We start from the raw sequence: 65,183 nt of genomic DNA, 5'->3' as shown, positions 1-65,183 counted from the left end.
AGGTAACAAAATGAAACTGAGATGAAGCAGTAGCATTAACATCTTCAGTTGCACGTACTTTACCCGGAAACTTATGTGCATAGATTCTTGCACGTACTTTACCCGGACAACTTATGTGCATGAATTCTTGTGTACATGAATCTGCATGAGCTGCATGGAGGCCAACTTTTCTGGTTCAAGATGCATACTTCACCCGGTAATAATACAACAGTTTGATCTCTTTTCTTCACAGCTGCATGCATGGCTTCGGCTGCTTCTTGACATGTTGGAAATTCACATGCTGCAAGCAGGCCAATTTCCAACAACTATCTTGCCCCAAGAGATCTCCTTGCCAAACAACATATGGTCACACATAACTAAGGATGATGAGCTATATCTTGACCAACTTCTATTAAAGTGATTGCCTCACACATATAATTGTCACATCCATAGACCTTTTCTTTCATTAAACACTTAAGTTCAGTGTCACAGGCCGCAGATTAAATAGAACTCATTTGACCCATTTGAACTGATCCAACTCGTGGAACATATGGAGAAGCACATCTACTTGAAGTATTGATGGCTTGGTGAAACACTCTAGTAAAACTAGAGTTATCAAAGTAATTAATGTAAATCCTAAGCAAATGTATAGAGTTTAAATCTATTAGGATTCTCATCTTGTAGATAGGCATAAATTTCAACCATTGATGTAATTCAATTTGCACTGTTTAGAGGTGAGCATGGGCTGGGCCGGGTTCAGGCCAGGCTCAACTAAAAATTTAGGTCCGTTTGCTAGGCTTGGGATCAGCCCGGGCCAAAAAATGGGCTTAAAATTTTGCCCAAGCCTGACCCGAATAAAAACGCTAAAACCCGGGCCTGGCTTGGCCCGACCATATTATTTTTTATATTATTTTATATAATTTTAAAAAATATATAATACATCAAAAATACTAAAAACATCAAAATAAATATTTCCCAACAAATTGAAAATAAATTTTAAAAAATATGTATACTTAAATAAGACTAAGATAGATGCAACTTAACAAGCAAATGTCTCTAAAATAATAACAAAATTAACAAATGTCTTTAAAATAATAACAAAATTAACAATAAAATAAGTTTATACAATATTCAAACAATAACAACAAAATAGTAGCAACATAATAGTAAAATGGTAGCAAAATAGGGAGAAAATAACAAGAAAATAATATTAAAAAAATAGTTTTTTTTTGTCCTTTAGTAGATTCGGGCCGGGCTGGGCCAGGCTAAGCTTAGGCCAAAAATATCTTACCCGAGGCCCGGCTCATTTTTTAAACGGATCTTATTTTTTGTCCAAGCTCATTTTTTAGGCCTATATTTTTTTTCCAAACCCTCCCACATTTCGGGCGGGTCCAGCCCATGATCAGGTCTAGCACTGTTGGATCTAGGGGATCTCAACTATAAATAGAGGTATTCCCCTCATTTGTAATTACTCAATTGTAAACTTTTAAAGTAATAGAATACTTCTTGCTTTAGGGTTTTAGAGAATTTCTATTAGAATTTTCATTTTTCGAGAGTAAAATTGACTTAAGACAAATTTAAACTTAAGAAATTGCCTAACATCACGTGATTTACCAAACTAAAGTTCTAATCTTGTGACACTAGCATATACATATGCTAGACAAAAGCAAAATCACATCAAACCCACCTATGGACTATTTAATAAGATAATAAGTCTGTCAATCACATCCAATTAATGTACATATTAAAGGTTCACCACGACTCAACTAGCTGCTTCTACCCAACATGACACCCCATACCATGAGACCCACTCCAAAGATATATAAACCCTTATGGTTAACTAGAAGAAACGGACACTTTTTATACGAAGATTGTTTATAAAGGTCACCTCAAAACCTTCTATTCTTCTGCACAACCCTTGGAACCACTTTGTATTACTCTCAACATGTCTATAGGAACCATCACTAACCACAACACCGTCATCAACATTGGGTTAGATTTTTGCATTTATTGAATTATGCGAATTTGAATATACAAATTTACCTAAAAATTTGAAAATGTTTATTATCATCAAATTATTTGAGTATCATTATTCAAATCTAAATTAAATATATTATCGGTTGATTGTCTAAATTTACAAAAAAAAAAAATCAAATTTCTAAATTTTTTTGGATATCTAAATCCATAAAATCCACATCCAAATCCGCTAAAATTATTTTTTATATATAATCAAAATTATAAGTGGATTGTGATATCTAAATCTACATCCATTAGCTAAATAATTAAGCAACACAAATTTGGGTAATAGATATCTAGACTATCTATTAGCATTTGTTTTGAATATACAGTGTATAGTAATTTTAAAATCGGAATATGAATCTATGTGAATATATTTGTAATCTAAATTTTCATTCTTATTATGTATCAACAATAATGTATTTATATAGAAATTATTCAATTATAATATCAAGTAAATAATTTGAAAATGAAGTACTTATTATTTAGATTTATTTTATTTTAGTTAAGTTAAATCCAAGATGGGCCTGATCGAAAAGTGTTTCAACCATTAATTAATGAGTACACACCCATATATCATACATCATATATACCATTTATATTTTACCTTTATTCAATTGTATTTGATGAGATATGATTTTCGTTGAAAACAGCCCACTTGTAATCATAATGTAAAACCAAATTACTATTAGAATTTCATTCCAAATTAATTAAAATAAACAACGGAAGAAAGTCTAAATTAATTATTATTTGTAACTTATGTTATAGTTAAATAAATGAATATTTATTTTTAAAAACTAGAATTCTAATAATAAATAGTTTATTTATTTTTTTTAAAATTATTTATTTTTAACAATCTTGTCATATTTGTTCTCTCGAACTCAGGTCCTCCTATATTGGTAATAATGCGCATGCTAATTAAACTAAAACTCAATTAATTTTAAAAAATTGTAATTAAGTGTCATAATTTGAATGAAAATGTAGGGTATTTTAAAATTCTTAATATATTAAATTTAAAAATTTTGTATAATTCTTTATATGCATACATGTAGCATGTGCATATAAAATAAAGATATTATATGTATATAATTTTTGTTTGTTTGTTTTAAATTGTAATTAAGTGTGGATAAAATTAAATGTGTGAAAATTTGAAACTCACTTCAAAATCTTTTATGCAATTCTTTATAAGTATACGTGTAGCTTGTGCATATATAAAATAAAGATAGTATACATATACATACATACATTACACATTTTACACTTAAAATTGTGAGGGTCAAAATATCATTTTTCAACTTTTTTTTCCCATTATTCTCTTATCTCAATCTACAAACAAAGACTTTCATTTTTCATACCTTTTCCTCTTTTGTCTTTTGCCTTTCTTTTATTTAATTTTCTCAAAATGTCATTGTGTTGATTTTCTATTTATTATTTTATCTCTTTTAATATCAATATTCAAAATTCCATTTTAAAAAGTAAGCATTCAAACAATTATTTTCAACATCTTTCAAATTATATATATATATATATATATATATATATATAAAACTTCTAGCCAATATTTTGTAGCAAATTTTTAAATTTAATAAGTTCAAAATTATTAACATTTAAAGGTGGGATCCATTGAAAGATTACAAGTTCAACTCCCATCCTTCATCAGGTGAAGGTATAATTTAGTCAAGTTTTTAAAAATTAGAAACAAAAAATATTGAATTATTTCATATAATTATGAAAAAAACGTGGGTTTTTTTATTATCAATTGATTAAATGATTGGAAATATATAATATAATAGGTTTAAGTTTTATTATGTTGCAATAATTATGTAAGAAGTCCAAATCTGTACTCCAAAAAAATAAATAATTTATTTGGGAAATTTCACATAAGTTCCTTGATGATAACATTGGAGAAAATCTCAAGAGTCAAATTCAACATGTCAACAGTAATGCTCAACACTTTCCTATTCCTATAATATATAGAGAGAGTTATGTAGTTATTTTGCTGTTGTCATTTTGCTGAAGTACAGGCCACCCAACCAACCAAATTTGGTCAGATTCAATATTTCCAACTCTTGGACTTCATTAAATTACTCAACCCAATCTCAATTCTAACCCTGTCTTTTCCTCAAAATAACAAAACCAACCTTCACTAATCACTAGTACTTGAGTCCAAGCAATGAAAGGAAGGGCTAAACCAGTAAATTTGATATAATATATATATATAAACTGTGGCAGCCATTGACAAGTTCAGAATAAAATAAATTAAACATAGTGTTTTAGCTTTCCCGGCAGTAACGAGTTTGTAGCTATGACTTAGCACAAAATCCTTGGTCAACACGAATTGTATAGTCCTAAAAAAGCCCACCATTTTTTCCCACATATTTGATAATTTTAGCTGTTCTAGCATGACTTTGTAAACCTTTGTATTCTTTTATTCCTATATAAACCTGATATTCAGTTCCAAGTTCTCTTCATTCACAACACCAAGGACCCTAATTAAGCTTCTCTTACTGCATATTCAATACATAATCTTCAAAGATTTATTAGCCTTTTTTTTTTTTTGTTGTTTCTTCTGGTGTTTAAGAGTAGTGTCTGGGGAAGATGAATAGCAGGAAAGTAAGTACCCTTTTGATGATATGCGTCATATCAATGGCAGTGTTGAGCGATGTGAGCGTTGAAGCTGCCAGAGTTTTACGGGAAGATTTGGGAAACGTAAATCATATGGAAACTTACTCGTCGGTTTACCACAAGGCAAGATCCACCATGTCGTATTGGCTCCAGCGGCTAGCTTCGGGACCTAGTCCTCGAGGACCTGGTCACTAGGGCAAAGTTCACCACCCATGGAACTTAAACAAAGTATACTGTACACCCAACACTATATAAATTTTTTTTTAAAATTTTTTAGATTAAGATAGTCTGCAAATTTTAGTAGGTAGGAGGAAGAAGTTGTATGACACAAATGTAAATGATGAAAAACATGATTCTTTGATTGAATTTCCTTTTGTGGGAATGATTGTTCACTTTCACTTTAGTTTGGGATAAATTATTGAAGGTCTACAAAATTCAGAGTTATGATCCACGTTCTAATGTAATATTTTGCATTATCTGGCACCTATCCCTTCCAATGCTGAAAACAATCGCCTATATTTTGGCCACATTAAGTTATGTTGCTCCAGCTAAAATATTTCTACATGAGTATCCACTATTAAATGTATAAAAAAAATTTAAAAATTGAGAGTAAAAAAATTTATATGGTTTAGTAAATTGATCTCTCTAAAAAAAAATTAGAGCAATTTGATTCTGTTATTTTTGAAAGTGAGTAATTAAGGACAATTAACCATTCATACTAATATGTTTTGTCAATGTTACATGATTAGCTCTCATAATTTACAAATTCTATTAATTTGGTCATGATTTAATAAATTTAGCTTATAATATTTATTGAAATATGTAGATATTGAAGTTAAATTTATTGAATTATTTAGAATAAAGACCTTGGAGCTAAAATTGTTACCAATAAAAATTATATAAAATTGACGTTATACATTAACGCATGAGTTAATTGTTTATTTTTAAAATTGATAAAAACTATATTAGGGTAAATTTGTTGAATTTTGAAATTGGAGATTGATAAACATCTATATTTGTATCTAATACTGATTGAAGATTGTTAAGATGATTTGTTTTGGAAATTAAATAGAAATAGGAAGAGTTAATGTTTGAAATTAAAAAGCAGTGAATAAATTTATCGCAATTGATTATTACTGGACAATAATTTTCCTCTCAATATTTATTAATTGATTTCCAAAATTTTGGAATTAAAATCACAATAATTTTTCTTAAAACATTTATTTCTCACATTTTCAATGACCATATTATCTTTCTAAAACCTTTTTTTAAAGAAAAATCAAAATTGGAGTAAAACAATTAAAAGAAATAACTTTGTTATTGTTACTAACAGTTGAGACTACCCCCAGGAGTAACACCAAGTTGATTACAATACCCTGTGAAGTAATCAATCCGAGACTGAACTTTCCGAGGCTCTCTACCACCACACTCCATTGGATTAATGGCTTCAATGGTCGCCCCAAATCCTTGGCTTATGGCTGCTGCAACATTTCTGGTCCAAAACCATAGGGCAGCTTTGAAGGCGATAACAGGGTCATTGGCCACCGTTTCTGGTGCACCTAAACCTTCGAACCCAAGCTCCAAACCAGCTGGTCCATAATTGTAGTTCCATGATAGTTGCAATGGTCCACGCCCATAGTAACCTTTGCCCGGAGCGCATGGATACTCTGTCAATGTCTCATTGCAGTAATCCTTCTTGGCCCCATCTGTCTCTTCTATGTGGCAAAAACCTTGAAACAACAATAACGGCTTATCGCTCAGCATTGAACAATTCTACGTATAGGATGCTTTTGAAAGGACATTATAAGAGATGTTACGTTCAGTTTCATGGCTCGCATGGGCAAAGAAAGCAGCAATCTCACGCCTGGAATCTTCAACTAAGCCAGACCTTGCAAAGCGAGTGAAAGACGTGAGAGCATCAAGAAAAGCTTCTCTGGAGTAAAAGTTTCTGCCTACGCAACTTGAGCCCTGATTCAATATCCCATTCAAGAATTCGGCTGTAACGATGTCAGCTATTGAAACACCATTGTTAGTACAAGGACCCCCTCGGCAGTTTGCGCCGCAGAACTCGGGACCTTCTCCGCAGTACCCATATTGACTACAACATTCATTTGGTTGTTCACAACTGTTAACACACTGTGCTTTCACCATGATTCCAGGCGTGGCTCCAGCAAGAATGAGCGCTAGGATGACAGCAATAAGACTGTTTTTCACCGTGAATGTTGCCATTTTTGGTGGAAATCTGTGTTTGATGCGGAAAAATTGGTAGATATTGGGACTTATTTATAGCTTTGGAGAGAGCAAAAAAGGCGAAAGAAAAGAGTTTAGAGTGAGTGTGTCCCCACGGGAAGAAAAGCTTGGTTTCACAGTACGTGAAGATCACGGGTCTAGCGACCTAACTTTGACCGGTAATGATGAAAAGGAAGGGAAAGGCCATGGGAAATTTCATTGCTCATCAACATTGAAAGTTCAGCTTGATTATCTTTTTTCAGCTGTACTCTCCCTATGCTCAGTTGCAGGAGTAAGTAATCAATTTGCCTTAGGATCTGAGGGAGGGTCGATGGAACTTCCAATTTCTGCAGGAAATCTGTACTTATAAAGGAAACTATTATCACACATGTATATATGTGTATATTTCTGATTGATGTTTTAGCTAGTTTATTGTACAGGAATAGCTGAATAGTTGTGATGCTTGCTGTCATTGTCATCAAGTTATTGGCTAGTTTCATTAATTTCAATAATTTCTTCCTGTTGAAAATTCAAAGAAGAAAGGTCTCTAATTTGATTCTACTTTTAGTAACTTTTGACTTTTCAAATTGATTGTTAAACCTGAATTCATCCGTCCTGAGATTAGGGTAAGCTATCAATTTCTATTAAACCAATCTGCCAGTAAGATTTTATAGTTGATAATTGACTAATTCTCATTCACAGATCATTATATGAGATTCATGAAATCTTTTAATAAATTGTGATTGTGATTAAATAATTACAAAATTGTGGGATTGTAAAAGCTACTACAAGAGGAAGAAAACATGTTCTTATACTAGGAAAAGCTCAAAACTCAAAATAGCAATACATAATGATGGGGAAAAGCAAATATGACAACCTAAATTTCTGTTCACACATCATATTGAAACTTGGGTCCCATTTATTGGAATTGATTGATTTAAATGTTCCATCCTATATTCGTTTTTTTAATAACTAAAATTAAACACAAATGAATTAAAATTCTTTACTATCGGAAACAAAAAAGGGAGAAGAATACATTAGAGGTTACATAGATATTTATGGTACAGAGTTATCAATTATGCATCAAAATTCTTCACTATATATCAGCTTCCCTCTCTCTCACAAGTTATTATTAAAAATGTTAAATAAAACTTGAATCACACTAACCTATGTGGAAAGGACTTTTGACTGCCCAAGTTTTTTCATCTTGTAAACAACTGAAGCATTTCACCCACCAGCTTCAGATTCTTCCCCCAAGTAAAACATAATTAATGCCAAAAGATGAAAGCTCTTCAAGATAATTGCCTGATAGGTCCCATATTTTCATGGGAATGATTCATCTATTGGCCAACAGTATGCAGACATGAAGCTCTTCTGAATGACTGCCTTGGGGGTCTTTTAGTCCTCAACAGCAAATGCTTTCAACTGGGATCTGCTTCACTACAAGCTTTCATCTCTAGACGACCTTACTGGCTATGTCACCTAGGTTGTCATCATCCCTTTTTCTTAACCATAATAATCCTATATGAACTAGGTTCTTTTTTATGCCTGAAACAACTCGAGCACTAGAGGTTTCAACTATACATATGCAAAGCTCTATTACCATGGTTCATCAAAGCCTGGAAACCCCTAATACCCAGAGAAGCAGCAGTTCTACTGTGAGGGAATTTTGGCTTTCAGATGATGAATGATTTTAAATGTGTTACCCGATTAAGCTTCCCCTATACCTGCTTCAGCTTCAGCCAAGCTATCAGAAGACTCATGTAGCAAGTAGTCACAAAGCTCCAAAAGCTGATCGGCAAGAGGAGGAATACCAGGATTACGACCATCATTGTAGATATGAGCGTTGTAGGCAATCTGCCATACATCATGCCTAAATTCTTCTTGATTTTTGTATTCCATCCGCCTAACCTTGTCCCTTATCGTGGACAAATCCATTGGGTGCTTTACAATGTTCAAGTAGTCAGGGGCCTCCTTCTTGGACACTGGTTTTAAGAACAGATAGGACACCTCGGTATTATCTCTAAGTGTTTCTACAATCCGCTCTAAGATGTTGGCCAAACCAACCTGCAGGGCAATCAATTGAAGAATACATTAAGCAGCAAATTTGATTGATTAATGGTAATAGTTAAGGCATAAGAAAATTTACAAGCGGCTTTACATGCTCCAAACCTTTGTAAGAATCATTTAGTTCTCTCGTTACATAATTTTATTTCTTCATAACTCTCATTTTGTAAAAATTTACTAGAGGCTTCCAGATGATGAATGGTTTACTAGCGGGTTTACAACAGCTATACTTGTTCATTTTTGTTGCCAACATTACAGAAAATTCACAACAATTGCAGAACTTTTTGTGATTCACACATAAATTTCTTTCTTTTTTTTTTTTTCCTTTTTTTTTCTACAATAACAAAGATTTAGGGTGAGTTTGGATAAGCGGTGTGTTTACTTGCGGTTTATGTAAAAACAGCGGTGGCGGTGAGATTAGATACTGTAGCGATACTGTAGCGTGAGACAAAAAGTAAGCTAAATGCACCGCACCACACCACACCGCCGCCCCAAACCCACCCTTACAGTCCCTCAACAAATGTACCTTTAGTGTCCATTCAAACACATGAAACAGAATTTCCATCAAATACAGAATCATGCGGTTCCAACTATCTATCAAGTATTATGCTTATTATGTAGTTAAGCTCAGAAATCTATTACAATAACTCATAGATTCTGCTTTTCAGATAAAATATTTAAATCCCCCTGTTTTTCACAATAATTTAATTTAAAGTACACCCGTCCCATTTGAGTTCAGAACGTCTGCACTATAAAAAATAGCATTGTGATTATAGAGGTATTAATACCACCACAGTACCAATTCAATAATGTGTAGTTTACACACATACCACAGAACGAAGCCAAAAAGAAAAGAAAAGAAAAGACCATTATAGTGTTTATGCACATACCATGGAACAAAGCCACAAAATAAAGCATATAAAACTATCCGTAAACTTTCAATCTTAAAGAACAAAATTCAATTGCAATTCTACCAGATCATTATCTGAGCCTAGTTTCAATTTCCATGATACTAGAGTTGATACATGTACCATCAGGAGTTGTAAAAGAGAAATAAAAGAAAAGATAAAACCAAGGCAAACGGAAGCAATGAAGAAGAAATGTAATTACCTCTCCCCCTCTGCGCCGCTTTGTTGGAGGGACATACTCTGCACCATATCGTCCTAACTCAACAGGTTTCCTTTTTGCACCTCGATCTCTTTCCGGTGCTCTTCTGTCATTTCTTCTTGTCCTGTAGTCTTCTAAATAATCCTCTTTTATTTCAGCCTTTTTCTTCTTTTTCTTCTTTGCTTTTTGGCGTTCCTCTTCCTCCCTCTCTCTTCGAATGTCTTCAGTGTATCTTGTGATCTCAGCAAATCTTTCTCGCTCTTCCAGCAGTCTCATTTCTTCCTCATAAAGCTTCCTTGCCCTGTCTTCTCTTATTCTCTCCACATTTCTCCTCTTCTCTTCCTCTTCCCACCATCTTCTCTCCTCTTTAGCTTTCCGTCTTGCTTTTGGCTCCATTAATCGCAAGCTTTCCTGCTTCCCATGCTTCTCAAAGCTTGACAATTCAACTATTTTTTTTGTTTTCCTGTATTCAGGATAAGTGCCTCCCTCTTGACTAAGTTGATCCAAATCAATAACTTCCTTCGGTCGCTTGATTATAATTTTTTTTTGAGGTTGATCCTTATCTTTATCTGCTGGTGGGCGTATGACAACAGAGGGTTTATGAGGTTCAACTTGGTCCCTCTCCATGTTTGCTGGTGGCTTTATAACAATAGATTTCTTATGGGATTCAGCTTGGCCTCTATCGGTATCCACTTGATGCCGTATAACAACAGGCAGCTTATGAGACTCAACCTGCATTTCATCAGGCTTAGCCCTGTTGGAAATAATTATTTTACTAACCTTGGCAGCAGACTTGGCTCCATTTTCTGGATCAGAAGTGACTGGATGGTCAGAACTTTGTGTCCCTCCAGAAGTAAGTTTATCAGACGGCCTATCAGTAGAGCATTTGAATTTCAACGGAAGAGCTTTTGTGTTTGTACTAGATTTTTCACCCTCCGAAGCTTCTACAACTGCTATCTTTGTCGCACTTTTAGTTATGAGCTTCTTTTTCATCATCTTCAATTGGGACTGACCAGAGGGTTCTAGCGAAGTTGATTTCCCAGGAGTTTTTTCCAACTCAGTAGCTTCAACCTGCGTTTCTGGATCTTCTCCATACTTGGGGCAGTGCTTGTTGGTCCTCATGTGTCCAAGCTAGTCCACCAAAAGATAACGGTCGATTATATTGTCCTAGAAAATAAAAAATTAAGAGTCACACTACCTCGATAAGTTGCATACCTGACCACAAGCTCCACAGACAAAAGTTTCTCTCGATGATTTCTTCTCCTTGAACAACTGATTTAAAATAGGAAAGTGAAGTAGTTTAGAATAAGAAAAAGATATCTAATACTCTACATAACATAAGCATACAAAGAAGAAATGCTAAAGAACTTCCCAGGTTGAAATACAAATGACAAGAAATTCAAAAACAATGCTCATGCAATATCTACAGAATATACTCAATATGATATCAACAAGCTCACCTGTCTTTCTATTAAAAAGAAGAAAAAGAAAGACGAAGAGAAGAGCGCACTTGCCTTGACATTGTCTCCCAATATTTTGACTTTAGTTAATGGACCTGTGCTTGGCATACCATTTTTTTTCATTCCTTTCAACTTTCCAGACACGCTTCCTTTAAAAATTCTACTTTCAATCTGCCATCAAAGCACACCTCAGTCACTAAAACCCTTATGCATCTTTAACATGGGCAAAGCTTCCCAAAGAGCAAAGACTAGACAGAATATGTCAAAACAGGTAATATGATTAATCCACATAATTAAGGTTACTTGTCTTACATCCTTTGTATCCTTGACAAAATTCTCATTCATAGGATATGACCCATTAGATTGAGTAGAACGAACAATTTGCTTGGGAATTATGCTTGTTTTCTTAACACGTTGTAAACTCTCAACACCAATGCGTGGTTGTAAGCCGAAAGTCAACCCAGCATCTTCTGTAACAGCTTTGTTTTTCTTCTTTTTTTTCTTCTTTTGGTCATCCTCATCTAACAAGGAGAGGAGTTGGTCAATTACATAAATCATAAATATTTATTCTCCTAACAGAATATTCAGATGATACAAGTAAAACACACTACAATAATTTTCTTGACTCACAATAGAGATTGTGCAAATAGAACATTAACAGGTGAGCAAGAGTAAGTTTGAGGAATTCAAGGATTCGAACTAACTTTAAAGAAACAAGAGTCAATTTAAGAAGTTAATTTAACAGTCATTTCAGCAATAAATGTAACTTCTGTAAAACACAGCTAATTATTGCAATAACAATTTATTTTCAAAAACTCAAGTCAGGGTGACCACTGTATTTTCTGCAGCAATAGACATTGGGAATCCAGAGAGTATTTTCCAGGACACTAGTTTCACAAACCAAGGGAACAAATTGAGCTTCTTAAGGCTAAGTTTATTTTCTTTTCAGCAAAAGAAATAAGAATAAACACTGTGGGGATGAAATAATTGATACCATCCATGAGTAAACGACATAATTCAGCAGCTTCAGCAGCCTCATCTTCAATTTCTTCTTCTGCCTGAGCCTTATAGGGACGTCTTCTCATCTTGAGCCCCTTAACAGCATCTGCTTTGTCAACCTTGTTATTGTTGTTACCTTCTTCCCCTTCTTCGAATTCCTCTGCATCAAGCAAATTTTCTAGGTCGCCAGCAAAGGAATCAAGATCACTATTTGCCTCAGAATCACTTTCATTTTCTTCACCATCAACAGCTGAAAGAGACTGAATTTGGCGATCCCATATTTCCTGACATTTTTCTCTGGTCTGCTGTTGTAACTGAAGAAAGGACATTCGCTGTCCCCGTGCATACTTGCTTATAGTTGTTGGATCAACCTTGACTCCTGATGCAGCTTGCTCACTTGAGAGCTTGCGTATCATTGCAATACGATGCCACCTAGTTTGTTTTGCAATCACTTCATCAGGAACATTGAACTTCAAAAGTACCTGGTAAAAAGAAAAAGCAGTTTAAGAGACAACAGATACAAACAAAAAATTTACAGCACATCTGTAAAAACATAAAAGGGCAACAAGTCAACCATTTTTACCTAAATTTATTATCTTGGAAACAACAAATTGTTCAAAACAATATATCATTGCAGTAAGAATTGAAAACTGAACTTGGTTAAACTAGATAATTGATTATGCTATATAAAAAGTTCAGTTTGGAGTCATGACAAGGGCAAAAGATAAGAGATCGCTGATGGTCCTTGATATTGAACCTATTACTTTCAGACATTACACTGCTGTTCAGCTACATGTCATGTATAACTAACTGCACTATTAGACATGTACTTACTCAAGCAATTAGGATAGAAGCAATTCAGACTTAAGATTTGTCTAGAAACTCTATTATAAAACCCCACACCACCCTCCTTATTCCTCTTCAGAAAAGCAAAAACGATTGAAAGAATAAAGCAAAAGCTGTTGCCTTAGCAAACTAGATAATTGATTTCAATGTTCACATCATCAATTTAAATATTTTTGCAGTAAATTTGAAAGTTTCTTTTTTGCCTGAACTCAAACATGTCAGAACATTCATACTTGAATGCTTTTATTCCAATATTATTGACCTTCAGCATGCATACCACAGACAACAAGAAAACAAAAGCTCATTAACAACAAAATCAGAAGTTGTCTTTATTTATCTTGATTCTAGACCTGAATTATGAAAACTTCTCGAGTCTTAAGCTTCTTTAAATGAAAAGTTGCAGGCTTTCTCCATATTTTGACAGATGCAGCAGCTTAGAGACAACTAATTTATATCTTGTACATACGACATAGCATTATGAAGATGTAACATCATAGAATATCCACCACCACCTAAAAGCTATAGTAACTATAGGTAATATCAAAATGGCAAAAGAAATTTGACAAATTTCTGTCAGACTTCAATAATAAATGTGTTTCTGCAATAAAAACTGACCTCTCGTGCTGCCTCCATGCTTAATCTGCGGAGGTCAGCATCCGTACCAGTCACACTAGAACCTCCACGAGCAGCTGCTGTTTTCTTCTTCATCACAGCATTTGACACAGGAGCCTTTGGAGCAGTACGGACATAGCTAAATCCTAAACCTCGACCAGAAGGATCACCAACACCAGTTATCTCCAGGCGCTCAATATTATCTCTGTCCTGGAAAAAGGGAAAAGTAGAAAGTAATGATACAATAAAACAGCAAATTCTTACTTAACAAGCCACTTTCCCAATCAAAACATTTTAAAGAATATTATTGGAAAGGTCAACTTCATAAGATGCGATTTTGTTGCTTTTATCTATTTGAAAAGCAAAAAGTCAAGTGCTTTTTTATTAGCAGAAGTTGTATTTACCTGGCTTGTACATGCAACAAAATTGCTGCTCAGATTCCATGGAGTTATCTGCAGCTCCCGTTCAATGTGTGATGCAGCAGCCAGAGCTATAGCTTCATCAGGGAGTTGACTCATCGCAGATGAAACACTGGTAAGAGTTGTTAGTCGTGTAATTCCTAAATGTTTAAGCCGATACAAGCCAGCTTGCATGCTTTCATAGGCACACACCTGAACAAGATTGAGAAATTAAAAAATCAAGATAGGTGAAATATATGGAAGCGCATGCATTTCTAACCTCATAGCCTTTCTATGTTCTCACTTCATAATACACATTTTGAATCATGAAAGGGCCACAATCAATAACAAATCATCTTGTTTTTCATTATGTTTTTATTCTCCAATAGATGGAAATAAAAGCATATTGATTTCACATATGGATAAAAAATTAATAGAAGGGGTAGAAATGCAGAACCTTGCGGAGGAAAATTTTATTTTACTATTCAATTATCTTCCACAATAGTTTTTAAGGACAATAAAAACACCGAAAAGAAGGTATAAAGCTTGTTGGTTCATATGGTACACATAAGGAAAATACCAAAATAAGTGTAAAATCAACAACCAAGCAGATACTATCGTAAAGGCATGTTATTTGATATTATCCACCAAACACACAAACCAATGTTTTACCATATCTAACAGGAGAAATATATAATATATACATATACATAATTTCGTTTAAGGGTAGAGAAAGGGCTTCATGCATGAACTATTGAGACAAATGTTTGCTGCAACTGAGCCAGCATTGTTAAATTAATTCTAAATACCTTCTAAATACCTTTTCTATATTGTAAAAGCAATTTGCCTACATCTTAATTCTGCTTGCACTTATAACATAGGACTCAAATATACAAGGCAAAGAGAAAGAAACAAATAAGACAAAGATAGTGAAACTCACATGCTCCGGAGACACCAACTTCCTAAGAACACCTTCAGGTGGAATGTGGAAATCTGGCTTCATGGACCAAATCTGTCGTCCATTTTTATCCCTCTAAGATGCAAAGTAGGCAGGTGTAGCAAATAAGTCAACAGGAGATAATAGAAGAATGAATCAGAAAAGTAATAAGCATTAAAACTTGAGGATCATAGACATAAATAGGAATATAAAGCAGGTATCAAGCAACTTTTTAGTTAGCCAGAATTCAAAAAAAAAAAAAAACTACAAAAATTACCCGCAAATAAGCACATTCCTTCAGCTTTTTCCGGACAATTGCATCTGAAAGGTTCGGAAAATGAGTAAACAACTCATCTGTACCCATGAATGGAATCAAACCACGTTTGGCAGATGCGGAAAACTCCCGATACACATAAACCAGCATTCTGTTCATAAGATATGTCTGAATATTCTTTGATCCAGGAGCAAATACCTCCATGAGAGGCTCCTGCGTAAGGAAAATTGGATAAATCAGAAAGGGAAATATGCAGTATGCTGATTCCTTAACAAACTAACAGGGCACATTATATAAACTCAAATGAACTAATGTGCACATACCATCCTCTACTAGATGGATTTATCTTGAAAATTGCAGGACTGGCGGAACAAAAAGTAACAAACAACAACCAGCCTATTCACTAAGACCTTGCTAAGCATCCAACTGAAAACCAATTAGAAATGGGCTAAGAAACCCCAACCTCAATATGGGTATGAAATAAGCATCAAAACTTATGCATTTAACATCCCTAACTGAAAGATGTACCATCTTCCATTGGAGCAGACAAGATAATTCTCGAGCTGGAACTACTTAGCACGGAAAACTTCCCATAGTTTAACAAAAATGGTGCCGAAGTTAAATTAACAATCTGTTAGCATCAGAAACCTATGTTCATAAACATGCGTTTCACTCTATGCATAAACACAATGTGCATAAATTCACATACAAGTACCCCAAGCCCCAACCACAGATAGAAGCCTCAATCTAGTCTCTTTGTCCTTTGTCCACCGTCAACTTACAAATAATTACTGTTACTTGCAATTGTTCACACAAAGTTTAAGTTAGAGAAGAGAACTATGCAAAATTTAAATTTCTGACAACACAAAAGTGACCATAGGATATTTGCTTGTTCCAGAAAAACTCACACCCCGTAAACACATGATGAATGGATTCAACTCTATTGATTCTAGCAAGGAATTCAATGGTAGTCTACTTAATTAAAAATATATGTCAAGCACATCATAGACTACAGCATCCAGTCCTTATTTGAAGGTTAAACCAAGCTGATCACTGGACAGGCCATGCCCTAAAATTGAATGGATGCTAAACATTCTACATCTCTTCTCTAAAAATTTACTCATATCTGGCCACAAATACAAAGCATATAACTAATAATATAACAGGAAGAAAACAGGCTCCATGCAGGTTAAGATTTCTTTATAAATGCCAGTTCCATCCTGGCTAACAGATTTCAACAAGGGCAATGCTAATACAGGTGTAGACAGGCAGCCAACACATCAATCGACCATATGGGCAGAACAAGTCACATGCAGCACAAAATCAGTAACCTGAATGTAATCAGCACCAAATTGCAACAACTCCGTAGAATTAATGGAAGGCTACATGCAGAAAAACCTATAGCTGAAACAAACCTGTTGTCCTACAACAGCAATCCTATCAATACGTCGTATGGAAAGCTTTCCCTTTGGTGACCTAACCAATAGGAAGTCAGTTGATGGCACCTTGTGGGAAAATATGGGAGCCTTGTACATGTTTGTTTCTAGAGATGACTGGCTATAGCCAGCTTTGATATCTCCAATAAAAGGTGATTTATCAGCTGGCTCTAGAAGCAGAACATTTCCCAAGGTTTCGTTTCCATTGCGTAACAATCCACTAGTTTGATCACCCGAAGATGTTTTCTGATAGTAGGTGCACAGGTTTGCACCCATCCCCACATTGCTCAAAAGTAAAGGCCTCTCCTCACAGTACCTGAACCGTGAAAAAATAGTGAAGGTCTCTTGAGAATTCCATCTGAAATATACCTATTTTCACAAGAACCCTAAATTCATGATAATGAAAATTGTTCATATAATAATAATAATAATAGTAATAAATAGGAAGCATTTACAATAATTGAAAATGCTTAATTTATATCCTTCCAAGGGAGAAGAAAAAATTAACAGCTAATGCTAAGAAATGCTACTAAAAAGATAACAAGGTCTAGTCCTATTATTTCTTGTTCTAACCCACAACATAACAGAAATGGTGTAGAACTAATTTCCATTATGTGAAAATTAGCTCAACAAGGATCTTTGTTATGTTTAAATTCTCTCCATCAAAAGTAAGTAAACAAAATCTATCAAACCCAGAAATTCAAATAACAGAACATGTTTATTTCAGACTACAGAGACAATTTATGGTATTTTAGGGTATTTACTTCAAAATTATACATGTGCTTCCACATTGAAAGCTTCCAGAGTTTAGCAGTTTATAGTATAAAAGATGGACAGACACAAGCTTCAAATGTTTCATCAGATAATGGCTAGGTCAAACCAGAGCGTGGAGAACATGAGAACAGTTAAAAACATCAGAAACCATCACATAACCAGTACATTAATACCTAGCCTGGCATATCTGCTCAAACATCATGCCCAATCTTCCCAAGTGGTAGGAAAGAATAAACCTTCCTCTACTACATAGGATTAACTATATGGATCATATGCTACTACTATGCTCCATTGGGAAGATGCCATAACACAAGATTTTAAAATGTATTAACAGGACATAAAATGGCGTTGAAACTTACTCCATAAGAAAGACATGACCATCTTTCACAGAAAGATCAGATTTTTTCTTAAATGCCCCAGGAGGCCGTAAAGACTTGTTCTCTCGCGGAAGTTTTTGTGCCCTTGGCCACAAATGTATTCTTGTGCGAATAAGATGAAGCAGAGAATTTGGAGGAACATTTTGGGCGGCAAGAGACATATCGTCTTCAAGCTCCTTCCCAAGATAAAATATTTTCACTGTTTCTGATGGCTTGAAATCTACAATAATATAATCCCATAATGAACTTTTAAGATCCTTCAGATATCCAGACATCATAAAGTTCATAAAGCAATAACTTAAAAAGAGCAAACATCTTCTGGTTCATAGCTAATAAAACTGATATTTGAGTACCTAGCTTTTTAGAACCCTTTGCTTTTACAGAAGAGACCGTTTCCTCAGCATCAACATGTAGTTTGCTACCTTTGCCTCCCAAGCTCTTCAATATGACTTTCATGGGTCCTTGTGTTGGCAGCCTCCCTTGTTGCCTGACAGCAACCTCGATGTCATGCGGATACCATATTGCTCTTGGGCGGTGAAAATTTGCTAAATCTTTACTGCAAGGTCACAGATTAAACTCAAAAGCTGAAATCTCAGGCAATGAACATTATATTCACAGTATTGCAAAGCAAGTATTGTGAAAGAGCTAGAAGTAATATAAAACAAAATGTTTAACCAGGAATACACCAATATAGCATGACATTGTTCTAAAGAATTTTAAAAGCAATAACATAGAGAGAGATGATAACAAATATGCAAGATCAAGGCTTATTCTGCTAGACAACAGCAACAACCTACCCAAGAGCAATTTTAATAGTGAAAATCCTGTAGATTGTGCCAAGATTGGCAGCCAACAGTCGCTAATGAGCTATTAACTACTCTAATCAGAAACCAAATATAAGAAACCTTCAATCAAAAGGACTCTGCTTTTGTTCTAAAAAAATACCAGGGCAATAAAGAGAATTTTTTCTTGGATAAATAATATAGTGCCATACCAGAATCTTCCTCATTGCTAAAAATTAAATCAAATGCTAATCAAGGGTGCATTAGCATAATGCACCAGGGACTTGTTTGATTAAAGGGAAGAGGGGTAGATTGCTACAATTTCTCTAGTTTCAATATCCTTTCAATACAGAGGATGGTTTTAATATTTCCATCATAAAGAAATTATGGGCTACCATTTCCTACCTTTAGAAATTCTTAACCAACAAAGTCAGTAAATTAGTGCTCCCTTCTCAAGCAACCCAAACATCGGGAACTTTATATTATCTTTCTCCCTCTACTCCATCTCCCTTTGTACCCTCTCCTTCCCTTCCCCAGTAGTTGGCATGCATAGGATGTTATACAAAGTCAGACCAGGTAGAGACTTCAGTCTCTCCTTTACTGTACCCTTTCTACTCTCTTTTCACTAATTAGATGAAACTACTTTTATAAAACAAACTGAACTTCATTTTAGTAGATAGAATAAATCGACATATATTGCCAATAAATTTAAGCCTGAGAAAGAGCTGCAAAATTTTTATGAATTTTCAAACTGAACACAACTCAATTGCAAAGGCCAGTTTATGTACATATATCAGCAGCACAACAAAATAAACAAATAAGCATGTATTCAAAGCTACCAAAGGAAAATACAAGAATTGAAACAATAAAAAGATATAATAAGAACACCAACTTGCTCAACTTCAACTTCATTGTTTGAAGTTTAAGTGCAGGTGCTGAATGATGAACTCTGACACCATGAGCCATGCGTTTATTAGGATTTGATTGTAACTGCTGAGAAACTTTACGGTTCAAGTAGAACTTATCATTAGCAATATTGAATTGCCAACCAGATTGATGTTTATGATCCGAGACCTCGGAAGAACGACTGCTTGGCTTTGCAGATCGAGCAATGACCATGGCCCCGGCATGAAGCTGAAGATGTTTACTTTCATTGTTATCTAAAATTTCAAAAAGCATCTGTTCATCTTGAAGATCAAGAATTAGCTTCGGCTTTGCAATAACACTATGTGGTTCCCATATAATATTGTCTAACCATGACCCTTCAGTTATATCTTTGTTTTGCAATGTAAGTTTTCTAAAACACTTCATCACATCACTTTTATCTGGGTCCATGGTAACATCTGTTTTACCATCAGAATCATTTAAGGAATCTACTCTCAACTGCGATCCCAGCCTCAAGAGTTGGGGATGGAATCTGCTTTCCAAGAATGGCAGGTCCATAGGTCCTGAAGAAGTTTTTGAGTCAAACGATTCCAAGACAATAGAGGAATGACAAAGCCCACTATCATGGTCCTTCTCATAGGATTCTGTAGACTGCTCAGAAAGTAGATTTTGCCCCGTCTCTGGAATGGTCTCTCTTGAAACTGACGCCTCCAAATCAGAGACACAGATTTCAGGACTCTCCAAAGAATTGTCACTTCTTGCAGGTGAATTGTCCCAAACAATTTGTTCTTCCCAGTCCAACTGATCAAGAGGAAAAAACCTCGGACGTGAAGGTGACTGCAACCCAGAAGAAAGATTTACTACTACCCCCTCTTTCATTGCCTCTGGATTTGAATAACTATCCTTAACATGTTCTTCACTATGTTCAGAAATTTCCAAGCCTCCTTTCACCAAAGCGTCATCCGTAAATTCAGATCTATCTTGTTGGATGGCATTTTCCCAACCAATAAATGAGAAACCTTGACCAGCGTCCTTTAGAAACGCCTCTTCATCCTCTTCAACAAGATCAGAAGCATCCATAGATTTGTACTTCTCTGGATAAATGACATGGAAAACCAAAAATCACAACTGGTGAAAACGAAGGGATCTAGGGAACTGGCAACTAAAGTCACCAAGATATATTTTCCTCTGTTGCTTTTATTGCCATAAAACGTTCCATATCAATGGCCAAGAACACAGACCAAAGGTGCAAGTTTTTTTGTGCATATGAACTCCAAAATTGATGTCATGCACACACTACTAGATTTAACAACACATTAAGTATGAAAATTTTATCATAGACAACACACCTCTATGAGTGAAATAGCCACGGTCTCTTTTGGCCGCTTTCTTCAAGGGCTCATGAATACCAAATATTTCTGAAAACCGTAAGATTACCATACCATCTTCTACACATAAAACAGGCAGAGGTGTGGAACTTTTAGAATCCAAAGGCTCTTCTGGAGCATCAGGTTCCTCCTGTTGCAACATTTAGAATAAAATCCATTTTTCCTTATCAAATCAAAATCAAGAACTGATTTACAAAAAAAAAAAAAAAAAACATTTCCTGTTAGAGTTTGTCATAGTTGAGAACTTAAAGAAACAGAACTAACTAAGCAATCATGAAAAAATAAAAGCAATTTCCTACTCTAAGTTTCTGAACAGCAACCTTGTTGCGAAATATGTCCAGTAAAGTTATTAAAAGCAACATTTGAAATCAGATACCAACCTCTCAAAGAGCAGTCAGGAAGGGGGGTGAATACAATAACTTCTTGTACAAACATGTCATTATAACAAAAGCAATTAGAGGGATAATGCTTGAAGCCCTCTATTATTAGACCAAAATGGAAGTAACAGCATGAGAGTTTACAGCTAGACCCTACTTTAGCAAAAAACCAAATATAACCCTGATGCCTTAATACATAAGAAATAAACATTGTGCTAGTTAATAGAAACCAAAACATTGTCTTAAATCTATATATTGAAAAATTAACATTTAATTAGGGGGCCTTATTGTGTTGAACAACTTTAAAAGGCTTAGACCTCACTTCATTACACAACTTAAATTTTCTTTGAAATGACAATCCAAAAGGAATATCTGCCCACAGAAAATCATGGTTGTCCAAATATTTCTCACACTTCTAAAAGACAAATTACACTTAAATTCTAAAGACAATAATATTAAGAGCCAAATACTACACTGAATAGGCACCTGAAGATCTTCAGTACCATCTACTTGATCTTCACTGTCTGAAGAGCCACAATGTACATCATGCCCAGGAGATTTCTCCACTTCAACTGTTGCTGCAAGATGCTCTTCCTGCTCAACTGAAAAAAGGTGCCAAAATTCAGTCAAGCAAAGAAAAAAGATAGGTTTGTCATAAACACTGCAATCAAAGGTGAAAGATGCCATAAAAGCACCCGACCAAGGATTGCTTGGGTTTCCAAGAAAAGCACATGGAAAAGAATTAAGGACATTCTAAAATAAGTGAAAAGATATCACATAAAAGAAATAAACTTTCTCTATAAAAAACAAGATTAATATGTAAGCTATTCACTTTCTCATTTCTCACAAAGAAAATACGTAAGCTAATCAGTTTGTAAATTAACTAGAACCAGAACAAAGTAACCACTGCTAGTTGATCCTAAACAAACAAGCATGTAAGAGAGCTTAACTTAAATTACCTTAGTGGGAATAGATTATATACATCAGATAAAAAAGGAAAAGGAGATATATAAAGAGAATGTAACTCAATATATGTAATTAAATACATAATCAAGTAGATTCAATCCATAAAAAAGGAAAAGCATATGTTCATCACCTAGACACATAAAACTAGCAATTCTTTCTTATTCCGTTAATTTAGTGACTATGTAGAAGACACAAAGATATCACTTCCACTAATCAGAAGATAGCATATCGTAATAATAATAAAAAAAGATCATGTTGGTACATAACTAGGGGTGAATCCGTCTATATTCACAACCCAGTATAGAAAGTAATTAAACCATTACTTAGCAGTTAATCAGTAGAAAGAGATAACCAAACAAGAAACCAGCTTTTTATAACATCTTTGTGCATGTCAAGAGGCTTAAAATTCCATGTCTACAGTTCACACAGACAAATTTGTAGCACACATTTTGCAGCAAAATAAAAAAAGAATTTCATCAAATCTATTACAAGAAATTTTTACACAAGAGACAATTTGACCACCTATAACCAAATCTGAACTTTCTTATTTAATTTATAAAATATAATAAGAAAGATTGAAAAATGAGGAAAAACCACAGTCCAAGTTGTGTAGAATACATAACTTTTTATAACAATCATTACAAACGAAACAGGCAACCTTCTATTAGATATATTTAATAGTATAAAAGACCTACTGTCTAGAATAATGAACACGATTAATTTGCCAACATCAAACTCTTTTCTCTTCAGACAAAAAAAGACCTATCGATCAAAAGATTATATGAAAGGTACTCAGGGATGAGATAGTTGTTATCAAACATTCAAGACCCTAAATATGAGCAAAGGCACCCAACTAAGAGTATTGGATTGTCACTACAATGATTATCAGTTAAGATATTTTTTCTCAAAAAAAAAAAACTGAATATACTGCCAGATAGAATTAATCATTACTGAACTAGAAAAATACTGCAGTTCAATGGTGAACCATATAAACAATTTGAACCTTGTCTATGCTTACCTACCACCTCTTGTTCTTTTTCACTTTCCTCATCCTCGTCATAATTTTCATCATCGAACACGGAGGCTTTAGGTTCCAAAGCAGAAGAAACATCAGCACTAAAATATTCCTTTTTGGGAAGTAAATGGTCCTCCTCAGTAGCAGCTTGAATCTCTGGACCTTCATACTCCTCATCAATATCTTCATAGTCAATAGCATTTTCATACTTCTCATCATAATCTATCATAGAGAAACCACATTGAACACATAATCAGAATATTAGACGAGTGATAGACACCAGATTGTTGTGAGGCATAAAACCCTTTGAGCAACACAACTTGTCCAAGCAATGACATATAGCCTCCATAGCCTTTTAATAAAAAGATTAAAAATGAGTAATCTACATTCCAGAAAATAACAAATATAGAAGAAACACATCACACATAGAGGCACGTATCCTGATGAAAGGAAAAAAACTAAGAAAATCACTCAGAATTATGAGGATTACCAATAGGAGACAAGACCAAAATAGTAGGCTCCGCTGGGGCATTAAATTTAAAACCCTTTTTGATTTTCAATCTCAAGAACTGGCTTATGCAAGCATGATAGCAAATATTCTATGCTTCATTATATCATTCTTATGGTTTTTGGCTGAGGGTAATTGCTCATGAATGCAAAGCAGCCTTTACAAGGCCGCCTAGCCACCAGTTCAGTAGTAGTTAGGGAAAGCAAATCATGGAATCTATACCCAATCAAAAGTTATTCTGTAAGCACTAAGTTTCCTAGAAACATTATGGTTTGCAGTTGAAACTAGCTCTCACTCTATGCCCGGACAATGCCATATGCATTCAAGCACATTAATAAAGGAAACTTTTAACTTTCCAATATCATTTTTATAATCACGACACTAATTCGATCAGAAATCAGTACCCCCGACAGTAAAATGAAAAAGTTTCCAGTCGAATCCTTCATTAAGTAAAAATGAATCAACTATCATTCAGAAAGTAGACTCAAGACCAGGAAAACAGCTCCATCAAGTATCAAGTGGGCTTTTTATCACCAAACACTAACTTCAGTCAACAGGCAGAGAAGTTCCCATAAAGCATCTTAAAGATTATTCATACGGAGCCAGCATAAATAAAGCATGGTCAACAAGTTGAAGAAACAAACAAATTAACAGAACATCAAAAATGCATGAGATAGATTTCCCAGCCATACAACATCACCTTGGTCAGCGGCATCAGCTGGAGTGTGCGGTGATTTTTCTGACAACTGACAATCAAACAGTGTCATTAGCAAAACAAGCCCTCACTTAAAAATAATAATGAAACACTATAGAAGATAGCCTGCATTAGATTTATTTATTTATTTATTATAGCCTGCATTAGATTTATTTATTTATTTATTATGAATCATAGATTCTTAGGGGGAAGAGATAACCCATAATAGAACAACATACATCTATATCTGTAAGAGATGGACCCAGCTTGTCTGCTACCGCAGCGAGATGTTCCTTTGCATCCTGGAAGAAATAAAGTTTGTTATCTGTAATGAAGCTGCTAAGAAGAAAAAGATACTTAACAGGGGAAAAAACAGTACGAAAATGAAAATCCTCAGCCAAACATCAAACTAACAGCTTAAATAGACAGTGCAAGCCGAATTAGCATGTTATCTCTTGCAAGGTTTATCAGGTTCAGGAAGAGCTAAGAAGTATGAAGCGAAATCGTGGGTCCTTTAACAGAGACAAAGTCCTTCAGATCCAAAGGAAGCTAACCTCAAATAATTATTACATCATTTATAATTCCCATATATAATCCAGTGCCACAAGTTTTTTTTTTTTTGTTAGTTTAAATGTTAAATGATGTGTCAGTATCATTAGTGCTTTCGACTAATTTGCTTGGGTTCACTAGTCTGAATTTTATCCTAATTTAGTTACAGAACATTCTTTTCTATGGCCTTTATTTTACATGGCTTGAGTCTTGTAATTGAACTAGATGAGATTGGCGAGTTTATTTCTCCAAACTTGTAAGAGTTTCATTAACTTGATTCATATTTAATGGAGTTGATTTTGACAGGAATTTGCAGAACAAGCGAGTTTATAAAAAACATGGTTATTCTCTGTATTTAAATTACATTTAGCGATTCATCAAATCAAATGAACTTTTGCACACCATGCACTTCATTCTAAACTCAATTAGAAATAGTTCACTGCAGCATCAAGATGCTTCCGTTCCACCACTCTTCAGGTGCAAAATCCAAATTAATATAAGCCTAAATCCTAATTGCTCCTTAAACACTAAAATAAGTACATTTACTTCTCCAGCAAAAACAAAAAGAAGCATAAAAGGCAAACTGTTGCACTCTCCTTCCTCACATCAGCTTCATTTTATCCTATGCCCTCATCCAAACCCAGCTCCACCAAAAAGGCGAAGTGTTGCACATTCCAAACCCATCAAGAACTTGGGATTCCACATACTACTTAACATACAAAGTAAGCAAAGAACGAACTTTAAAGGCTTCATAAACGCATAAATTGCCAACAATTTAAGCTCCGAGAAGAAAAGGGGATCAAATTATAAAAGAAAACTTACGTCATCAAGATAATCAGCATCAAGATCACCGGAGTTATCGACATTTCCAAACATAAAACCCAGAAGCCGATTACTCCCACCAGCTTCCTCCTCGTATTCTTCTTCATCGTCATCTTCATCTGCTCAAAAGAATAAAAAACAAATGGGGCTTTACAATTCAATCCAAAGTAAAGGAAATGAAAGTGAAAAAATATGTGAAATTGAAGACCTGGGAAGCTAGAGTGACCCATATTTCTTTATTTCTGCAAATCGAAGAAAACTGAAGAAAACCCAGAACAATTTAACCTAACCTAAACCCATGAAGTTCTTTAAGGGCTTTGGGGATTGAACTGAGAGAGAAAAGAATTAGAGGAAAGAACAAAATTTCGGTTTGATGGTTAATAAAAGAGGGAAATTAACAGAAAAAAATTAAAATTAAAAAATATACATTTATCTGAATTTTTATAAAAAAATTGTGAAAATTTTATTTAAGTGCTGGAAAACGAGCGACAAATTAAACTGAAATTTGGTTGCAGAGGCCAGGGGTATATATAGAGGAGCTGTCGTCGAGTTCGATTTTTAGAATCTTAACGTAAATGGGCCAATTACCCACGTGTCTAATATCCGGTCCGACTTGAGATTTTTTAGCCTTTTTAACTGTTTTACGGCCCAATTTGATTCCTCGGAGTTTTTTTTTACTATCTTCATAATTCATTTCGGTTTTAATTTTAGGTTTTGGAGTTTATTTTAATAATATTATCTTTATTTTATAGTTTTTAAATATTGTTTTGTAAAATTTTTAAAATAAATTATAAATATTTCTTAAAATTCAAGTAAATAAAAATTAATCATAACTCTTATATATTATATTTCAAAAAATAATTTTATATAACACTTTTAAGTTAATTTTAATATAGAATCATCATTTTCACATCATACTAATTAAATAAAAATTAAATTAAATTAATTTTAGCAACCGTAATTTTAAATTTATATTCCAAATAATGTGATGGCTCGAATTGGTTTTTATTTCTTGCTTACCTTGAAATGAAGGGCGGTAGCAGAAACGTAGGTAGGGTTTATCCTCCCTAAAATGGTTTACTTTTTGAAATTTATAAAATTTTAAAATAGTACATGGTAATTTTATATTTTTCTCTGTAAAATAATAAAATTTTAGCTCATATAAAGATAAAATATATTAAATAGTGAAATTATATTTTAATTCTTATAAAATTATACATTATTTTCGGTTATTTCTTGATAAATTTTCTAACTTCGTCCTTGACTAAATTTTTAACTAATCATATTTATTTCAAAAATAATAGATTTATTATTATTATTGATTTGAGGATGAGTTTGAATTATTAAACGAATTGAATTTGAGTAGTGTAATACTTTACTTAAGTTGCATGTAAGTTAAACTTTTGGATGGTGAATTACCTCTAATAAGATAATTTAAACCTTTAAATCGATTTCATAAGCCTTCTCGATGAAATTTTGAATGCACAAATCCTTTTTCTTCACCCTTTGATATAAATTTTATTTAATTTGTGACATTATTTTTCATATATATATATATATATAATAATTTTAATTTAATACTTATATTTAAACACTTTATTGTATCGATATTATTATTAATTGAGTCGTCAACTTAATTATAAAATTATAGAAGTATTTTTTCTTTTAAACTATAATTAATTTATTATTATGATATTTTTATCTTTTCATATTTTATATCGTATTTAAATAAAATAATTTAAAACTATAAATCTAAGGATCAAACACATATTCAATAGTATTACAGTACAAGTTCATTATTGCTCTACCTATATTTAATATCGAATAAATTTCAAAAGAAAATCTTTGTAACATAAAAAAATTATTATATATATGAATAATATTTAGTACATTTGTCAAGAAAGTTTTTAGACTCCACAAGTAAAGGTCGGGATTGACAAGTGTCCTTTAAGGGTATAGTAAAATATATTTTTACAAAAGACACGTGGCAATTTTTTAAAACTACTTATAAAAGAAAAAAAATACATTGCTAGTGTACCAAATATCACCCCTTATATAATGAAAAATATTTGATATACCATCAATGGAGTTTTTGAAATTCCACAAGTGAGTTGAGGGTTTGAGAAGCGTATTATATGATGTAATAATAAAAAATAAAAAATTAATTATATAAATAAATATGACACTTGTCACACCCTCAATCCGCTTGTGGAGTTCAAAAATCTCTACTGGCGATGTATCAAATAATTATTCATATATAATACGCTTACTTTTTACTTTGTTTATATATTTATATTTAGGTTAAATTATGATGTTAGTCTCACATCTCAAAATTGGGTCTAGAAGTTTCGAGGGTAATTTTGGAATTGTAGCACGAAATCAGTTCGAAAATTTAGAATGTGATAACTCGAAAATATTTTCATCTATGGCTCTAAAAAATTTAAACCAATTTATGAAAATAGTGTGAAACAGGCTTTAAATTTTAAAAAGAATATTGTCCCATTTTCTCTGTCCATTAGAGAGAAAACTTCCTAAACTTCATCCTTCAATTTTTTATTTTCATTACTCCAATCTCTTGTTTTCTATCATCCTTCAAACCTTAAAACCCCTTTGAATTAAAAAAAAACACAGACCAGGAACACTATTAAATTCATTGATCTTTCCAGTGAGTTTTTTTGAATTTTCAATCAAACATTCGTTTCCCCCTCAATCAAGGTAATGTCTCACTTTCCTAATAGTTTTTGATGTAGTCCAGTCTTTTAAATCAAGTTTTAATCAATTGAATCTAGAACTTTCCCTGTTAGCCGAAATTGGGGTTGTTAATGGTGAAATCTGATATTTTGAATGAAATTACTATTTCAAAGTGTTTTTCAACTTGTTTTGATGTGATTAGAAGATTTTTAAACTCGCTTTAAAGTTTCGTTAAAAGATTTGAAGGTTTTGTTGAATTTCCATTAAAAATTGGCCATGTATTTCGAATTTTTGGAACCATGAATCTAAGCAGTTTTGGGTGTTTTAAAGTTTGAGAATTGTTCTTAATGAGTAATTAGATGTTTAGAATTGGTTCTAAGCAATATGAATGCATATGGATTAAGATCTTTGAGTTTCAACTATGCTAGTCGAAAATTTTAGTTTCAAGAAGAACTAACTTATACCAGCGTTTTTGCTTGTTGAGATGTGTTTATAGTTGTAAATTAAATGTGTATATTGTGTGGTTTTTAAGTTTGAAGCTTCGAAATCGTTAAGACCTTCTTTGATTAAGGCGAAAGGTAAGGAAAAGCTAGTTTAAACTTTCAACAATTAGATGAAAGCGTGAACGGTGAGTGTTTGGAATCATTGCTTGTAGACACGATTCATAGTGTTAAATAGGAGCTTAGGAGTAGCCTAAACCCTTTCTCTAAGTTCCGAGTGTAAGCTTTCTTATTCCTCTCAATTATTTTACAAAAATTATGACTATATGTTGTGGATTGAATAGTATGATGTGTAATGTGATATGTTATATAAGTTGTGTTAGCTCTTTTGAAATGTTTTAGTTGTGAGCGTGCTAAATATGCCGGCTAATACTGATGATGTTGTGTTAATGATGTAAATGTGCAGTGAAAGTTTGCAATGAACGGTAAGTTAATATGTGTTTATTTGTGGATACTTTGGCCTTGTAATCTTTAGAGATCGTTGGATATAGTTTGCATGCCATAGGATTTTGTGAGTACTCACCTTTGTGTTATGATTTTGGGGCATTAAGGCCTAGGACAGTTTGGAAAAATAAAGGAGTGTAAGCTAAGCTCCATTCATCAGGACATGTTAGTGTATTGGAAAGTGTTAACTTATTGCTACACTTTTGGGATACGTTCGACTCATCGAGTCATTATTGTGTTGGAGATCCATGTATCCAATATGTGGTGATAAAGCCTACTTTTATGTTTCACAATCTCAAGTTGCCAAAGTATCAATTAATGAATTGTTTGTGAATTATGATGTATGTATAAATATGTGATTACAATGTTAGATGTATTAATAATTGATACATAAATATGCTAATTTGGCACTATAGTTAAACATTGTTGGGAATATGTCTTTTGTGGCTTTTGTTTAATTTATAATATTGTGTGTATTTGTAGTAATTCTGTACATTCATTGAGCTTGTTTAAGCTCACACACTCCATTCTAAACCATTGAAAAAATTTAGCTTTACGGTATGAGCGGTGCAATTCCAAGGAAGTGATTCAAGTTAAGCTTAATAAATTAAGTAGGTGACATTTTGATTATTCTTTGAACTATTGAAATAAAGGCAATGTGGTTAGAGATTTTGGTTGATGTTTATTATGTTTTTAAAGGTTTACTATGAATTTAGACTCTTAGGATTTGATGGATGTTTATTACTATCTTATTGGTTCTATTTTGGCTTGAATAATTGAAATATTGATGTTACTTTTGTAACAGCCTGAATTAGACCCTAACCGAAACGTTGATTTCGGGACCACAAATCCGAATTTGAAAAATATTTTAAAATTATTTTCAGTGTTTATTCTGTGTGAATTTATATCTGTGAAATTTTCGTGATTTAATTTTTTCGTTTAGGTGCCTGATTAAATAAAAGGGCTAAATCGCGTAAGTTAAAAATTTGATAGTTAAAAGCATAAAGGGGCAATTTGTTAATGACTTATTAGGTGGAGGTCTTTAAGTTGAAAATGGACCATTAGCATTATAAGTGGACGGCTAAGGACATTAAAATGTGATAAAACAATGTTTTAACTAAGGTTAAAATAGTAAATGAAAATAGTAAATGAAATAATATGTTATAAAATATCATATAATAAACATAAAATAAATTATACTTGTAATAGCCCAAATTTGACCGGGCTTTAAAAAGGCAAAACAAAAAATAAATGAATAAATATTTATTTTAAAAGTCCATTCAAAAAGTCCGTGTGCAAAGCCCAATGAACCTATGCCCCATAAACCCATTACATTACAAACCCAAATACCAACACTACCCGGCAGACCTAAACCTCACATCAAACCCAAGTCCTAAAACACTACTGGCCCAAAATAGCCCAGACCCGTTATACATACACCCAAACAAACCAGTTACACCCTACCTAGCCCAAGACTAAACCAAACCCAAATAACAGAGGCCCAAAACTTAAAATTATCAGCTAGGGTTTCCAACCCTAGCTCTTTCTCCTCGCGCCGCAAACAGAAGATTCCAGAAGCCATCCTAATAGACGCGTTTACTCACGTGATCCTCCATCAGCTCTGGGACTCTACCTCCGTAATCAGCGCGCGAATCCACACCAACACATTCACTGCCAGATTCTTCGTTAATACTTGCAAAAGAAGGAAAGAACCACAGCAGCAAACAAGACAAATATGGAAGGAAAGATTTCTTTCCAAAAATATGTAATAACATCAGTGGCTATAAAGCCCGAATGCTTTCATTGTACAAGGGACCGGATTTTTGACAGAATAGAAATATATTTACATATATTCATTCAGAGAAATACAAACAGTTTCTAAAAAAGGTTATTTAATTGTGTATCTTGTTCTTTATTTTTGAACGCATAGATATGAATTGTTTTAGCAAAAAATTGCTGATGTTTAAGAGGAAAAGGGATTACCTGGGTTTTGCTTGAGAGGATGAAGGTTTTAACCTTCAGATCATAGTAAAACAACGGCGTGTGAAGCGCATGCGCGAATGCAACCCGGTGGTCGAAGGCCAGAGCCGGGGTCTCTCTTCCCCTCTGCAGAGTGTTTTAAGTTTTTTTTAAGACCGGTGTAAAAAATGATTTTAAAGCTTTAAATGTGACTTATATAGCATAAATGAAACGGCGCTGTTTTGGCTTAATCCAATAAGTATAAAACGACGTCGTTTCTAGGCACAGGATCCGCGCATTGACCCGATTACCCGGGGAGGATCCGCGTGTTTTTGAGGATTGGGTTAATTACTCAATCGGTCCTTCCACTTTTCTTTGTGTTTATAATTACGCTTTATTTTATTTATGATTTGGCCCTATTATTTTGTTTTAGTTTTAATTTAGTCCCTGCAATAGCTGTTTTAAGACCTAGATTAAAATGCTGCCGTTTTGGGAACAGGGCGATTTTCCTAATGAGTCCCTTTCGATTTACGCGTGTTTTAATTAGGACCTTAATTCAGCTTTATTTTTTAAATTCGCCCCTGCAATTTTATTGAACTTCAAATCTAACCCTATATATATTTATTTCTATTATTATATATATATATATATATATAAATTTTGATATTGTTATTTGTTTCATTTTTTAACCTTATTTTTATATTATATATTATAATTATTTTATTATATATTATTTATATTATTATTATCTATTGTATATTGTTTTTCACAAATTATTATTATTTTACATTATTACTTGTATATTATTATTATGTTTTTACTTGTATTATATATTTATTAATTATTTATATATATTATGTATTATTTTTTTGCATATATACTTTCATATTATATTGTAATTATTTTATATTATTATGTCATTTCTTATACTATTATTTTTTATCTATATGTTATTATCATTAAAAGTTTTAACTTGTATTATACACTTATTTTATTTATATGTTAATAATTATTTTTCTTATATTCTATTATTACATATTTTGAAGATATTATAACATGATAATTTGTATAATACATATATTTCATCATTAATTACTTATTTCATATTATTCTAAACTTATATTTATATATATATTATATAATTATTTTATTATTTTATAAATTCTTTTACATACTTTTTATTTTATATATTATTTTTTTAAAACCAATATATTTTTATTTTTATATAATTATTATTCTTTTGTAATTTTTTTGTTATTATATATTGTATATTAAATACTATTTTAAAATTATCATTAAATATCATATTTTTATTTGTATTATAAGTATATTTTGTTAACAATTACTCACTTTATTTTATATTTTTATATATACTAATTCTTTTATATATTTTTATATTGTATATATCATTTATGTATTAAATGTTATTTTATAATTATTATTTGATGTTATATTTTATGAACATGTACATTGATATTATATTACTATTTTTTATTGTGTATCATGCATCATTTCTTAATTATTACTATGTATGTTTGTATGTTTTGCTTATTCATCTTCAATATATGCTATGTATATTTTTGTATATATGATGTCATATAATTTTAAACATGTATGTATCTAGTATATGATCTTTGTATTATTGCCATTGTACCGTTTAAATGCATGTTTTATTCACTTATTATTGCAGTATTCTATTCTATAATGATAATGTGATTCCTCATGCATTAATTAAAAAAACAAGATTCCAAAGTTTTCAAAAATAAAAAGGCAATGCTTGGTGTTTGGAAGCTTCGAGAAAAGTAGTGCCCTAACTTATTAGGTTGCAATTTTTCTCGTTGAGTTTGAATAGTCAAGTACCCTTCTAAGTTTTTAAAAATTTCAAAATACGAGCAACTGTCTTGAAATTTTAAAGCGTTGTGTCCTAACTTACTGGATGTGGTGTTTTGTCATTTCGAGATAAGGATTTCCAAAAAGGCTAACTTAGTGTCAAATATCTTAAAAATATTGTGTCCTAACTTATTGGATGTAATATTTTGATTTATTTGATATAAGTGAACCCTAATTTTCAAAAATCAAAAATATTAAAAGAGGATTGCATCTTAAAATTTTTAATTTCCGACCTTAAAGACATTTGATAATTAATTAGGTACCAATTTTTGGGCGTTACGAGGGTGCTAATCCTTCCTCGTACGTAACCAACTCCCGAACCCGTTCTTTTTATTCCGTAGACCAAAACCAATGATTTTAAAACAAAATATTTTAAAGGTGATCCAATCACACCTAAAAGGATTGGTGGCGACTCCCGTTTTCGTTTTTAAAGTCGATTCTCATTTTCAAAAACCCGATTTAAAAATGGTCTCGACAATACTCATATCATTTTCTTTATTCATACAACCAAAACCATAAGCAAAAGAAAAGAAATAGAGAAGTCTAAGGTTCAGCCATCTCCCAAGCTAAAATCAAAGTTCGTTCTTTGTTGGTTTTTGATAATTTCTACGTTTTTGAGATCGTTGCTTCGAGTACTACAAAACCCATGCTTGAATTTTTTATTTTGATGAATATTTTGAGTTGTTCCATTGTTGATAACTTGTGATTTTTTTTGTTTGATGATGAATAATGGAAGATATGTTTTAGATTAATATATTTTGTATTGGAGTTTTTGATGATTTTGAGTAATTAGGATTTAATTGCAAAAATAATAATTTGAGGGACTAAAATGTGAAATTGATAAAATATATAGACTTGTATAGGCATGGGTACCATTTGGCCTAACATGAGTGTTGTGAAATTTTGTGTATTTTGTGTTTTGTGCAATAGGGACTAAATTGTAAAAATTGTAAATATTAGGGGTAAAATGGTAATTTTCCTATTTATGTGTTTTTGGACTAAATTGAATGGAAATATGTTTGAATGAGCTTAATTTGAATATGTTTATGTAGCACCCCAAACCCGGCCCAGAAGTTATGGCCGGATCCGGCATGCCACATCAAAAACGTTAAAAAAAAATTTCCATTCTAAATCCAGAAAATCGTACTTGATGTTCAAAAGATTAATTCATTAAGGGTTAAAGTGAATGGAAGCTGTGCACCAGGTAGGAAACCGGAAAAGAGGTGGTGAGTCCATCGGACTGCTTAAGTACCAAGCTTCCTTCGGATCCAATCCTAGACATGCATACCGCCATTGCCACACCTTAACGTCATGGATATTTCTAGGAAACCGATTTGATTAAGTCATTTTTAGGAAAAGTGATTAATTTTGGAAAATACTTTCATTGCGGAAGCTTTATTTGTTGTCGTCTTATTTTGAAATCAATTGTTGTTTTTGAAAACGCGCCCTAAAGCTATCCAATTTCAACAGTTAAAATAAGTAATACCTATCTTAGTAATACATATTAAAAACCATCAAAAATAAATAAGCGGCCTTATTACATTTAAAAGCCCAAAACCTCAAACATAATTAAAAGGATGTCCAGTTCACCGAAGAAAATCAAACTTTCGAGCGGGTGGCCACTTGAATTCCCTCACGCTCCAAGCCCACTATGGTTGGGGATTTCCTGCGTGGATGAAAATAAAAGGGTGAGTTTGGGGAACTCAGTGTGTAAGGAAAACCCATTCAAAGCCCAAGTCAGCTCAAGCCTATTAGGCCTAAGCCCATTCAGGCAACAGTGGTACTGGGCGAGCCCTTTTCAGATTACAATAAACCGGGCCTTAGCCCTTATTCAGATAATAAAGATGGCCCATAGGCCCATTTCAAAATACATGCAACATTAGTAAACATATGCAAGCCCATTTGGGAGACTACTCAACCCACCAACCACTACACTCCACCGTACCAGCCCTACACTCCATGTGGGAATAGCTCAACCCACCCACCCAACACTCCACGATTGCGCCTTCTTTGCTCGCCGTTATCGATAAATTGAGGCAAAGCCTCTAGTACGTGGACAAGCCACTTTCAATACTTCCTCCGTCAATATCCCAGTCCATGCATTAGATAATAACAACATGGCATGCAATAAATAACAACGATCAAACATGCATTTAGGTCAATTTAACCCTAGGGGTATTTCAAGAATTTATCTCTAAGGGGTAAAGCGTAAATTTTCCACTTTTAAAGGTATTTCAGTAATTTATCTATTTTAGGTTTTTCCTGCATATTCCTACCTTTCACGTACTACGAGAATCACGCATCGAGGGTTCTTCGAATTAGGCCGATTGGCCCATCATTCCAATTTTGGCCCATTAAGCCCAAAAATATCGAGGGCACGTAAATTATGCACTTTGCGGTCAAATTTTGCAGCTTACCAAAACATTAATCGATTTACCTCACGAGCATTCGCATACTCGCAAATCTACAAAATACCGGTTTTCGGCATTTCGGCTTTTCAACTTTTGCCGATCCAGACTAAGAAAGAGGGTGTTAGTTACACACCTGTTTGCGACGATATGCTGACGAGATCCACACACGAACCGCCTACAATTAGATTACTAACACGTTAATCTAACTATTCAAATACAAACTACGTATTAACCCCTTACAATATTCGGCCAACCACACCTACAGATCATAGTAAGCTTATAAGAAATCAATAAGCAACTCATTAACAAATTTTTGTCAATGTTTACCACATAATCATAATTTCACTGCAAGCTGTCTTCCTGAGCAACAGTCACTAAATCATTTATAACTGGAGCTACGAAACTCCAAATCAAGTGCCGTTAATTTTCCTGAAAATAGACTCATATATCTTCTATCCATAAAATTTTCAGAATTTTTGGTTTAGCCAATCAATACCAGATTTTTCTCAAAGTTTCCCATGTTTCACTGTTTGACTAATCTGACCACCCTTCATTACGAATCAAATTTCTCATTGTACAGAATTCAAAATATGTTCTTGTTTATTTCATTAGAAACTAGACTCAATAAGCTTTAATTACATAATTTATTCAGCTTCTAATTCTTCTCCCACAATTTATGGTGATTTTCCAAAGTCACGTTACTGCTGCTGTCCCAAGCAGATTTATTACCAAATCACTCTTTCACACCTAACTTGCATGCTTGTTATTTAAACATGTATATCACCAATCAATCATCACATATCTATGATTTTACTTAAGTATAATCTCCATTTCATCATTTTAAAGCACAACATGTTAGCTGATTTTTCCCTTTAACATCTAAGGCACATGCATGCTTATTTGTTTGGCTCAACTTCACCTATCTTCCATTTTTCATCAAAAGAACATGAAACAACAACCATTTCCTTCATTTTAATTCATGACTAAATGCTCACAACACAACTAAAATCAAAATATACTTCAAGAGTTAAGGTAGAATCAAGAAGAACTCATGAACCTCAAAATAGAAGCAAGGTACCAAGAACTTACCTTCAATTTTCCTCCTCCTAATGACCGAATACTCAAGAGCTTTCTCCTCTCCTTTCTCTTCTCTAACTTTCAGCTATGATGAACAAAGATGGACAAAACTTTTGTTCTTTTCACCCCTTTTTCTTTTAATAAAACTTCATATTTCATCCATTTAATTCTTTAATACAAAAGACATGAAATTCTTATCATGAAACATTTACCTAACTCATTATCATGAAACATTTACCTAACCCATTATCATGGAACATTTACCTAACCTATTATCATTGAACATTTACCTAACCTATTATCAATTTGTATCAATTTGTACCATAAATTATGGATATCAAGAGTACATTTTGTCTACAATAACATGATGGCTGGCCACTTCATGTAAAATGGGAGGTTTGTCATGCAAATCCTCCTATTTTGCACTCCTATTTATTTGGCCACTTCAATTTAGCCTATAGCATTTTCAAACATTTTCACATAGGTCATATTTCATAATTTCACTCCCTTTTTCTTATGGAATAAAAATTAACTAAAATTACCGGGTTATCTTAAGCTTGGGCTTTCTAGAGGCCCACTAACATAATTAAACCTATGCCAACATTTACAGGATTCCCGAAAATTGGGCGTTACAACTCTACCCTCCTTAAAGAAATTTCGTCCTCGAAATTTACCTAATCCAAACAGATGAGGGTATTCTTTGTTGCATCATCTCTTCGGCTCCCAAACTCGAAGTTTCCTTCCTTAACTTGTTGAAAACGAGCGACCAAAGACTCATCGTTCAACTGTTTTCCTTAATCTGATCCACCCAGTTGGCCTCACTTGCAACTCATACCAACAGACTTCCATCATTATCTGACTCAGACGAGCAAACATTGCTCTCGGATCGATCTGACTCTACAACTTAGAGCATCGGCTACCACATTAGCCTTGCTCGGTGATACTCGATCGAGCAGTCATAATCCTTAAGCAACTCAATCCATCTCCTTTGCTTAAGGTTCAGCTCCTTCTGAGTCAACAAATACTTAAGACTCTTATGGTCAGTGTATACAATACACCTTTCTTCGTACAAGTAATGTCTCTAAATCTTAAGTGCAAATACCACTGCTGCCAACTCTAAATCATGAGTCGGATAGTTCCCCTCATGAGGCTTAAGATGTCGTGATGCATATGCAACCACCTTACCCTCTTGCATTAACACGTAGCCCAAACCCACGTGTGATGCATCACTGTACATACTAAAATCCTTCCCAGACTCCGGCTGAATTAACACAGGTGCTTCAGTCAGAACTTTATTCAACTTCTCAAAAGCTTCCTGCTGTTTTTTTGTCCATACAAACGGTACTCCTTTCCTTAAGTGTTTTGTCAGAGGTGCTGCCATCACAGAAAAACCTTCCACAAACCTTCTATAGTATCCTGCCAACCCTAGGAAACTTCAAATTTTCGACACCGTCCTAGGTGGCTTCCACTCCAAAATTACTTCAATCTTTCGAGGGTCCACCTTAATCCCTTCGGCAGAGACCACATGTCCTAAGAAGGTTACCTCCCTCAACCAAAATTCACACTTGTTGAACTTCGCGAAGAGTTCATTCTCTCTTAACACTCGCAGCACTATACGGAAATGCTCATCATGTTTCGCTTCAGTTTCAGAATATACCAGGATATCGTCAATAAAGACGACTATGAACTGATCTAAAAATGGTTGGAACACACGATTCATCAGATCCATAAACGCTGTAGGAGCATTCGTTAGTCCAAATGGCATAACCAGAAACTCATAATGACCATACTGAGTCCTGAATGTCATCTTTTGGATATTTGCCTCATTGACCCTTAACTGATGATATCCAGATCGAAGGTCGATCTTGGAAAATACAGAAGCTCCTCTAAGCTGGTCGAATAGATCGTCAATCCTTGGTAATGGATACTTATTCTTAATCGTCAGTTTGTTCAACTGGCGATAATCAATGCACATCCGCATCGTACCATCCTTCTTTTTCACGAATAGCACTGGTGCTCCCCATGGAGACACACTTGGCCTAATAAAGCCCCTATCCAACAACTCTTGAATTTGAGCCTTTAACTCCACTGACTCCTTCGGTGCCATCTTATAAGGTGAGATGGACACGGGCGCCATTCCAGGCAACAAATCTATTCCAAACTCAACTTCTCGGTTCGAAGGCAATCTTGGAAGCTCCTCCAAAAAATGTCTTGGAACTCCTTTACGGTCCTAACCTTATCCACTTTCAGTCCCTCCTCTTCCGACTGACTTACAAATGCCAAATAGGCCTCACAACCTTTCCGAATCCACTTCTCGGCTCTTAATGCCGACACCACATTGGACAAATAATCCCTTCGCTCACCTATCACCATAACCTCCTCATCCTTTGTGGTCCTTAACACCATTCATTTAACAGCACAATCCAGAGTCGCTTTATGCTTAACAAGCCAGTCCATTCCCAAAATGAGATCAAACTCTCCGAACGGTAACTCTATCAGATCTCTAGGGAAAATCTTACCTTGAGTTTCTAAGGGTACATCCCTATATAGTTTGTCTACCCTAACCGAGTGACTCAAATGACTTAGTACAGATACCCCACTCACAATCTCCTCAGAGCAGTCCAAGTTGTCCATAATCCGTTCTGTGGCCTCCAACCAATTTTCTGCCACATTCGGGGCTATACCAGACATGCCCCTAAAGATCTCTGTTCCGTTAGTCCCGAAGTCATTCAGAAATAGATCCCTGAATTTCGTTGCCCGAACTTGTCTCGGCAACCCTTTCCAGAACACGAAGCATTGCCTGTGACAGGGCATCATCCTCGGCACCGCGGTTATGAGACTCTACCTCTGTTGCCAGTGGTACCGGTGCATCCACCGCTGGCATATGTCTCGAAGACGAAGATACCACTCGAGCCCTTCCTCGGCCACGTCCACGGCCTCTTCCACGAGTAGCTCTTGTACTCATATCGTATTATCTTGATTACGAATTTTTATGCATCAATTAATATTCTAGTGTTTATTACAGATGTTTTATGAATCAGACAGTAGTTCAGAGTTTGTTTTCGCATAATCGAAGTCTAGCTACAGTTTCAGTCTCTTATCATATTTTCCTATGGTTTCAGTATCATCCTATCCAGGGTTTCAGTACAGACAGATAAGACAGAAAAATATTCAGAAGAGTTCAGAGTAATACTTACAGGCTTGGGCCGGAGATTCGGAATGCCACCTTCTAAAGATCTAAATTTTGAAACTGCATTTTCACAATCTTTATAAAATTTTTGTTTTCGAAGATCTAAATTTTGTAAACCCATTCCACAGCCGAGCTGTTGTAACTGGGCTCTGATACCACTAAATGTAGCACCCCAAACCCGGCCCAGAAGTTATGGCCGGATCCGGCATGCCACATCAAAAACGTTAAAAAAAATTTCCATTCTAAATCCAGAAAATCGTACTTGATGTTCAAAAGATTAATTCATTAAGGATTAAAGTGAATGGAAGCTGTGCACCAGGTAGGAAACCGAAAAAGAGGTGGTGAGTCCATCGGACTGCTTAAGTACCAAGCTTCCTTCGGATCCAATCCTAGACATGCATACCTCCATTGCCACACCTTAACGTCATGGATATTTCTAGGAAACCAATTTGATTAAGTCATTTTTAGGAAAAGTGATTAATTTTGGAAAATACTTTCATTGCGGAAGCTTTATTTGTTGTCGTGTTATTTTGAAATCAATTGTTGTTTTTGGAAACGCGCCCTAAAGCTATCCAATTTCAACAGTTAAAATAAGTAATACCTATCTTAGTAATACATATTAAAAACCATCAAAAATAAATAAGCGGCCTTATTACATTTAAAAGCCCAAAACCTCAAACATAATTAAAATGATGTCCATTCACCGAAGAAAATCAAACTTTCGAGCGGGTGGCCACTCAATTCCCTCACGACTCCAAGCCCACTATGGTTGGGGATTTCTGCGTGGATGAAAATAAAAGGGTGAGTTTGGGGAACTCGGTGTGTAAGGAAAACCCATTCAAAGCCCAAGTCACTCAAGCCTATTAGGCCTAAGCCCATTCAGAACAATGGTGATCTGGGCGAGCCCTTTCAGATTATAATAAACCGGGCCTTAGCCCTTATTCAGATAATGACATGGCCCATAGGCCCATTTCAAAATACATGCAACATTAGTAAACATATGCAAGCCCATTTGGGAGACTACTCAACCCACCAACCACTACACTCCACCGCACCAGCCCTACACTCCATGTGGGAATAGCTCAACCCACCCAAATTACAACACTCCACAGCTTGACCTTGCGCTCGATTATCAAAGAATTGAGGCAAAGCCTCCAAGACGTGGACAAGCCACTTTCAGTACTTCCTCGTCAATATCCCGGTCCCATGCATCGATAATAACAACATGGCATGCAGTAAATAACAACGATCAAACATGCATTTAGGTCAATTTAACCTAGGGGTATTTCGGTAATTTATCTCTTAGGGGTAAAGCGTAAATTTTCTACTTTTAAAGGTATTTCAGTAATTTATCTATTTTAGGGTTTTTCATGCATATTTCTACCTTTCACGTACTATAGAATCACGTACCGAGGGTTCTTACCGAATTAGGCCCGTTGGCCCATCATTCCAATTTTGGCCCTTTAAGCCCAAAAATATCGAGGGCACGTAAATTATGCACTTTGCGGTCAAATTTTGCAGCTTACAAAAACATTAATCGATTTACCTCACGAGCATTCGCACACTCGCAAATCTACAAAATACGGTTTTCGGCATTTCGCTTTTCGCCTTTTGCCGATCCAGACTAAGAAAGAGGGTGTTAGTTACACACATTTTATGACGATATCTTGACGAGATCCACACACGAACCGCCTACAATTGGATTACTAACACGTTAATCTAACTATTCAAATACAAACTACGATTAACCCCTTACAATATTCGCCAACCACACCTACAGATCATAGTAAGCTTATAAGAAATCAATAAGCAACTCATTAACAAATTTTTGTCAATGTTTACCACATAATCATAATTTCACTGCAAGCTGTCTTCCTGAGCAACAGTCACTAAATCATTTATAACTGGAGCTACGAAACTCCAAATCAAGTGCCGTTAATTTTCCTGAAAATAGACTCATATATCTTCTATCCATAAGATTTTCAGAATTTTGGTTTAGCCAATCAATACCAGATTTTTCTCAAAGTTTCCCATGTTTCACTGTTTGACTAATCTGACCACCCTTCATTACGAATCAAATTTCTCATTGTACAGAATTCAAAATATGTTCTTGTTTATTTCATTAGAAACTAGACTCAATAAGCTTTAATTACATAATTTATTCAGCTTCTAATTCTTCTCCCACAATTTATGGTGATTTTCCAAAGTCACGTTACTACTGCTGTCCCAAGCAGATTTATTACCAAATCACTCTTTCACACCTAACTTGCATGCTTGTTATTTAAACATGTATATCACCAATCAATCATCACATATCTATGATTTTACTTAAGTATAATCTCCATTTCATCATTTTAAAGCATAACATGTTAGCTGATTTTTCCTTTAACATCTAAGGCACATGCATGCTCATTTGTTTGGCTCAACTTCACCTATCTTCCATTTTTCATCAAAAGAACATGAAACAACAACCATTTCCTTCATTTTAATTCATGACTAAATGCTCACAACACAACTAAAAATCAAAATATACTTCAAGAGTTAAGGTAGAATCAAGAAGAACTCATGAACCTCAAAATAGAAGCAAGGTACCAAGAACTTACCTTCAATTTTCCTCCTCCTAATGACCGAATACTCAAGAGCTTTCTCCTCTCCTTTCTCTTCTCTAACTTTCAGCTATGATGAACAAAGATGGACAAAACTTTTGTTCTTTTCACCCCTTTTTCTTTTAATAAAACTTCATATTTCATCCATTTAATTCTTTAATACAAAAGACATGAAATTCTTATCATGAAACATTTACCTAACTCATTATCATGAAACATTTACCTAACCCATTATCATGGAACATTTACCTAACCTATTATCATTGAACATTTACCTAACCTATTATCAATTTGTATAAATTTGTACCATAAATTATGGATATCAAGTGTACATTTTGTCTACAATAACATGATGGCTGGCCACTTCATGTAAAATGGGAGGTTTGTCATGCAAATCCTCCTATTTTGCACTCCTATTTATTTGGCCACTTCAATTTAGCCTATAGCATTTTCAAACATTTTCACATAGGTCCTATTTCATAATTTCACTCCCTTTTTCTTATGGAATAAAAATTAACTAAAATTACCAGGTTCTATCTTAAGCTTGGGCTTTCTAGAGGCCCACTAACATAATTAAACCTATGCCAACATTTACAGGATTCCCGAAAATTGGGGCGTTACAGTTTAGATCAAGAACCAAAGAAATCGGATATCGGATATCGGATTTGAACCGGGGAAAAACGAAAGTTATCGACTAGTAGCCCCATCCCGTTTTTATGAAGTCCGAGGTAAGTTTATAAGCAAATAGACGTGTTTATTGATGGTATAAAGTTATAATTACATGCATTTATGAAATTTTATAATTAAATTATGCTAAGACCGAATATGTTAAATTTCGCTATGACATTTCTGAGTTCAATTCGATCGAGAAGCGACGTCTAAAAGCCCCGTATGAACCTTAGGAATAGCTAGGATACATATGTTATAACATAAGATTCCAATATATGTGTACGAGTAAGTCCATGACATCGATTTGTGATTCTGATATGTGTTTTCGAGTAAGATCCTGTCTGGGACAGTGGCATCGATGTGTGGCTACATGTAAGACCACGTCTGGGACGTTGGCATTATACGATTTATGTGATTATCCGAGTGTCCTATCAAATTCCGAATGGTTCATCGGGCAAAGGTAAATTGTGCATGATTGTGTAATACGAGGGAAACGGCCAAGGATGAATTAATTGTTTGGCTATTAATGATAAGGTAAGTTGGTACTTGGTATTTGTTTTATTCACGCATATTTGATGATAATGACTTTAAGTGATGTTAGTATATGTGTATTCGGCTTGTAGTTATATAAGTTGAGTATGAGAAAATGACTTATAATTAAATGCAATGTATGTTTAGGTATAATTGGTCTTGTTGGCTATTTATGTATACATATGCCATACTACATAGTGATTTTTTTTAAAACTTATGTGTAAAAACATATGCAAGCATGAATATAATATAATTAGTGCTTTTGAGAAGTTGAAATATACTCAAATGGTCAGGTGAGTACTCGGCCAAGTAAGAAATACAATTACTTGTATATAAATAAATATGTGCATTTGGCAGGGTAAAACAAGTGGTTGGTAAATTGGTTGGTAAATAGATAATGTGTGTATTTGATCATTCGGCCAAGATGATGTTTAAGTGCGAAGGTGTATATGTGGATGTACTTATAAGTTTTAACTTGAGATTAAATGGTATTTAGTTACTATTAATTTTAGTTAGCTTAATTGAGTTAAATATTTTGTTGGGCTTACTATTTGCTTATGACTTACTAGGCTATATTAGCTTATTGTGTGTATCTTTGTTTGTTTTATAGATATTGGAAATCAAGTTACAGGCTTGGGGATCGTCTATGAAGTTCATCACACTATCTACTATTTTGGTACTCTTTTTTTTAGCTAAACTTAAATTATGGCATGTATAGTCTGAAATATGTTTTGAAATATTAGATTCTGGTTTTGTATATAATGAGCCATGCGAAAATGGCTAAGTTATTATAATAGAATTTGAGTTATGTTAGTTAAGGTTTAGATTAATTTTGTTAACAGGTTGTGTGCCATAAAGGTATGATATATGAGGTAAGCATTATTTATTTGTGAGTGGCTTACTAAATATGTTTGAATTTGACATGTTAATTAGTTGTGAGGGGGAAATATGGAATGCTGCATAAATCAAAGTGTTAGGTAGTTATGTTTAAGTTGATTAATTCGAAGGATATGTGGTAGGTAATGCATGTGTCTTATGGTCAATTTGGTTGTTTGGTATGGGAAACTTGATATTCAAATGGTAAGTTGAATATATTACATATGTGAATCGTTGATAGGTCTGGTTATGGAACAATGTTTCAAAGACATCTATAATTGCATGAATAGGTGTGGTGTTTACTAATGAACTACATTGATGTTATGTTGGATGCTTGTATTACTCAATTTGGTAATTAACCTAATAGAACTTGAGTTGCATAAGAAACTTTGTTTTTATTTTTTATTTTTTATTTTAAAAATAATATATATATATTGTACTAGTATACGGATATAATTTAAATAAATGGCTACTTATATGTCTATATAAGCATGTTTATAAATGCACTTGTACTTGGTTCATGTGTAAACGTGCATGGTCATATAGATTTATTAGTTTTTAGTACATTAATGAATGTGTAAAATAGAACTATGTGGGCCGAATGAATAAAGAATGCATTGGGTTTATTTATTTGTATATTCGGATATTTGCATTGGAAATTTGTATTAATTTGTAAAACAAATGAATTTCATCTTTGTTCATATGATACTGTCGCATTAATGAATGGTGAGGTTGAAAATGATATTTATTTATTTTAATTGATGTAAAATTATACATACACATGACTTTTGTAAAACAAATCTAATATTCAATAATAAAGTTGTGGATGTGTCTTATGTTTTGAGTATGTATAAAATGCTTAATATTTATATATACATATAAACTCATTTAGGACTATGCAATATTCATATTGCATTGTGAATGATAAAATCTTTAAGATCTAACATTCGAATGAGTTATATATATATTTGTTATCTCGATCTCGAAGTACAATTATTAATGAATATTTCTGTGAATAATAGTATAATCGGTAATGCCTCATAACTTTAATCTGGCGACAGATACAAGCTATGGGTGTTACAGCTTTCAACTGCAAGTATGGTCATTTTGGTGTTGAATAATAAGGTTTTGATGCCTATTGAATAGGAAGATGTTTATATGAAATTTTGCCCTGTTTTGTTGTATTTTTTATGTTTAGTGCAGATGTATCGATATTCGGGCATAAGTATTGATACCTTCATGTTGTATCGAAAGTGCAGGTAAACATTAGCTCATTTTGGTATCGATACCCTTTCACGAGTATTGACACTTGGGGTAAAAATCCCGATACTTTTGCTTTGTATCGATTATTTTGTTTGGTTCTAAAAATTTGCGAAGAAACATAATGCTAAAAAGGTATTGATTTTTCTAATGGTATTGATACATATTTTCATAAATATCGATACCTGTGACCGAGTATCAATACCTACGTGATTTCTTTGGGAATTTTTGTTAGATGATCCCCATACATGATTAACTTGTTATTAATGTCGATAAACATTTGTTAAGTCGTTTTAAATGTTACCTAAGGTGTTAAAGACTCAATACTCCTCTAAATATTTGAAAGTGACGATGGTTGCATATATTTGAGGCTATGTGAATATGTTTGAGTTCAATGTTTGATGTAGCGTCTGTAACACCTCCTAACCCCAAACTGTCCCCGAAATAGGGTTACGAGCATTACCGGACCTATCAGACATTTACAATTAATATACACATAAATACTAACACAACCAGATACACTCATAATTTGCCAAATTTAAACATTTACATATTATCCAATATTTAATTCTATTCATATATTAAAAATCATCAAATGAATCAATTTCATATCAAATTAACCAAAATTCTAATATATATCCTAACCAAACCTAAATCTATTTATTACATCCTTACATTTACAATTTCAAAATGACACACATAAGACACCCTAGGTACATGCCACTACCAATAATTAACACACTTTACCTTATTGAATTCGGGATCGGCCTGGGATGCTGATTCAACTTTCTATCTTTACTTAACTGCATGACGAAACAAACCGTCTGCTGAGTACAGTATACTCAATGGTATTTCTATAATCCGAACATTTAATAATATAACAAATACTTAAGATCATAATAACAATTACAATTATTCAATTATTTATTTCATAGATAAATTTCAACTACTTACCATATAAATTTTATACAAATCATATAATAAACACAATAACATAATTGTTCAATTCTTAAATAAATCCATTATTATTTACTCCATTTTCTCTTACTATTCGGTATAGCTTTCCTTAATTTATTCACAATTCAATATCAATAAACTATATTCAACTATGCATTTATCAATTATATTCCATTTTAATTCATTTCAATAACAATCAATTTGATTTATATCATATCAACTTACTATCTCTGATAGCTTTCACTATATACATATGATTCATATATCTCAAATCACATTTCAATTCAGCAAGTGGCATCATATATCATCAATTCGAACTCCAATCATTTCATGAACCTTTGGTTCATATTTTCAATCTCATATTTAAAATTTCAATTCTCAATTCAATTTCTCGTTCCATTTCAATAGCTAGATCAATCAAATTTATTCGATTTATCTTTCGCTTATTTACCCCTATTAACAAACCCGGACTTTGACGGATACACGGATTCCAACCCAAACACACCAAGATGCGGCACATTGTGCCTAAAAGCGATACATAGTACCGATCGATATCGACACATAAAATGCCTAAAACGACACATGAGGTGCCTGAAATACGACACATAAAGTGCCTGATCGGTAAAGTCGGCAAATCCCGTACGCTTCTAGATCCTATGGCATGCCAATTATATTCGACTCAGCCCGACTAGTTAATAGGGTATTTCATTAACTTTCTCAATTTAATAATTCTTTCATCAATATACCATTCTGATTGTAGCACCCCAAACCCGGCCCAGACGTTATGGCCGGATCCGACATGCCATATCGAAGCGTTCAAAACATTTTATATTGTTGATCCAGAAAAACCTACTTAGTGTTTTAAAAGATAATTTCATTATAGGTTAAAGTGAATGGAAGCTGTGCACAGGTAGGAAACCGGAAAAGAGGAGGTGAGTCTATCGGACTACTTAAGTACCAAGCTCCCTTCGGATCCAATCCTAGACATGCACACCGCCATTGCCACACCTTAACGTCATGTATATTTCTAGGAAACCGATTTGATTAAGTCATTTTTAGGAAAAGTGATTAATTTTGGAAAATATTTTCATTGCGGAAGCTTTGCTTGTTGTCGTGTTATTTTGAAATCAATTGTTGTTTTTGAACACGCGCCCTAAAGCTATCCAATTCCAACAGTTAAAATAAGTAATACCTATCTTAGTAATACATATTAAAACCATCAAAAATAATTAAGCGGCCTTATTTCATTTAAAAACCCAAAACTTCAAACGTAAATAAAAGGATGTCCAGTTCACGGAAGAAAATCAAACTTTCGAGCGGTGGCCACTCGAATTCCCTCACGACTCCAAGCCCACTATGGTTGGGGATTTCTGCGTGGATGAAAATAAAAGGGGTGAGTTTGGGGAAACTCGGTGTGTAAGGAAAACCCATTCAAAGTCCAAGTCAGCTAAAGCCTATTGGGCCTAAGCCCATTCGTGTATGATGGTCTTGGACGAGCCCTTTCAGATTACAATAAACTGGGCCTTATCCCTTATTCAGATAACAATATGGCCCATAGGCCCATTTCAAAATACATGCAACATCAATAACATATGCAAGCCCATTTGGGAGACTACTCAACCCACCAACCACTACACTCCACCGTACTAGCCCTACACTCCATGTGGGAATAGCTCAACCCACCCACCCAACACTCTCTGATTGTAGCCTTGCTTTCGATTAACGATAAATTGAGGCAAATCCTCCGATGCGTGGACAAGCCACTTTCAGTACTTCCTCGTCAATATCCCAATCCGTGCATCGATAATAACAACATGGCATGCAGTAAATAACAACAATCAAACATGCATTTAGGTCAATTTAACCCTAGGGGTATTTCGGTAATTTATCTACTAGGGGTAAAACTGTAAATTTTCCACTTTTAAAGGTATTTCAGTAATTTATCTATTTTAGGGCTTTTCATGCATATTCCTACTTTTCACGTACTAACAGAATCACGTACCGAGTGTCCTTACCGAATTGGGCCTGTTGGCCCATCATTCCAATTTTGGCCCATTAAGCCCAAAAATATCGAGGGCACAGAAATCATGCACTTTGCAGTCCAAATTTTTCAGTTTACCAAAAACATTAATCGATTTACCTCACGAGCATTTGCACACTCGGAAATCTACAAAATACCAGTTTTCGGCATTTTGGCTTTTCGACTTTTGCAGATCCAGACTAAGAAAGAGGGTGTTAGTTACACACCTGTTTGCGACGATATGCTGACGAGATCCACACACGAACCGCCTACAATTGGATTACTAACACGTTAATCTAACTATTCAAATACAAACTACGTATTAACCCCTTACAATATTCGGCCAACCACACCTACAGATCATAGTAAGCTTCTAAGAAATCAATAAGCAACTCATTAACAAATTTTTGTCAATGTTTACCACATAATCATAATTTCACTGCAAGCTGTCTTCCTGAGAAATAGTCACTAAATCATTTATAACTGGAGCTACGAAACTCCAAATCAAGTGCCATTAATTTTCCCTGAAAATAGACTCATATATCTTCTATCCATAAAATTTTCAGAATTTTTGGTTTGGCCAATCAATACCAGATTTTTCTTAAAGTTTCCCATGTTTCACTGTTTGACTAATCTGACCACTCTTCATTACGAATCAAATTTCTCATTGTACAGAATTCAAAATATGTTATTGTTTATTTCATTTGAAACTACACTCATTAATCTTTAATTACATAATTTATTCACCTTCTAACTCATCTCTCACAATTTATGGTGATTTTCCAAAGTCACATTACTGCTGCTGTCCCAAGTAGATTTATTACCAAATCACTCTTTCACACATAACTTGCATGCATGTTATTTAAACATGTATATCACCAATCCATCATCACATATCTATGAGTTTACTTAAGTATAGTCTCCATTTCATCATTTTAAAGCACAACATGTTAGCCGATTTTTCCCCTTAGCATCTAAGGCACATGCATGCTCATTTGTTTGGCTCAACTTCACCTATCTTCCATTTTTCATCAAAAGAACATGAAACAACAACCATTTCCTTCATTTTAATTCATGATCAAATGCTCACAACACAACCAAAAACCAAAATATGCTTCAAGAGTTAAGGTAGAATTAAGAAGAACTCATGAACATCAAGATAGAAGCAAACTACCATGAACTTACCTTCAATTTTCTTCCCAAGTGACCGAACATTCAAGAGCTTTCTCCTCTCCTTTCTCTTCTCTAACTTTAGGCTATGATGAACAAAGATGGACAAAACTTTGTTCTTTTCACCCCTTTTCTTTTAATAAAATTTCATATTTCATCCATTTAATTCTTTAATACAAAAGACATGAAATGCCCATCATGGAACATTTACCTAAACCATTATCATGGAACATTTACCTAACCCATTATCATGGAATATTTACCTAATCCATTATCATGGAACATTTACCTAACCCATTATCAATTTGTACCATGAATTATGGATATCAAGTGCTCATATTGTCTACAACAACATGATGGCTGGCCACTTCATGTAAAATGGGAGGTTGTCATGCAAATCCTCCTATTTTGCACTCTTATTTATTTGGCCACTTCAATTTAGCCTATAGCATTTTCAAACATTTTCACATAGGTCCTATTTCATAATTTCACTCCCTTTTTCTTATGGAACAAAAATTAACTAAAATTACCGGGTTCTATCTTAGGCTTGTGCCTTCTAGAGGCCCACTAACATAATTAAACCTATGCCAACATTCACAGAATTCCCGAAAATTGGGGCGTTACACTGATAATCACATATATTCTCCCATTTTCACAATTCATACAATTTCATTCAATTCAACAAATATATTTCAATTATTCACATTAATTCATAATTCAATACAATTCAATTCACTTTTCAATATCAAATATTCAAATATCACAATCTCATATATCCATATCAATTTCCTCATATTTCCAATCAATATATTTTCAATATAACATTCATTCAATATTCAAATTTTACATAAATCATATATATTATATAATTCAATCAAAATAATTTCAATCAATATAAATTTAATAAATTCATCGCATACTAAATCAATCCATTTCAATTGTAAAACATCATAATTCAATCACTAACAATTGCCATATGTATATAAATATAACAAATAATGACTAAGTTCGGATTATAGAAATACAAACCGTATTTTCTCGAGCTAACTCCTGTTGTCATTGCCATTTTTCCTTCCTTAGCCGAGATTTCCCGAGACAACATTAGCTACGGGAATTAAAACAATTCATATTCATTAATTCACTACTAATTTATATCTAATTAATACAATTTCTATTCAATTTCTACTTTAATTTCAATTTAATCTTAACTAAATTCACTTACTTTTTCTATCTCGATTCATACTTCATTTCTATTCAAATTTTGTCCAAACTCATACTTAATTATTAAATTTCCAGCATATTTTCCTAATTTCGAAATTTCATCAATTTAGTCCCTACAACATAAAACTTATGAATTACTTTACAATTCAATCCTTATTTCATTTCTAACTTGAATTCCTATCAATCTACCCCTAATTCATCTTTTTATTCAACATGAACAATATTTAGAAATCTAATAACTTTCAAAATATTAATTTAATTTCATCAAAACTTTGTTCTAAAGCTTTTAAAACATCAAAATTAAGGCTTCGTTTGTTTGCCAGTAAAATATTTTCTGGAAAATGATTTCTGGAAAATGATTTACTTTTGTGGAAATGATTTACTTTTATGGTGTTTGGATGAATCTGTGTAAAATATTTTCTATTGTTTGGCGATTTTCAAACTATTTTCCTAAAAGTTGTTTTAAGAAATTTATATATTTAAGAATTTATCTTTTCTTTGTATGATTAAGTTTATTTTTATATATTTATATATATATTAATAAATTTATATTTTAAAATTGTTTTTACATGAATTGCAATGATTTATTTATAAATAAATAAATCATTTTAAATATATAATAATACTCAATTATTAAACTAGAATATTAACCATTATAACAAATAAATTATTTGTAATTGTGTTATAAAAAATAAAAATAAGGATTGAATAATTATAAATTAGCTTCCAAACCATAATTAATGCTAGAAATTAATAATATTATCCAAATGCATAATTAGTATTACACCACATGATAACAACAATATTATCCAAGTGCATAACTAATATTACACCACATGATAACAACAACATTGTCCAAGTGTATAACTAATATTACACCACATTAAAAGTATCAATATCTTCAACCTTGAGAAAATTTTTGAAGCCAAATTTTTCTATGCTTCTTACTTTTAACTAAAAAAGCTTTTGCCTCAGATTAATGACTCACTAGATAATCAAACACAGAACACAGGAAGTCATCATCAAATCCTTCTACCTCCATTGACATCACTTCTTCGTAAAGATGTGGTGTCTTATCCGCAGTAAATTGTTCCAAAGCATTAGCAATTTTTCCAAGTTGTTCACCCACAAATTTAATTTGTTCATCAACGACACTTTCTTGAGCATTTTTTCTTTTACGTTTGGATGTGCCAGATGAAGATACATTTGTTCTTACCTCTTCAGTCGCTTCATTCTCGCAGTCTATAGGCACTGAATCTTGGTTATCATCATCCAAATCTATGTCAGCAAATGTTCTGGCAAAACTCCCTGTTGCCATATCTTTACCAACAACCAAAGCCATTCATCATAATGATCAATGCTTTTATTCAAAAATGGTTCATACTTCTTGTGTGCCTGTTGGATATTATACACAATTAGAATAACAAGTAAAAAATAATTGAAATATACTTAACATATATATACATATATTACCATTACTGCTGCATCATATGTCGCTTTATCACATGTGATCATTTTCACATTATCATCCCATCTAAAACCACTTTCACCCCGAATTGTGCATATAATCTGCCACTGTTTTTTTACAGTCCTCAAATGATTTTCCACATGTTTTGCATCGCATTGGACTTGAAATTTTTCAGAAATAGCTTTGACAACTCGATTAATATAAACTACTTTGAAAGTATTAGAAGGCTTATTTCCTTTCTGGGCCTCCTCTGCTAGAATTTCGAGAAAAAGATGTTCCATCGATTTTGTCCACTTGAATTGCTTGGAGGTCCCCTCTTTGTTGCCCTTACCCATTCTACATTAATCATTGTTATTGTCAATCATTTCAATATCCAACAAGCTTAAAACATAATAAATTCAATATCTAACAAGCTTGAAACATAATCAATATTTAACAAATTCAAGACATAATAATTTCAGAATCCAACATTAACAAAAAAAAAAAACAATTTTAATACTAAAACATACATAACATAGAAACAATAATCCTAAGCCCTAAACCTACCTAATATTTCTAACCATATAATCAGTCCACATAGTTTGTGCAATTTCATCTCTCTTAGCAGACCATTCTCTTGCTTCTTCTCTTTCTTCTCTCTCCGTAAGAGTTGATATTATCAAATCAGACTCAGGCTCCTCATATAATCCTTGATTAAGTAAATCACTAGGATCAACTCCCATGATATGATTATGAATGATGCAACAAGCCAAAACTATATCTACTTGAGTTCGAAAATTCCAAAATGGTTCAGCATCTAATACACGAAACCATTTCTTCAAAATCCCAAAAACATGTTCAATAGTGATTCGCAATGATGAATGGTGAAGATTAAAGAGTTCCTTTGCATTTTCCCGCCCCTGAGCACTAAACTCTTTTAAATGATATCGAACACCACGATATGGGGTAATATATCCATTTCGGATGCCATATCCAATATCAGTAAGATAATATTTACCTACAATTTGACAAAACATAATTATTACTAATAAATTATGAGTTTACTAGAACTATTTGATATTTAATGTTTTATAATTCTTACCTTTCGGAATTCTTAATCCTCTTGGGCGTGAAAGTACATCACTTAAAATACGAGAATCATGTGCACTACCTTCCCAACCAGCTAGAACATAGGAAAATTTCAAATCAAATGTAATGACAGCCAATACATTTTGTGTCGTCCCCTCTTTATGGCTACGAAATCTTCCTTGAATGCTAAGTGGAACGAATGCACGAACATGAGTTTCATCTCATTCTCCAATACAATCTTTAAAATAAGGATAAAACCTTAGATTGTTTCTAATTTCACTAGGAGTTGACTCATTAGGTAATCTAATAACTATCTTATACAATTTCAAGTAACTCTCAATACAACCCTAAAGTAACGGTGAATTGTCTCAGTTGATCTATAATATCTAGATCCAATCACTTGAAACCTTACATTATGACCAATTATATGTAAAAATATAACTACTTGCTCCCTAATATTCACCGATTTAGTTGATTGTAACAAATTATTCCTACTAAGAATATCACACAAATTAAAAAAGTCTATCGGTCTCATCCTTATCACATCAATACAATGCTGGTCACCACTATATAAAATACTATTAATATAATTTTCTCTTTCATAATCTCGATTCACCCGAGGGTGAGAATCAATTTCCTTCCTAGTTTTTAATTTTTTAATCCAAAGAGCCCCAAAAGCTAAAACTAAAGCCACAACTCCGACAATTGCATTTTGATCTTGATTACGATCCATCTACACAAAATAATGCCACACAAATATTTGATCACTACAAAAAAGATGCAAACTTTTCATAAGGGCACATATATGACTAAAGTTACCATGGCTAAAGTGCATACATACATATATGAAAGTTTCTCAAGCAATGACTAAAGTTACTATGACTAAAGTTACCATGATTAAAGGGAATGGAGTTAACTAACCAACCCCAACTTAAATAATAATAAAAAAGGGCATAATTTAAGACATATTCATCACAAGAAAAAAAAGGAAATATGATATTAATGAGAAAATTTAAATTTAAAACATATCGAAATTTAAATTTAAAATTTAAAATTAACAATTTTATTTTACTTATAATGTAAATGTCAATAATCAATTATATATTACGAATATATAATTAAAGCCGATTTATATTTATTCGCATTGAACCACTGTGGTCCATTGGTCTTTCTATCATTTAATTTTTATTTTTTTGGGTAAATGTTTTAAGAATAAAAAAAACATATTTAGAAATTGAAAATTCTTTTGTAAGTAATAAAATATATTATTCTCTTTTCTTGGACATAGAAGACAAGATTAAATTTAAATTTTGAAATTAAAAAGTATTTGGATGAAGAAATTTGAATTAAATCCTTAGCTTTGATTATATTTTATTAGTGAAATAGAAATAGTCATCAAACATTTTAATCCAAAAAATGAAAAGAAAAGTAGTTAATAGTATGAATTTGCCACGTAATAATATGTATAGATTTTAGCCAAAGTTGCATACGAGAGTTGGGTGGACTTTTCAAAGATTTGGGAATAATGTTTTATGATCATATCAAAAATATATATTTATATTTATTTGTAAAATTGGATACCATAAGAAAATATGATAAATTTATTTAATACAATATTTAATATTTAATAGTTAATATTTAATACTCATTCATATTTAAGAATTAACATTTTTTATAGAGAATTGAGATATTTTAGTTAATAATTTATTTATACAATATTAAGATAGAGATAAAGATTACACGATTTGAATTGTATCAAAGAGATAACGATAAAAATTAATAATTATTCTTTAAAGTTAAAGACTTAATTAATAACTTAAAAATAAAAGCTTAGTTAATAAAATTGTAATTTAACTATATAATTAAGATTTTAATATTTTAAATTGAAAATTTGTAATATATAAATTATGTATAAACTATACTTAAATTTGTTAAAATTTTAAATGGAAATATATTTAGATGATTGATGTAATTATGTTTTAGTATAAAAAACATCAACCATGTTTCAATTAAAAAAATCAAAGGGAAGAAAATGAATCAAGAGGCAGAGCCCACCACCAAAATCTAGAATATAGAAATTGAACTTGTCACTATCTTTTATTCTCATAAATCAAAATCATGCATATGTCATAGTAAAATATTTATAAACCATATGCATAATTAAGATTAATTTAAAGTTAAGAGATTCATGCATTTTTTTTCTAACCCAGCTTTCCTTGATCAAATATTTTAAAGAGAATTGTGACCTCACCAACAGATGTATTAAAATGATAAAATCAAAATAAGATGATAGCTACTCAGAATCAAACTGTAACACCCTGAGTTTGGGCTTAGAAGTATTGGGCCTTGAGTGGGGGTCTGTAAGGAGGTTGTATATAGGTATTTAATTGTGCAATGAAATGAAACAATTAAATGTTTGCTTTAGTGGTTAATGGCTTTGAGAAGTGTTGGACAAATCTTGGGTTCAAACTTGGGCTTTAGCAAAAATTTTGGTATTAAGTGAAAAAAAACCTGGATGCTTGGATAAGGGCCTTTTAAATTATTATGGTAAATAAATGACACAAGGAAGCATGTAGTTTAGTGGTTGTGGCGTCATTAAGGTTGTATGGGAGCCTGGGTTCAAGTCTTGGCTCTTGCAATTTATTTTGTTTTTTAAGGGAACCTAGACTTTGGCCTTTAGACCTTATAATTAATTGGGGATAAAATATGACACAAAAAGCCTTGTGGCTTAGTGGCAAGAAGCGTGTGGAGCATCTAAGGGGAGGCATGGGTTCGAATCCCATGGCAAGCAAGGAGCATTTATTTTGCTAACAGGGGGCGGCAATAGTTGGTGTTGAATTTAAACTCGATGTTGGAGGATCCCACATCGGAAGCTAACATAAGAGTGGATACAAAGCTGGCTTTAAATAGAGGGAACCATGAGGAGAGTAAAGGTACCTTTCTTGGCTGATTCCTTTCGCTGTATGGCGTGCTCGTTTGGGTTGGGCGTCAGCAAAGAGTGCTCGGAGCGTGGATTAACCCCAGTCTCCTATCAGGTGTGTATTTTCTTACTACTCTAGCTGTATGATGGCTACTTCGGGCCACGATGGGCCCAATGGGCTTGCGGGCCCAATTGGATAAGTTGTTTAATTGTGTAGTAAATATTGGACTAGGCTAGGTGAATCTCATATTTGTGGCTAGATTTGGGCTAAAAGGGTCACACGAGCGTGTGGGCCCATTTGGGCCGAGAATAGGCTTTAGGCCCATTCGTATTGTTATCCCTGTTTAGAATACTTTAGTTTACTAAAATTACCGAAATACCCTTAGTTTGTAAAAATACTGAAATACCCTCGATTTGTAAAATTACTGAAATACCTTCGACTTGTAAAATTACCAAAGTACCCCCGATTTACAGAATTATCGTTTTACCCCTGATTTACATAATTACTGTTTTACCCCCGATTTACATAATTACAGTTTTACCCTTGACTTACAGAATTACCGTTTTACCCTTGATTTACAGAATTATCGTTTTACCCTTGATTTATAGAATTACTGTTTTACCCTTGATTTACAGAATTACTGTTTTACCCTCGATTTATAAAATTACTAAAATACTCTTGGTTTGTAAAATTACCAAAATACTCCTAGTTTTTAAAATTACCAAAATACCACTGGTTTGTGAAATTATCGAAATACCCTCAATTTGTAAAATTACCAAAATACCCCTAATTTACAAAGTTACAGAAATACCCTTGACTTTTTAAAAATTATAGAAATACCATTGGTTTACAAAATTACTGAAATACCCTTGGTTTGTAGATTTACCAAAACACCCTTGTAGGATGAAATGACTAAAATACCCTATTAGGTAAAAAGATCAGAACATACAGTAGGGTAAAGTGACCGTAATACCCTGTATGGTAAAATGATGAATATGCCCTTATGTTCCGTATGGTGATGTGCTTAGGATTTACATATATTGATATTGGATTAGTTAAGTTTGAGTGATGTGGTGGTTATCGTAGGCAATTGATTTTGGAAACGTTTCAACTTCAAGCCGTAATGTGTGTACTAACCCTCGTAATAGCTTAGATTAATATTTCTTTGAGAAGCGAAATGCTAAAATACCGATATTTGGGAACTTGTAATGTTGCGTTTGGGTATAGATGCGATAAATACGATAAGATCGGTGTTTGGATCGATGGAACAGGTAAGAACTCAATTTTGTGCACGATGGTAAGTTGGGCCTCAATGGGCTAAAATTGGGCCCAATGGGCTTTCGGACCCATTTGGGTAAAATTGATAGAAAATGGAATTTGGAAAAGTTGCATGTTAACACTGTTAGTATTGTTGTAAATTTGGGTTAAGTAGACTTAGTGGGCTAAATCAACATTCGTAGGGCCCATTAAGGGTTTTGGGCCCAAAAGCCTGAATTTGAGAAGTGGGTTAAAGATCATTGTTTAAACACTCGGAAATATTGACAATCGTAATGAACATGGAAAACCCTGATATTTGGTAAAATTACGAAAATACCCTTATAATGTGAAAAATGACTGTTTTGCCCTTGTGGGCAAGTGGTGACTTAATTTGTGTGGTTGTGGATTGATTGTGAATATATGTTGGTGATATGAATGACTTGACTGTGATTGTTTATTCAAATATGGGCATGACATTTTGCATACATGACATGTTGCATTGGGTTGGGTTTTTATATGAATGGAGGAAGTGCAAAAGGGCTTATGCCCCAGTTTATTGAAAAGGGCTTATGCCCCAGTTTACCGAAAAGGGCTTATGCCCCAGTTTATTGAAAAGGGCTTATGCCCCGCCATCGAAAAGGGCTTATGCCCCGTTTATTGAAAAGGGCTTTGCCCCAGTTTACCAAAAAGGGCTTTGCCCCAGTTATTAAAGAGGCTAGGCCTCCAGATATATGATAAAGCAGCTATGCTGCCAGTGGTGTGTTGGTTGGGTGGGTTGAGTTATTCCCCACATGGTGTGTTGGTTGGTATAGGTGGAGAGTAGCGGATGGTGGGTCGAGTAGTCTCCCCAAATGGGCTTGCATACACCATTGACATTACATGTGATATTGAAATGGGCCTAAGGACCATACCGTTTACAGTAAAGGCTTCGGCCCAGAGATATGATTTATGATAAGGCTTCGGCCCAATGATATGATTTATGATAAGGCTTCGGCCCAGTGATATAATTTATGAAAAGGCTTCGGCCCAGTAACTGTTAAACGAAAGGCTTCGGCCCAGTATATGCCAAGACTAAATAGGGCTTTGGCCCAGATTGTACTGACACTGTGTTTTCACTATTTGTTTGTTATTGGGATTACACACTGAGTTTTAGTAAACTCACCCCGTTTCTAACTGTGCAGGTAATCCCTAAGCTTAAATGGTTTGGAGCTGCGAGGGACTCGGAGATGGCCACACTACTGTTTCTGGTTCTTTAAATTGCAATAAGTAGCCGATTCATTTCTTTATAAGTTTTATCTTATTATTGTTTGGTTTTGGGTTGTAATAAGGCCATTTTAATTATTTTTTTGGGATTATTTTATTTTTAATAACTTTAATCTGTTTGTTAATAAATGGGCTAGACTTAGGACGTGTTTTCAAAATGATAATTGTTTTCAAAATAACACCACACCACGATTTATCAAAGATTTCAACTTAAATAAATTACAACTCGATTTAACCAAGTGTGGCAATGGTTGTGGGCATGTCTAGGATTGGATCCATTAGAAGAGTTTGGTACTTAAGCAGCCTTCATGGCTCACCTCCTCTGTTATGGATTCCTACGTGGTGCCCATCTCCCATTCACTTTGTTAGCTTAACAAAAGTCGATTTTTAAAGCACTAAAACAAAACATGGGTTTTTAACTTCAATGTGGCACATCAGATTCGGCCATAACGTCTGGGCCGGGTTTGGGGTGTTACACAAACATAAACCCAACTAAACCAGATTGCAATATCAGTTTATGTTTCAGAAGTTTGAGCCATATCAAATCTGAGAAGATACAACCAACCGACTATTTATTTATCATTCTGTTTGCAGTGCCTTACATTATATCAGTTGAATACCGTATTTATTGTTAACTTGTATCGGATCTATTTTTTTAATGCAGGTATCCTGGAGACAAGCTTCTGTTGGAAGGAAGCTGCAGGCAACACTCTTATATCCCTGGAAAGGAAGTACTAAATAAATCAAGTGCTGTTAGTAAGTGCCTTGTATTAGAAGTATGCATAGGTGGGAGGTGTTTCACCACCATATTGTTGTTTACGACTTATGTTTAAAACTTATGTTTTCCTATCTGTCTGGTGGGGAACTCTTACAAACTCAATGGTTATGTTATGTTATGTTATGTTGTGTTATGTTGTGTTGTGTTTGAATATGAAATCTGAACCATTTTGGTATTATTTTGATGTTTGTTATACCTAAATATTTAACTGCTGCTTATCATATGTTTTAATTGACCATAAAACTAAGCAAATCAAACCATAGTGTCACCATGTTGGAGAACCATACTGGAAGACTTTATGGTCTCTAAACGCGTCATCCCTTATCTAAAATGGTCATCAGCATCAATGACAACAAGGTTTATGATTTGTTTGGTAGCATTAAGTAGTCAACTTCCCCGTATGCTTAAATACTTGACTTTATACCCCAAAACAAAAAAGGGAAAAAATAAAATCAAAGGAATTTAGTTTCTGTTTTTTCATATTTGTGCATGCCGGAAAAGATTATACTTCAGTGACATTCTATTGTTGTAATCTTATAGTAGGATATACCTAATGATTTTAAACCATTTATCGTCCTATTAACGCAGGCAACAACCAGAAGCTCAACTTCGAAGCCCACCTCCACATCAGAGAAATAGTAAAGATAGTGGAAGTTCAAACAGGGGAAAACACAACAATGATGGCCAGTGGTATCACCCCTATTGAGTGCTTATTATATTAGGTTGTTTCTGTGGTAGATGGAGGGTGTATTTAACATTCCCCGGCAGTGATCAGTGACTGTTATAAACCAAACTATGATTGTCAATGAAAGAAGTATACCTCATTTGATGATTCTGTCATATTTGGCATCTTTATTAATGAGTCAAGCAAGAACACTTAGCATTACAACTCTCTTCTAATTTTGAATAATAATATTTGCACATCAGATTTTCAAATCTGTTTTATAAGAAGAATCTAAATTTACTTTTAACAGTTCCAGTTGGTGGAGCCTAATTTATATACTTCTTGTGTTGGCAAAATTAAGATGTTCGGAGCCTAAGAGTATTTGTGCTAGAACTAGTAATGAAGCTTCTGGTTCTATAGGCTCACAAAGTATATGACACAACTAACCTAAACAACACATGAGAACACCAGTCAAAACCCATAGAATGAAAAATGATAATCCCACCAACAACCGAAAGTATAAGCAAAGTCATTGCCGACTACCAAGAGAACGACCACGGTTTGTTAGTATGGCAAAAAAAGCCGAAATAGCAAGAATGAAGAGAACCAAAAGAGGGACAACAACCACATATCAATCTCAATCCAAGGGAATCAGAATCCATAATACATGCAAATGAAAAAGAGAATCACCAAAACCACAACTCCACATCACAAAACCCATCACCAAAACAAAATGAAAAAGCAAAAATAAGAAAATGCCATACTTTGCGAGGAGGAATGAGATCCTGAGAAAGAGGGGAAGACAGAAAACGAAACAGTAGCAGCGTGTGTAAATTTTGCCTGAGAAGAAATAAAATGCGATGAATTAAGGAAAAATGGAAGAGATTTGAAGAATGAAAGAAGAAGAAGACATGGAAAAATTTGAAGAATGAAAGAAAAAGAAGGCAGAACGGATGAAAAACAAAGCCTTACCTGGATGAAGAGGAGATGAAAAAAGTCTTACACAATTGAAATCAGTAAGACGTTTTCCCCAAATTGAAGGGGATTTTACCCGTGTCCAGTAAAATATTTTCCCTTTGGAAAATGTTTTCAAGCATCCAAACACGGTAAAACCAGGAAAACATTTTCCGAAAAATGTTTTCCTGGCTTCCAAATGGAACCTAAGTGAAAAGGGTTATATTGACTTACCAATTAAACTTTAAAGCTTCAAACCTTCAATTTTCCCTTTCTTTCTTTCCTTTCTTTTTCTCCTTCTTTCTCCCCTGTTTCATGTTTGCCTATTTTGTTTCTTTCTTTTTTTGTTTCTTTCATTTACTTTGTTTTGTTTTATATATATATATATATATATATATATATATATAATAAGTTAATAAATATCTATTTAATAATCAATATTTATTTTACATTTGTATACATTTTATTATTACACATGTCACAAATTTTACCATACATTTGTCATAATTTAATATATTTATTACATAAAATCTCATAATATAATTATTTAATTAATAAATATCTTATTTAATATCAAATACTAACATTACAATTGTACACACTTATATTTTCACATTTGTACCAATAAATTTATTACAATTGTCATTATTTAATTTATTTATCAAACAAAAATCTCATTATTTAATTATTTAATTAATAAATATCTTTTGTTCTAAAATTAAGTAAATATACAATTATATTCCAAGTTTCAAATACATATATTACACTTGTACAATTTTATCATCATACATTTGTCTTTATTTCAATTTATTTAATAATAATAATAATAATAATAATAATAATAATAATAATAGTTTAATATAAAACCATAATAATAACAACAATTATAACATTTAATATACATAATTCAAGAAAAATCTTGATTTTTTTCCATTTACAGCCTCATTTCATGGGTATGGCTTAATTGCCATTTTGGTCCTTTTTATTTTCTATTACTTTAGAACTAAACTTTCACACTATATTCAATTTAATCTTTTTATCCAATTATCCTTAATTAAGCTAAATTTACTTAATTAAACTTTAATTAACCACTCACTTAACTTCGTAATTGTTTTTGGTAAATATTTTCTAATCCATTTTTTAGAAACAGAGACCCGAAAATACACTTTTCCTATAACCTTAAAGTTCGGGTCGTTACAGCGTCCTGTTACTCAGGCTCAATGGCTGGGCTGGGCATAGGGTGTTACAGTTAGTCATTGTACTTTGACAAGATTTGATATTTAGCCCATGTACTTAAAAAGTTAAAAATTAAGTCCTCAAATTATTTTGATTTCAAAATTCTAGACTAGTCATTAAAATCATAAGTATTTTCTGCCAAAGCATGTTAATTAAGTTTCCCTCGTGTGACATATCATACGATTGATAGAAAATATACAGGCTAACGTGACAAATTTTAACAGAAACAATCAACGACAATAATGTAATAGTCCGTTTTCAGTAGTGTCTAAAATAGTGGTTTCAGGACCACGATTCTGACAATTGAGCCAGTGTTTAAATATTTATTTAATGTTTATGAGTATTTATTTAGGTTATATTAAATTTTAGTTAAGAAATTTTAAGGTTTAAATAGTTAATTAAATGAAAAGGACTAAATTGTAAAAGTTGCAAAAGTTAGTATTAATAGTTAATTGGTCATGGAATTATAAGTTAAGGGCCTTATGTGGCAATTATACCATGTGAATGCATGTTGGATGGTATTATGCTTTGTTTTTCTTTTTGCTAAAAGAAATCTTAAAGGTAAATTGGTAATTAAATAAATAAATGCATAAACAAAAAAACTAAACTCTCATCATCTTCTTCATTTCTCTTGGTTCTAACCAAAATCACCATTAGAGGAGTAAGAAGCGTTCAGTCAAGTATTGTTGGCTTGCATGATCAAGAAATGCCACAATCAATTTTAAATTGAGGAAAAGCTAAAATCTTGGATTAGTTGTCGACTCTATTTTTTCAACCGTGGTAGTCAAGGTAAGTTTGTATAATGGTAAACTTGTTAATTTCCAATTTAGATAAATGACTGTTTGATGTTATGTTTTGTATAACTTTGATTGAATACAAATTTGTTAATTAGTAAGTTGGTTGAATTGTAATGTTATTTCAATTGATGAATAAATGTGAAAAAAAATGTGAGTGTCATGAATGTTTATATTAGAAAAGGTATAATGGAAAGAATTTAAAGTATTTAAAATAGAAAATGTCCCGTTATTATGAGTTATACGATTTCAGGTACTAGTCTTGGATGTCCTACCGATGGCTAAGATCCTGTATTTGTTATGGATTCTCCATAGCTCGTGTGAGCAGCATCGTGTAGCTTAACACCCTGACCTACAGCTTGTGTAACCAGGCCCATTTCGAGCTCATGTAAGCATTTCCAAAGTATCCGATGATATTATATTTGGTTTAATGAGGGATTAAGGTTTCATTTGAATATGTACGTATATGAAAAGGTTTATGTTATATTATAATATGGGATGGAAAATGTTGGTGTATGTGTTAAAAGTGAAAAGTGTATTAATTGATTACATGATGGATGATATGTAGATTTGTTATTGAGTTATGTTTTATGAAATGGGATGGAATTATATGTTTATATATTCAGTTACTAACCGTGTGAGGCAGTGCAGTAGGGAAGGAAATTTTACTCATAATATAATGAGATTATGCTTGATTTAAATCATATTATATTTGGTATGTTTGATTTCCATTTATACAAGCTTACTAAGGATTAGTTACTTATGTAATTGTTAGCTTTGTTTTGTAGATCATCAAAAAGCTCGATCTATTGGAATCTTGTCGGAGTTCAATCACACTATCCATCCATCATTTTGGAAGTTTTTGGTTATTCTGGCATATGGTTGTAAATGGCAAGTAATAAGGCTTGAATGTTATCTTGATAATTTGGTTTGTTTTGGATTTGTGCCAAGCTTAATTGTGTCTTAATGTCATAGTTGATGGCTTGTAAATAATGGTGTAAATATGTGGTATTAGATACTTATGCATGCCCATTTGGTATTAGGTAATTTATTATTGAATGGTATGTTCTTGAAATGGATATTTGGTATGTGTGATATATGCATAAGGAGTGAAATTGAAATTTCGAATTGAACCAAACTTTGATGTGTAAATTGTGGTGCTTATTAATGGCATATTGGCTAAATT

At 33.2% G+C, this 65,183-nt stretch overlaps 2 protein-coding genes across 2 annotated transcripts; both read right to left on the bottom strand.

Moving 5' to 3' along the window:
* Window positions 1–5,750: 5,750 nt before the first annotated feature.
* LOC108488865 (endochitinase EP3-like) lies at window positions 5,751–6,897 on the bottom strand. The gene is made up of 2 exons (XM_017793146.2): window positions 6,438–6,897; window positions 5,751–6,350 (listed from the first exon to the last, which is right to left on the bottom strand). Exons 1-2 carry the CDS (start codon window positions 6,847–6,849, stop codon window positions 5,947–5,949), a joined length of 816 nt encoding a protein of 271 aa, XP_017648635.1. The 5' UTR covers window positions 6,850–6,897; the 3' UTR covers window positions 5,751–5,946.
* Window positions 6,898–7,827: 930 nt separating this feature from the next.
* Window positions 7,828–26,642, bottom strand: LOC108489097 (transcription initiation factor TFIID subunit 1). The gene is made up of 21 exons (XM_017793376.2): window positions 26,331–26,642; window positions 26,123–26,241; window positions 24,991–25,053; window positions 24,758–24,803; window positions 23,553–23,771; window positions 22,055–22,170; window positions 21,153–21,321; window positions 19,811–20,897; window positions 18,490–18,692; window positions 18,119–18,356; window positions 16,965–17,301; window positions 15,553–15,762; window positions 15,279–15,371; window positions 14,345–14,551; window positions 13,944–14,150; window positions 12,478–12,964; window positions 11,796–12,004; window positions 11,538–11,654; window positions 11,239–11,295; window positions 10,027–11,154; window positions 7,828–8,916 (listed from the first exon to the last, which is right to left on the bottom strand). Exons 1-21 carry the CDS (start codon window positions 26,350–26,352, stop codon window positions 8,560–8,562), a joined length of 5,691 nt encoding a protein of 1,896 aa, XP_017648865.1. The 5' UTR covers window positions 26,353–26,642; the 3' UTR covers window positions 7,828–8,559.
* Window positions 26,643–65,183: the final 38,541 nt, after the last annotated feature.

The sequence above is a fragment of the Gossypium arboreum genome, chromosome 10, assembly GCF_025698485.1.
Source record: "Gossypium arboreum isolate Shixiya-1 chromosome 10, ASM2569848v2, whole genome shotgun sequence".
In the NCBI taxonomy this organism is placed as follows: Eukaryota; Viridiplantae; Streptophyta; class Magnoliopsida; order Malvales; family Malvaceae; genus Gossypium; species Gossypium arboreum.
This window is presented reverse-complemented; position numbering and strand designations above follow the sequence as displayed.

Excerpts from the sequence above, each read along its gene's own strand:
- LOC108489097 (XM_017793376.2), bottom strand. The coding sequence starts at position 26,352 with ATGGGTCACTCTAGCTTCCCAG. Across the intron at positions 11,296-11,537 it reads TATTGGGAGACAATGTCAAG|TTGTTCAAGGAGAAGAAATC; the intron begins GCAAGTGCGCTC and ends ATTTTAAATCAG. Across the intron at positions 11,155-11,238 it reads TCTGTGGAGCTTGTGGTCAG|CTTGGACACATGAGGACCAA; the intron begins GTATGCAACTTA and ends TTGGTGGACTAG.
- LOC108488865 (XM_017793146.2), bottom strand. The coding sequence starts at position 6,849 with ATGGCAACATTCACGGTGAAAAACAGTCTTATTGCTGTCATCCTAGCG. Across the intron at positions 6,351-6,437 it reads TGCGAGCCATGAAACTGAAC|GTTTTTGCCACATAGAAGAG; the intron begins GTAACATCTCTT and ends TGTTGTTTCAAG.